Source organism: Muscardinus avellanarius, assembly GCF_963383645.1.
Source record: "Muscardinus avellanarius genome assembly, chromosome: 8".
Taxonomy (NCBI): Eukaryota; Metazoa; Chordata; class Mammalia; order Rodentia; family Gliridae; genus Muscardinus; species Muscardinus avellanarius.
In genome coordinates, this window is record NC_137794.1 from 112,862,883 (window position 1) to 112,934,971 (window position 72,089).

Genomic DNA, 72,089 nt, shown 5'->3' on the forward strand with positions numbered 1-72,089 from the left:
CAACTCAGCACCATCATTTATTTCTTGTCTCTGACTACTTTCCCATTACAGCAGCTGAGCTGGACAAATGTGGCAGCGAGCTTAGGCCAGCAGAGCTGAGAACACGTAGCGTGCTGCCCAGAGAGAAGTCCCCTGTCCTACATGAAGCCAAGAATAACAGATAAAATAGTCTGTTTGCTAAACGCTTAGAAAGACTAAAACAACTGAATGTTGAGATCACAAAAGAAAAAAGGCTTAAAAACTCCCCAAAGCTGCTTCCCATCTCTTCCCTTGACGCAAATGCACAAACTCATCAGCTGTGAGACAGCGGAGCGCGCTGGAAGCCCCCAGCAGGTGACGACATCAGCAGACAGGAGAGCTGTCACATTTCTGAAAGGGATCCTAGGCAGGCTGATTAACCTGTTAGCAAACCGTTTAAGGGAGATCCGATCCACCAGCTTCCACTGACAGTCTCAGATTTAAGAAGATAGAGATATCAGGGAAGTGCTTCCTGAGACATTTGAAAGCAGGCCAGACCCCTATGGCGGCAGCAGTGAGGTGGCTGTAAGAGCAGCTCACCACACTCCTCAGCACAGCCATTAAGGAGGTCCACGCCCTGCCACGCCTCCCGAGTGCACAGGGAGGGAAAGTGTGTCTGAAGGACCACAGTGTACAGCACCTGCTGGCCGCTCTGACCAGGGCAAGCTGTCCCCTTTTGAAAGCAAATCTCCAGTGTCACTCCTGGTACATGATCAGTACCAGGACTGCTTTAATAGACTGGGCCACAAAATCACAAATCTATCTTAATTTCCACCTAAAAAAAAAAAAAAAAAGACCCAGCAAGAGTTTACATGCGCTCAGCGCTGCACTGGTCCCTCGGGTATTCTCTGAGGCACTCGAGGTGATCCTTGTTTGTTTCACAACCCGTACAGAACAAAAACCATCCAAGTCAAGAGCCTGGCTTCCCCTGTCCTCCCCACTCTGCTTTCTTTCCAGGTTAAGCTAGCGTGAAGTACAGAATATTGATTGGCAAGCGCTGCAGACGCTGTAGAGCCAGGGCCTCAGACAGTGCGCTTTCTTAGTTTCCTATATATGATAATAAGCATGAGTTCGTTGTTAATCTCAGAAGATAGTTTTAGAAATTAACAAAATGTGACCTTTTCTGGGTCGGTTACATCCTGGAGCCTCATCCCCAAGAAAAGTCTCTGCACATCAGCTCATGGGTGACAGACAGTGGCCCTTTCTTCACAAGCCCTATTTCTTTATTTCTTTTCTCTCTCTCTCTCTCTCTCTCTCTCTCTCTCTCTCTCTCTCTCTCTCTCTCTCTCCCTCCCTCCCTCCCTCCCTCCCCCCTCTCTCTCTTTCTCTCTCATTTTTTACTTAGACTCTGCCATTCATTTTCGCCTCTGACAGTAAAAACCCCAGGACAAGATTGTCACAAAAAGGATTATCTTTCAGATCAATGGTGAAATTGATTCCAAACCCCACTATTTATCAGCCTGCAGCAAAAGTGCAACTGGTTAGAAAATACGTCTTCTCTTTCAAATGTTATGTTCGGTTTACCTAGGCAACGTTTCAGTTCCTTTCACATGAACAGAGTATCCTGTCTTTCACTCGCATTTAAGTTACTTACCATGTTGACTTCGACTCTTCTGAGACTAAATTTAAAATTAGGGTTTACTCAAAAATTTCTTAAATCTACTCTTACTCATAAAGTACATAGCATTCGCCAAAAGTGATCTTTTCAGTCTTTTATAAATGATATTGACCCTTTAACTTTCAGCTTAATATATGTATAATAGATAGGAAGAGATTGCTTTTTTCAGTTAAATTTTCTAAGTCCAAACTGAAGGCTAAAATGTGGACTAAATGGTAAATTCCAGTAGAAATAAAGACAAGGGGCTAATTGACTCTTATTTTACTTTCTGACATATTTTTAGTCTCTAACTCTTACATTTTTTACATCAAAACTTAAGGGGAACCAAGAGTAGTGGTACACACATGTAATCCCAGTACTTGGGAGGCTGATACAGGAGGATCACAGTTTCAAGGATAACCTCAGTAAGTAGTGAGACTCTCATCAACTTAGTGAGACCTTCCTTGTTTCAAAATAAAAATAAAAATAGGGCTGAGGGTGTAGCTCAGAGGTAGAATGCCCCTGGGTTTAATCCCCAGTAAAACACACACACACACACACACACACACACACAAACACACACACACACACACACACACATCTCTCAAGGAACTTTAATTATTGAAAAGTTTACTGACTTGTGGTATTTTAACCATGTAATGCTATAGCAAATAATTTTATCAATATCAGCTAGATATTGTAGGCCGAAGAAACCTTGAATATCAATTCCTTGGTATAATTTACTTAAGTTAATTTTAAACTATCATTATTCTTATCAGTAAGTAAAGAATATTCTATCTAAAATCTCAAAATACTAAAGTAAAAGTGTATAATTGATTTGTAATATGTTGTTGTGATTCATTAAAAAGTAAATTGCCATATGTGGAAGTTGCCTTAAAGAAATAGTGTGAGAAAAGAGTTCTTTAGAGCAATAAATTTGTACCTATGTACTTATCCACGCATATATGTAAAGTGGGAGAGCAATGATTTATTATACCCAAACAGCAAATAACCAGCTAGAAAGAAAACAAATGTCAGAATGATATATTCATATCACGTAGCCTTATACATTTTACAATGTCTAGTGTAGAATCTTGAGAAACCAGAAATAAAGTACAACAAAATGTGCCAATGGCTTATATTTTAAAGTCATGTTTAAACCAATGATTTAGACACTAATATGTATTTTCTCTAAACTATACCTATCTATATTTCCATATCGCTACTGAATTAAAAATGCACACATTCATAATGTGAATCTTAAAATATATGATTACCCAGAAAACCTCTTATCCAAGATCAAATTTGTATTTAGAAAGATCAATTTGCCTACAATGAACAGACGGTTTGGAGAAAACCAGAACTGAAAAAAAAAAAAAAAAGAAAAGAAAACCAGAATAGATGTGGACCAATTAGTTGTTCAGAAGATGAAATTAATAAGACATGGTAATATATTTGATACTGAACTAAGGAGAAGAGAAACTGCATAGCAGATCCAAAGTAAACTAGTTTAGTGACATATCTCCATTCATTACAACAGAAATGCTGAAAGAGAGTCCATACCAGAAGTGGGTGGGCAGGAGGGAAGGAGACTGAAGTTAGTTCCACACATGTGGGATTGGCTGCCTTCAAGATATTTTAGAAGAAAAATCAGGGGGGAAATAGACAAATGAGTCTCCAGGAGAGATTAATTTGTAATAGTTTTGGATACAGCTAGTTATGACACCATAGACACGAACAATATCACTGAGAGAGACCATTTAGTAATGTGCAAAGTCAGGAAAACAGTCAAGAAATTAAGAGCGCTTGAGTCCCAGAAGTCTAAGAATGCAGACAGTATTGTGTGTTGCTAAAATGCACGGTTAACTTAAGCGAGAACTACTACCATGGAGCGATAGGGTTAGAAAACCAAAGAACGCAGTGAACACAGGGAAGGGAAATCAAACCTGTAACAACTTACCCATTCTGGAAATTTGACTGTCAGGGTGAGGAGACAGCCAACGTGAAGACACCATCCATGAGGGAGAGAGAGGATAAATGAGGTTTCCTTTAGAGAGAAATTTGTTTCTAATTAAAAGTAAATATAACATATCTCATTGATAAGGAGAGGTCAAATATGAAAGAAAAGGCAAGGTCATCTACAGTTAGCTTTCTTAATAAACTGGAACCGATGGGATCCAAAGGACCAGTGGAGATCTACCTGGGAGGCCAGGCAGAGACGGCTTAGGAAAGAGGTTTCACATTAGGTTTTGACTTTCTATTGTAGAGGACCAGCTCATCTTCCAAGTCTGAGCAGGAATCTGGAAAAGGAGAATGGAATAAGTATGAAATAGTTGCTGAGATGACTGTAAGAACAAGTTGGTTAGAGAAACCTAGCAAAATACTGGACAGAAGTGTCCAGAGCCCATCTGAAGCTAGTGTTCAAACAGAGTAGAACCAGTTTTCCTCCCGTGTATCCTCAACATCTTGGATGCACAGGTGGAACCTCTGAAAACCAAGTAATTAGGTTTGTCCCGGGTGAGGGTTGTTATAGACTACGAGGCAGACTGAGGAGCAAAGGTAAAGGCTTACTCTAACAGGAAGCACAAAGAACGGTGTGATAGAACTTAGGGGCCATAGTCAAGCATGAGAAAAGAGAGGGGGGGAATAGAGGAGTCAATGGACCGAAGGCTTGATGCTGTTCCACAGCAGTCAGTCACAGGGATTGAAAGAGCAGGGATCTGGCCTGAGAGCAGAGCACTTTCGTTTTTAACTGAAGGTGGAAGCGATGAGGACGGTGCATGACGGCAGGCAGGATGCTACCGTAGGACTGTGTGCCTGAAGTAGAGTACAATGCTAAGAAGGTGAGAAAGGTCAAGGTGTTGGCTGGAAAAGTTTCCAGGACAAGGGTAGAGCTTGAGTATGAAGGAAGATTACAAACCAGGTGTCAAACTCTTCTATAAACAAGGAAACTATAGTAGATTATGGAGGACAACATGCAGCTGAATTACATAAGATCTGAAGGGTCTCCTTCATTTTAGCAAAAGGTTAGAGCCAGGTGTGGTGGTGCACACTTGTAATCCCAGTATTTGGGAGGCTCAGACCAGAGGATCGTGGTTCGCAGACAGCCTCAGCTACTTAGCGAGACCTTGTGCAACTTAGTGAGACCCTATTTCAAAATAAAGAATAAAAAACAAGGCAGGGTACAGAATGGGAAAGGATCTTTACCAACCACCATTCTGATAGGGGGCTAATATCCAGAATATACAAAGAGCTCAAAAGACTCTACACTAGCAAAACAAACAACCCAATCAAGAAATGGGCAAATGAATTAAATAGACACTTCATAAAAGAAGAGATACAAAGGGCCAATAGATACATGAAAAGATGTTCTTCATCACTGGCCATCAGGGAGATGCAAATCAAAACTACACTGAGATTCCATCTAACCCCACTCAGAGTGGCAAACATAAAGAAATCAAATAACAACAAGTGCTGGCGAGGATGTGGGGAAAGAGGAACTCTTTTACCTGTTGGTGGGAATGCAAACTAGTTCAACCACTATGGAGATCTGTGTGGAGATTCCTAAGAAAGGTGGGAATAGATCCACCATATGATCCAGCTATACCACTCCTGGGTATCTTTCCAAAGGGGTTGAATTCAGAGAAATACAGCAACATATGCATACCTATGTTCATAGCAGCACAATTTGTAATAGTCAAAATATGGAACCAACCCAGGTCTCCATCAACAGATGAATGGATAGCAAAACTCTGGGAAATACACACAATGGAACTCTATTCAGCCATAAAGAACAAAATTATATCATTTGCAAGAAGATGGAAAGCCCTGGAGAACATTTTGTTAAGTGAGATCAGCCAAGCACAGAAGGAGAAGGTACATATGTTTCCTCTAATATGCTCAAATTAGGGAACACAGAGGATACCAGTGGGACTCCAGATAATGGAGGTGAAATATCAGCAAAGCTTGAATGGAAAGATAGGAGAGGAGGAAGGCTGATCTTGATTAATGAGGGTCTACATCTGAACATGCGTAAAATTATGAACATGACATGGTTAACCTGTTCAACCATTGGTGGGAGGGGGGAAGGGAAAATATAGTTTAAATGTATACTATTTATGTTCAATAAAAAATTGTTAAATTAAAAAAAAAAAAACAAGGCAGGGGCTGTAGCTCGGAATTCAAATTCCCCTGGGTTTCATCCCCAGACCCGCAAAATAAATAAATAAATAAATAGACACAGAAGATGAAAGTAAAAACCCAACTCCTGGTCCTGCTGTTAGTTTGATGAGGAAGTAAATATTCATGACTTGAAAAGGTTTTCAGGGAACGAGGGATCTCAGTTGAACACCAGGATTCAGTTAAGAGTGGAAGGAGTTGAAATATGTAGGCAGTAGGCAAGATGTCTAATGTTAGTGTGTTACACGGTAGAAGCCTTAGTGGGGAAAATGGCTTAAAACATGAGTGGATGTTCAAGAGGAGGGACACAGCTTTCAGGACTGAACAGGAGACACAGGAGGGATCTCCCGGGATGTGGCCAGTTTTACAGTGGAAGTAATCAGAGGAGTCATCATAGCATAAGAAAAGACCAGGTCAGGAGCAAACCCTGGCTCTGCACCTCCATGTCAGCTTCTTTTCAGAGCCAAAGAATAGCTTCCAGACTTAAGAGAAAAAGGAGAAGATGTAAGGAAAGATAATGGTGATCTCATCATATTTATTTAATGTCCAGAAAACAGTGTAGAGGCCCAGAGCAGCACAGATCTCACACTTACGCATCTGGGAAAGGGCAGTATGGCTAACTTCAGCTCAAGTGTCTGGTTCCCAGATCACCAAGGTGTCTGATAGCCACTTCTTCCTGACCTTGCCTGAGACTGAGTCACTGAGGACTTGAAGCATTGTCCATGAAAAATGGGGATTACATGGTACACTGGTCTCAAAAATACTTTTATAAACCAGAAATTAAAGAATTTAATAACAATTTCATACAATTTATCAATAGAAGGAGAGCAGTTTGTGACATTAAAAGGTAAAAAAAGGTGACAGTTTACTTAAAATACTAAATGTACTTCCATACTTATGATTCTCCACTGTCGTGAAAGACAGATCTCACCAACACTAATGCCATAATGGCCATTCTTTGACCTGAAACTGCCTTTTTCTCTAATTTCTTACCACTATAAGAACAAAAGTAACATTTCAGTCAAATTTAATTTAAACTTTGTAAATAACTGAATTTCTTATTTTTTGTTATTTTACTTCTAAGTCAATTACCCTGAAATATTGGTTACACTTATTTAAAATATATGCATATACATTAACTGAAGTAGAAATAACACAATAATGACTTGACTTTCATAGAAATATTATTTATCTTTGTGTAATCTATCGCATGAGGTTATTACCAGTCATTTGGTAATATCCTAAAACAAAATAAATGGTAGACAGCCATAACATTTAAAAGCTAATAAGCAGCGTTAAATGGTTCACATAAACATTAAACAAAAACAAAATTGCACCTATTTATAGACAACTATGTAAATACTACTGAAAACAAAGTAATTAACATTATGTTTTCCATAGTGTAACTTTGGGAATTCTTATCATTTTTTCTTATTTCCTGAAACTATTTGAGATGGGTGAAACAGAAAAGGAAGAAAGGGAACTCTTCCAACAATGGCAACAACAACAAAGGTAATACTCATGTAGAACTTACTCAGTCAGGCACTGCTCAGAATGCACCATGAATAAGAACTCTTTCATTCTTCACAACATCCCTGTGTTCTAGACACCGCTGTCATTCCCATTTAGTGATGGCAAAACCAACACAAAGAGAGGTTATACTACTCAGCCAAGGCCACACAACTAGTCAGTGGCAGAGGTGGGATGGGCCCGGGTAGTCTGCCTCCAGAAACCAGGCTCTCACTCAGACACTACAGTTCTTGCCTATGCAGGGAATTCTTACTCACTAATAAGTTTAAAATAAGTGTGTTACTCTACCATTTGGGCAGCACTATTTCAAAGAGGGAAGCAACCTTTCCCTGCTAGATTCCTTACCAGGTCTACAGTTTGCAGATTAACAAGTTACATTAAGCTATAAAACAATTTATACAAAATGAAGATTTTTTGTGATGTACTAGTAACCATACCAACAAAGTAAGATGGGTTTACAAAGTGAAAAGTCTCCTAAGGTATTTCATGCCCTCACAAAAAGATTTCTCTCAAAATTTTAAGAAGAATATAATCAGTAGCAACAAAATAACAGTAAATTTTCAAAAAGGATTATACTATTATCTAGATTAGCAATATTTCATCTTAGCATTTTTATTTCCAAAAGAATAAGGGCTAGCTATATTCAATCTGTGCCATTTACATCTCTGTAGTAGGAATGCTTCATTCATTTGAGATTTTACACTAAATCTTAAATAGGTAACATTTGAAATAAATTGAGATATGTACATAGTTCAAAGAGAAAATATACAATTAGCTTAAATTTAACAGTGTTTTATATATCTACATAAGTACAATGTACAGATATGTATGCAGTACAGGTATTGTCATAATAATCTTTATATGTATTTTCCTAAGAAAGAAGTTTTTTACTATATCAAAATGCATTGTAAAGTATAGGCCTCATCAGAGAAATAATGTTATCAATCCTTTTTATAATATCTATCGGCAAAGAAACTATAAAATTGCTTAGTAAATAAATATTATTGGGTTTAGAGTTAAGCGTAGCAAGGATTCAAAATACAAATAACAACAAATGTGGTGAGGATGCGGAGAAGTGGGAACCCCAAAACACTGTTGGTGGGATTGCAAATTAGTGCAATCACTTTAGAAAACAGTATGAAGAATCCTCAGAAGAATGGGAACAAATCTACCATTTGATCCAGCAATACCACTTCTGGGTATCTACCCAAAATAAAGGAAACCAAACTACCAAACTAACGCATGTGTATCTATGTTCATAGCTGCACAACTCACCATAGCCAAACTATGGAACCAGCCAAGATGTCCATCAACAGATGAAAAGAATTACAAAACTGTGGGATATGTACACAATGGAATTTTACTCAGCCATAAAAAATACAATCGCATTATTTACTGGGAAATGGATGGATCTTGAGGACATTATGCTAAGTGAGGTTAGTCAGTCACAAAAAGTAAGGAATTGGATGTTCTCCCTAATATGTGAAATCTAGGGTGAAAGGGGTCATAGGAGGAACTCCAGGTGAAAAAGGAGATCCTATAGAGGAGCAAATAAGGCAACCTAACTGTGGGGATGGGAGGGGGAGGAAACTCTTTAAAGCTCATGATGTACTTATTCATATCGAAGTCAACCACTAAGCCAAGCATGGGCGGGAGGGATGGGGAGGGAGTGAGGTGGGGGCTGGCTGGGGGATGTGTGCATTTGTGTCTATGCAAGTTTTTTTTTACCCCATTATGATACATAAATACAATGCACTAATAAAAACATATAAAAATAAATAAATATTACTTAAATACCACCATTAGTGTATGAAGAATTAAGGAGGACATACTAAGCAAGGTATCTACTTTCTACTTCACTACAGGGTTTTATCTAGCCCTCTTCTCTTCAATACACATTAATGACATGGATAAACTGAAGTTACTTATTGGTTTTCATCTATTTGGAAGACACAATAAAATACAAAATTCAGATACTTCAGTACACCTTCCAATCTTATCAAGCTGAAGTTTGATAGAAATAATTATGCTTGAGTTTCAGAAAAAATACACTTTGGAAGTAGCAGAACTAAGGAGACATTGTATTAACTGACAAAGATCCTCACAGAAATCAACAGCATATAACCATCCAAAGAAATACTACCTTAGGTACGCAGTGACTGCACAGTGCTCAGAATAAATGGGCCAAGAGCCTGCCCAGTGTCACCACGTCACACCTCGAGCACTAGGGCATTTCAGGGACACAGGAACGCAGTGACATTTAGAGGAAACTAGTGGGTGGTGGCAGAGTGCCAAAATCATTCCATGTTGGGAGTACGTCAGGCTAAAGAAATACTAAAGTGACAAAGCCATCTTAAAATATCTAGAGAGAGCCGGGCGTGCTGACGCGTGCTTAGCATCCCAGTACTTGGAGGCGGAGACAGGAGGACTGTAGGTTCACGGCCGGCTTAAGCTACTAGGCCCTCCACAACTTAATGAGACGCTGTTTCAAAATAAATAAAAATAGGGCTAGGGAGACAGCTCAGAGGTAGAATGTCCCTGGGTTCCATCCCCAGACCCGAAAAAAAAAAAAAAAAACTAAAGATACTAAATAAATAAAAACACACAGCTATTATAGTCATTATCTGAGAAATACATAGAAATAATTATTTAGCATGTTTTATTCAAGAATCACAACCAAAAAGCTCAGGATCTTAAAAGAATACATAGTAATCATTGGGGAGGCTTTAAAAAAATACAGTATTGTGAAGAAATAGATATATCTTTTGGGATTTAAAGTTAGTTGAACTAATGAGAAAATACAAAAAAATTTAAAATGCATTGTGTATTCCGTACATTATGTTTTGCATTTCAGTGTGTGTGTGTGTGTGTGTGTGTGTGTGTGTGTGTGTGTGTGTGTTTTATTTGTGGATATCAAAACATTCTGACAATATTACTTTGTCTTTTCCTATCATGACATTTTAGTCATGAGTACTCCTTAAACATGTAGACTTCGTCTGAATTCTGCAGGATAATTAACTACATAACCTAAAAGTTTCAGCTGGGTGAGTTTCCTCAATGCCCTATACCTAAATTCAGACTAAGGAGATGGTGGCAGCCATGGCATAAATAAGAGACTCAATCACAGAAACACGCAAAAAAAAAAAAAAAAAAAAAAAAAAGAAGACTGGCCGGGACTGGTGTCTAACTGGTGCATGCATTAGTTCCCAGCGTGCTGAGGAGACTCAGCCCGTATGATGGTGATGAAGGCAATGAATGATAACTATGAAAGTGAGGAAGCTATCAGCCATTCACCTCTAATGCAAAGATCACTCTCTGCTTTCTAACCCATTTTACTGTCACTTTAAAATATGCCAATGGCCCTTGCAAAAGAGTTATATATGATATATGTTAATTTATATACTGCAAATCAATATATGTGTACATAGCATTTTAAATCTCTAGAACTGTGAATATATTTAAAGGGTGCATTTAAATTGGTATTAGGCATCAAATATATAAATGCCAAATATATACATAAATTTTGAAAATATAAAAATATATTATTAAGGTTGACCTCTGTTTTAACAGTAGGACAGTTTTGTCTAAATTTAAACAATGCTCATGAGCAGATGGTTAAGCACCAGCCTCTGTTAGGCCCAGACATGTCTTGGAATATCAAGTTTTTAATCTACAAAAACAGCATACGTATATTTCAGATTTGTGAACAGTGATTGATGAAACCTCAAAACTGTGTTCAAAAGAACTGAAAGACAACTAGTGTAAAAAGTGCTAAATAGAATTTTGAGATTTTTTTGCCATTTATTATATCAAAAGAAAATGACTAGCTGGGCGTGGTGGCACACACTTGTAATCTCAGTACTTGAGAAGCTGAGACGGGAGGATCTGGATTTGCAGCCAGCTTCAGCTACTTAGGCCCTCTGCAACATAGTGAGACCCTGTTTCAAAATAAAGAATTAAAAATAGGGCTGGGGGTGTAGCTAGGAGGTGGAATGCCCCAGGGTTCCATTCCTAGTACTACACACACACACACACACACACACATACACACACACACACACACACACACACACACAATGACTAAGCAGGTGTATGTGTGGTGTATGTATGTTAGTGTTATTGGGAACTGAACTCAGGAGAATTCTACCACTTGGCTACACTGTATTTCACTTTATGGTTTTCAGTCTTTCAATGCGTCTAATTTATAAATGAAGCATCATCATTGGTATGTATGTATAGGAAAAAAACATGGTTACATAGGATTTGGTACTAACCTTGGTTTCAGACACTTACTAGGGTCCTGAAATATATTCCCTGTGGATAAGGGGAGGAGTTGCTGTATTCAATAAAACTATTCTACTAACATTCTTTATCTTTGTGACAGGTTAACAATGTATTATGTTAATTAACTAATACTCATTATCTTTGTGAAACATTAACTATGTATTATGTTAACTATTTATGTTTGTATTCCCTAATGCCTTTCTCGGAGTCTGGCATACAGTAGGTACCCAATATATGTGTTTGACTGAAAAGAGAGAGAGAGAGAGAGAGAGAGAGAGAGAGAGAGAGAGAGAGAGACAGACAGACAGACAGACAGAGAAAGAGGCACAGAGCTCTGTAACAATAATAGGCAATGCTCCACAAATGTAATTAACAATACTCCAAGTCATTCGCAACGAGAACGTAGTCAAGATGTGTCCATGGTGGCTTTTTGCTTTATTCTCACCAATTAATAGACTATTGGATATGACAGTAATTACATACCTCAGATGGAAGAAGATCATTATGTCTTAATGAGATGATTTAAAACCAAAAAGTGCACTATTTGAAAAATATCAGCATATACTTCAAGTATCAATAATACTATTTACGTTGCCTCTAAGTTTATTAAGCTTTGTTAGAAAAACCTCTAAAACTGTGCCTTAGAAAATTTACACAACCTAAGTGCAAAATCGCAATTTTTAATGAATCAACTGTAAGCTTGGCTATATTTATTTGGAAAACATTTACAATTGCTTCTCTGACACGAGAAGTTGCAGGTGCGACATAATACTATAAATCTCAAAATTATACATTTCCTATTCACCAATAATTTCAGTGTCTTTATTGTTGTGCAGTTCAGGCCACCACTCCCCCCAAAAAACTAAACTTAGTCAATTTCCACTATAGGAATATTTTTAGGACTGAATGTAGATTTAATTATGAATACTCCCACAGTCACACAGCTCACAGTGACTGAAACAAGTACAGTATGTACCTGATGCAAAGCACACCCCATCCAAGCCAGGTCAAATGCTTCCCTGCAGCTATTTCTTGGGTCAGAGTTCTGCTACCCTTCAATGAACGCTTACTTCCATATGCAACCTGGAAAGGATATCAACTAACATCTTCCCTTATGCCATCGTGAATGAGTTATCAGATTAGCTGGCATACGGCTAGTTTGCAAGAACTGGAAAATTCAATAAAAATCCAGATAGGAAAGAAGAGAGATACAGACAAACAATGAACTATGAAGTCTTGCTATTCAATGGGCACCTGTGTGGAAAGTTTTGCTTATTCATTCATATACTCTTTTGCTCATTCATTTAATCAGAAGGCACGTATTGATCACCTATTATCCAATAAGTAGGCTATATAAATTCATCTTTAATCAAGGGATTTAATCATTATTCAGACATGAAACAAAGAAGCTGCTGTCTGACTTAAACGTCATTTTTATTGCTAGTACTGAAATAAAACATTACCCTCCCTCTGCAATTCTATATCTGTATATTCAAAACCAAGGGCATCTCCCTGGAATCACACCACTTATACTTTAAAACTTATAAGTATTGTTTCCTCCAAGAGGTGCTTTCTGCCTTCCTTTTCTGAAACAGACTTTTTTTCTTTTCTCGAAGGCCCATCTATCCACATACTCCAGAAGCCATCCCTGACCCAGAGCCTTTTGAAGACCTTATTTTGTATTATACCACAGTAGGCTGTGGCGAAAAGACTATTTGCTGGGCTGACAGTAAGCTCACTGATGACAAGAAAGCTTTCTGATTTTATTTGTATTTATATCTCCATGTTCTAACCTAGCTTGGTGCCATAACATTCAATCAATACTTACTGAATAAACACACTTAGCAATGTTTGCAACTTCTGCCCCATTCCTGTTGCTGCCCACTGCAATCACCTAATCACATAACGCATACATTCGTACAAGAAATAAAGCATTGCATTCCAGCAATAAGCACAGAACTGCCCATGGCATCCTATAGACGATGCTACCCTCCCCTAGCAATACACTCACCACATGGTTGTTAGGCTGTAACTCCACCCTTCCTATACTATCAAGGTGGAATTGTATGTATCCAAGCATACCTAAGCAATGGTATGCCTTTGCTTGCTATCTTCTCTCAATCAATTTATTTGTATAGAACAAAATTGCCATTCCTCTGAATTGAAGGAAGAGAAAGCCTTACAAAATACAATACTATTTTGATATACCTTGACACATACATTATGTAACAGCATTTTTCTTTTGCTAAACTTTGCAATATAATAGAGGAATGCTTTTGGAAAGTCAGCAACATCAGCAGGAAAAAGACTTCGATGAAACTCCCAGGAGGACAGAATTCTCACCTTAAACCAGGAGATTATTCCATAATAGTTACCAATTTCCTGAAATTATTGAGTTATATTAATCAGGAAACAATTACATTATTAGATAATTAAATAGTATATAGGAAGGACCTACCAAGAATATTCAGATAAATTTTCTAAATTTGTTTCAAAAGCATAGTGGCATATTAAGTTAGATTTTTGTTTTAAATTGACAAATAATTACATATAATTATGAGGTACAGTGTGATGCTTATATATATATATATATATATACACATATATACACATATATACATGTGCATATGTTAGATTAAACAAATCTAATTTACATAACTGTCACCTCATCTACTTATTATTTTATGATATAATATTTAAAACCTACTCTTTTCTCAGTTTTGAAATACATGTTATCACTACCCATGGTCTACATGCACTACAATAGATTTCTTAAGCCTTCCTCCATCTAACCAGAAATGTGCACCCTTTGACCCATACCTCCTCATTTCTCCCACTCTCCAGTCACAGATATCCACCATTCGTCTGATTCTATAAGTTTTCTTACACTCCACATCATGCTGTGTTTGTCTTTCTGTGTCTAGCTTATTTTGCTTAGCATGATTTCAAACTTAAAAATAATTTTTGCTGGGATGGGGATGTGCCTCAATGGTTCAGCAAATCCCATGTGGGATCCCCAGTATTGCAAAAAACAAAATATAAAAATAAAAATAAAACAACAATAATAGTGATAATAATTTTTCTTATAATTCTACAATTAAATATTAAAGCACAATAGCAAGTTTGTAGTAGTACTGCAAGATGTCATAATACTATGTAAAACTTATTATATTCAATATTGCCCCGAGTCGTCTATACTTGAGCACATTTAAACCTCAGACATAGGAAGTCATCCCCATATTTATTATGCACTAGGAATCTGAGACAAAGATAACTGAAAATATTTTACCAAGCTACCAACAAATAGTCGACCCAGGGTTTAAATCCATCTTGATGTTAATTATTCTTTTTTTATTATCTTCACATGTTCATGTGAATAAAAACAAAATGCTATCCTATGCCTCTGTGTTTGAACCTAAAATCATTTTTTCTCTAAACAGGAGCACATTTCAGAATAGGAATGATAGGAAATCACCATCCAGTCAAATTTCACTATCTTAAGAAATTTTATAAAATGTGTATTCAGTCTCACCAAAGCCTGAGTTATGGTGAGTTATCTGACAGTTGCCAAAAACCTACAACTGTATGACACGGTCAGAAACTAGCAAATGTTTTAAGCACTAATTAGCAATTATGCTATCATCTGGTCTTAAGTGCTATTCAGCAACTATGCTATCAACTGGTTTCTACATTGCTTTTATAGTCAATAATATACTTCAAAAATCAATGTGTCAGTTTATAATAATGGAATGATTTATATGCTTGTATAATTATATGAAAAGTCCAGGCACATTTCTCCTGTGGAGAAGCAAGCAGGAAAAAAATCTCTCTCCTGTGTTCAGGAAAGCAAAGGTTCTTCATGAGTAAGCTCTGAATCTAAATAAGCTTCAGTCCAGAGTTTTATTGCCGACTGATAATCCCCTAGGTTTATAATAAAAATGCTGACATAGCTTTAGCTATGGCATAACAAATGCAAGGCTATAATGTTTGCCTGTCAGAAATTCCTGTTTATTTCCAATGTCCTAACAGATGTGCTTTACTTCCTTTAAATTCCCCCCAAAAGTTAATTGCTTGTCTATCAAAAAGATAAACATCTTGTTTTAGGCTTTGGGGTATTACATGTGAAGAGAAAAACCAATACTCTCGCAATACATTGTGTCCAAAATTCATTTGAAGAAAGCCATACTCTCTCAAGGCAATGGAAAGCTATTAGAAAAAAAAAAAATCAGATCATTCCAAGGTCTTAAAAAGCATGAGATTCTCTGTATAGTGACAGCAGAATATATAATACATTTGGACTGCATGACACCAATAAAGCTTGATTTACTGCTATGTAAAGGCCTATAGCATTTTACAAAACAAACTCTAAAATGAAAGTGATATTTTTGGAATACTACTTCATGCAAAATGAGAATATTTATCTTATCTATTCTGCGATTTTCCAAATTATAAATCCCTACCAATTCAAGGGTTGCAGTCATTGCTTTTTTAAATAAAATATGGTAAAATGAAATAGAGCTGGGCCCATGCCTGTAATTACAGTACTTCCGAGGCTTAGGCAGAAGGATCTCAGTTTTAAGGCCAGCAACGCACAATATCTTACTGATACCTTCTTTCAAAATAAAAACAGGATAGAGCTGCTGGTGTAGCTAAGAGGTGGTATGTCCCAGGCTTCATCTCCCATACCACATATGAAATATAAAATATCAGATATATTAAATGTAGTAAGTATAATTTCATGAAACTTGTCTCTTAGGTACACACACCAATGTATTGAATTGTGATAAAAAATAAATTTCTTACTGTGAGAAACTGTTATAAAGGTTGAAAGCATTGATCCTAAACAACGTGTTCATTTTCCAGGTCAGAAGACACAGTGGATTTTTCCAGCATCAGAACTCATTCAGAGCAGAGCCTAATAGAGAACCTGTTTGTCTTCCCCTGCTTGTATTTGTATGTTATTATGATTTCATGTTCTCTAAACTCTTTTAAAATATATAAATTCCCTGAACCTTAATTCTGGGTCTTATTCCAATACTTCACCGCTACTATTTCCCTGGGGTCCACTGCTATATATTGTTACTATTAGGGACAAATTAAATATTTGTGATAAGGAAGAGAATGAGAATCAGCAGAGAAGTCATGAATGCACTTTTTTGTGGAGTTGTTTCTAAAGAGTCTGATGGCACATCATGAGCCGAGGGACAAGTTCTGTAAAAGTATTCTGGTTATCAACAGCTTGGGAGGAGCAGATAGTGCTTCAAAAAGAACACAGATAAAATAAACCTTGAAAAAATGCATATGCTACTTTTGGCCCTGCACAGCTTCTTGAAGATCTCATTCTCCAAAGAGCTGGTGTGCATGGAAAATGTGTAAATCGGGTCCGGAAAGTAAACTTTTAGAATTATTATTATTATTATTATTATTATTATTATTATTATTATTATTTGGTGGTACTGAGGTTCCTGGAAGCCCTTCTACCTCCGGGCTACACTCCCAGACCTATTTTTACATTTTTATTTGGAAACAGGGTCTCGTAAGCCAGCACGCGTGGCTGGCTTAGAACCTGCACGATCCTCCTATCTCTGCCTCCCAGGCGTGGGGATTACAAGCGTGCGCCACCTCGCCCGCCTTAGAATTATTTAATTAAAGTACTTAAGATATTTGGAACTTAATTCCTTAACTGTTAATATAAAATATTAAAATTATGACCCTAATACATGTATCTTGGTCCCACTATCAGACTGCGGATGGACAGATGATAAATCTGACCAAGTAATATGGTTCTTTTACTGACATATATATATATATATATATATATATATATATATATATATAAAATAGACTCGTGAGAAATAATTGGTATATATGGCTCTTTCACTTATTCTATGTGTATAAACACACTACAGAAAGGCAAGCAAACAAAATAAAATATTTAAATGGTACTTCAATCTCATTTTAAATGTATTTAAAATAAATGGTACTTCTGGAGCCGGCCCTCCTTCTCCCTTGAATATCTATTTCTTGCTATCTGAAAAATAAAATACATGACTAAAATAAAAGTAAATAAAATCATTGTCCTACCATTTCCATGTTCATAATGCCATATATTATGGACATCCTTCACATGGTCCTCACTCATCCTGATTGATGTATATTTTCCATTTGATACATATTGTACACTGTATATAATCACTATAATTAATGAAGGTTTATTTCAATTTTTCATACAGGCAATATTTATACATTCGTTAAAACAGATATCATTATAGCTTTATACACTATCTTCAATACATAAATTTCTTGATATATCTACCTTGCATAGTGCATTTTGCTTGTCTTCTATAAAAGACAAGAAATTGAGGGAACGGACAGCCATTTCTTATTTCTTTCTTACTCCATTCCTGGCATTTAATATTTGTGTTTAGCTCTCTGCTAGTTATCGTTTGTAACTCTAAGCAATAGACACCTAAACTCTTTTGCTCACTTATCAGCTCTAAGTCAACCTCCTCTTCACCAAGATGAGGAAGTGTCCTGCATCCAGCCTCCCACTTTCCCCATGTCCTACCATCTACTGTTACTGTTAATTATTCTATTTTTCCAGCATAATTACTTAGTCTCCAATACAAATGGACAAGTTGTATCTATTTCTTAAACTGAAACTTAAAGCCGGGCGTGGTGGCACACGCTTGTAATCCCTGTGCTTGGGAGGCAGAGTCAGGAGGGTTGCGCAGGTTCGAAGCCAGCCACGCGCGCTGGCTTAGGAGATCCTGTTTCCAAATAAAAATGTAAAAATAGGTCTGGGAGTGTAGCCCGGAGGTAGAAGGGCTTCCAGGAACCCCAGTACCACCAAAATAAAAATTGAAACTTAATGTAAGAAACATTTCTAGTATTATGACTACTGAATATCATTCAGTGCAGAATCACGTGGTGTAATTAGACCCTTAGGGAAGAAATTTTTCCAACACTATATTTTTGTTGCATAAAAAAGAATTCTCAGAGTTTCAAGCTTCGAATTATCTTCTCATTTCCTTTTGGTTTTCCAAATTTGCTTTAGGTTATAATCAGTCATAACTTTTCCTCCATTTTACATCATTCTTTTAGTCAAAAAGGTCTGGCTGGGCGCACACTTGTAATCTCCGCGCTTGGGAGGCAGAGACAGGAGGATCGCGCAGGTTCGAACCCAGTCTCTTTGGCTTAAGAGACCCTGTTTCCAAATTAAAATATAAAAATAGGTCTGGGAGTGTAGCCCGGAGGTAGAAGGGCTTCCAGAACCCCAGTACCACCAAAAAAAAAAAAAGTCTTTGATTATTCAAAAAAATTCCATACATTCTTTAACCATCTATTCATTGATTGTGGTTAAAATTGAATATATAATTCTATATTTAATTTGCTCTCAGGTCTTTGAAGATATTGCTTTGCTATCTTCTAGGATCCAGTGTTGTTACAAAAAACCTGTTACCCTATTTTCATTTCCTTTGCAAAAATATATTTTATTAATGTTGAAAAATTTTTATTTTCTATTTTATTATTTTTATTATTTTCCATTTTATTATTTTTTAGAATTATACAATTTCACCAAGATAGTGTATGTGTGTGTGTGCATGTGTGCGTGTGTTTGTGTGTATCACTCTTAGTCATTCTGCTTGCCAGACGTTTTAATCTGACAGATGAAGTATGTGGTGGAGTGAGGGCAATAACGGGCCAGTTTGTGTACATCTTTGGTAAACTCCTTCAAATGTTCTTTGGTTTTGGCCAGGTAATATGCTTTGGCCTGTGGGACAGTAACACAGAAGAGTTCTCAGAGACTTAAAAGGATGCATTTATCAGACATTTCACTCTCACTCCTCTTTGGGATTTGCTGCCAAGGAAACAATCCCAAGATAGCAGAATGATGAGCAATGCACGGCTCAGTTACTCCTGCGGCCCCAGCAACCAGTCTCAAACATGGTCCTATGAGGGGCTCACCTTCTATCAGCTGATCCCCAGGCCATCTTCCACTGACCAGAGTCATAGGAGTTAGTTTGGTGAAAATGGCCAGAAAAACCCACCAGCTTACTACAGAGAAGATAAAGAAATGCTTGCTGTGAGCACCAACTTTTGTAGTCATGTATTACATACAAAGGTTGATTGGGGGAAAAAGTACCCTTTAGCTTAAAATCATTCTGTCATTAAATTACATTTTCTGCCTTTTTCTGTACTCTTTTGTGTTAACAAGATGATGCATCCTCTAGCTCCATTCACCATTGCCCCTAACTATTTTGTTTTGCATTTTCTTGTCTTTCTGTTTGAAGTGTTGGGAGTTAATCTTCAATTTAACTTGCAGATAAAACCCAGCTTAGGCTTCAACATACCCCCTTTGTCTATGAGCTGAGTTAGTAAGTTTTTACTTTAGTAATCATACTTTTAACTTCCTGGAAATTTCTTGTTCTGATTGCTCCTTTTCATGATAGCCTTTTATAGCTATTCTATCCTTTCAAAATCTGCTAAGGGTACCAATTAGACATCTTTAAAATTCTCTAGTGTTCCTTATGTTACACTTAAATTTTCTAGTGTCCATTACCTGCTTTGAGCATCTAAGTATGATTTTTCTTTAAATATCTGACATTTCTTGGATCTCATAATCTTAGTTACCCTTCTAAATGAAAAATGATATCAATTCACAATGGTAGTTAATATTGTTTCATCTATACTTTGTAATACATTATCCCAAAAGGCTTCTTCCTGGAATGAAAGAGCTGTCAATAGTGATAAATTTGTATGGGTTTCTCAGTAGAAAGGCACAGTAGGTAGGCGAGCTGATGTCCCTCCCCTTGAATGAAAAATAAGAAATGTTAATTATTTAATGTGTGATATGTTTTATGAATTTCACTCGTGAATACCTTTTTCACTTTTCTTTAAAAGTTCAATATAAGATTTCACCGTGGGGAAAAAAATCCCCTCCATTATTTTAATATCATCATCTGAAAAAAGAGAATTAAAATTAAGGCTAGTGTGTTTAGTCAGCTGATTTAAACTGGAAGTACAGCAATTAGTTTCACACTTGACCACTTTTTCAGGTCTTGTTTGTAAGCTTCTTCAGGTCACAAATGCCTGACATAGAGAACAGAATCAATGAATTTTATTTTTGAGAGAATATATGGTAAAAACAACTTGAGTATCCTGTACTTTTAAATAATAAAGTTTAATACAAAAATTTTATAATAAAAACTTTGCTTTTCTCTTAATTTCAAAAGAATGTGTTTTAGTGACCCATTTCAAAGGATTTCTAAAGTTAGCAATCGTACAGATGAAGGTTATTATCTGCAAACATTGCTACACGAACCACTCTAGAATTTAAAGTTAATTTAAGCTTCCTGACACTAATAATATTTCTTTTTTATATTTTAAACTTATAAAAGCATCACAAGCTCTAAATAAAAGCAGTATATTAAGATAAAATAAAGTTCTTTCACAATGGCAACAGAGATAAATCATTTCCCAAGGAGAGTTCATTCATCAGGGCTAGGGAATGGCAGAACAGTAGCCCTTGCTCAATGATCAAACTAATCCTAAAACATATCCTTTCTCTCACTTAGCTCAGATGTATTAACATGCTTATTTGTCTTAAATCTCAAAACTGGTGTCCAACAAGTTATTGCCATCAAAAGAACTATCTCATATAAAATATACTCCAGCAATGATCTCCTTATTTTTATTTATTTATTCTGTTTTTATTTTTAGTTATTTATTGCCAGTGATCTAAAAATGATTAGTAGAAGAACCCAATTTTCAAGCAATAACTAATAGGACCTGGAAAAACACATAGATATAGCAATGAAATAAAGTGTAAAGTTTTCTCTCAGGAGATGGGAGGGATGATAGAAACACTTTGACTTGGCTCCATGGTCTCAGAAAAAACATCCTTTTCCTCAAAAGACACTGAAATCCACTCTTCTATTGGATAAAGGGGGGGGGGATCTCATATTCTTAAATTGTTGTCATAGACATGACCTTCATAAATATGAATTGAAAAAATAAAATATTCCTTTAACCCATTTGTTAAAAATGTCTATGCAACTTAAGCAATACAAGGCACTGTGACTGCGGCACTGAAGTAGGAAGCGGAGTTCCTAATCTCCAAGAGTTCATATGTAAATCACCTATGGATCTGCGTCCATACTGCGTGGAACTTACTTCCATAGTAGACTAATAGGTTGGAAGGAGTTTTTCAAGCGGATTAACTGTTAAGGACAAAGGGAAATGTTCCTTAGCTATATCTTAAGAGATTACTGGGATTCAAACAACCCAGTGAAGGAAAACAGCCAACACACAAGTGGTGGGAACGAGGCAGATTTTAGAGACAAAGATATATCGTGGGTATGGTAACAGTAGGACATCTGTGTAACTGAATTAAAAATGGTATATATTTGAGTTTGAAAGGAAATAAAACTAAATAGCTAAGTGTGGAAAATATAATTAGCACTTCAACCGTTGGTTGCTTTTTCCTGCCTCCCTCTGGCACGATTACATTTCCTTCTTCAGTTAGGTGAGGCTTATACTATAAAATGGCTTGATTTGTCAGTGAAATGCCAGTAGAAGATATCACTAGGACCTTTCTTCCCTATGCCTAAATTAGACATGATCCAGAAAGCAATGTCTCAACCAGCCTGTGTCCTGGAGTGAAGGCCACAGCAGCCATTCCACGCCCAGCCTGGCAGGAACATGGATGGAGTGAGGCGGGGTGGGTACCACAGAAGCCACTGCATCCACTTTGATGCCGCTGGGAATATCATGACACAGCCAGACTCAGGAAGACAGATGTTCAAGTGAAGACCTAATGCTAGGCAGAATGTGCATCACATGCAGTCTAGAACCAGTCTTCATCTCCAAACATGCCTTTGCATCCAGTGCGTTTAACCCAGGGACGGGTGATGCTGAACTTGAATTTGGCTTGCCTTAATTTGGCAGGGCAGCATGGCAGCCTGTATTCCTGTCTATCTCTTCAGAAATCTAAGATGAAAAGTATCCTCTTTCAGTCTTACACTTCTTCAGTAAGACTTGATCATCTCAGTTAAACCTATGAACTGGCTTCTTCTTTTGTACTGCTTCTCTTTCCCTTTTTGCCTTTTCTCTATAGTTCTTCACCACCATCTGTGTGTGTGTGTGTGTGTGTGTGTGTGTGTGTGTGTGTGTGTGTGTGGTACCTGTTTGCAAAAACTTTATTGAACATCACATTGCAAATATTTGAAAATTTCTATACATCTCATTATACCTTCCAGGAAATTTCTAATTTCTGCATCACCATGAAGACGGTAGAAAACAACTCCTACTTTCAAAAATGAAATAGCAAGGAAGGACAAAAAACTAGAAAATTTACTCCAATTCTTTCATTAGTGTAAACTTTCCAAAAAAAAAAAAAAAAAGACTTCAGCCTGTTTTCTGCAAAAAAATACAGTCCCTCAGTTCAGGTGGAACTTAAGCTATGCTTGCTTGACATATCTTGACTAATGATGACTTAGTTATGACTAGCTAGACGCCAGGGAAATCCCCACTCGAGCTGCCCACCAAAGTTGGAATTCAGAGCCTTTAGTCACCCCAAAGCATGGCTTAGAGTGATTTTTACAGACGGAAGAGAAAATTAAACATTTTTCATCTTTTAGTGTCAAAAAAGATATATTTTAAACAAAATAATTTTAACTTACTTCTTACCATTTGAAAGAGGAAGATCAACTATTCTATACTTGCCAAATGCAAGATCTCTTAGAGATAGTGTGGTATTTTTGCTTTTAAAAAGCTTTTCTTTTAAAAGAAGACATTACACCCTTGAGAATAATTTCAAATTAATCATAGAAAATAACTTTTATTTATAAATTACTATTATTTCACATATGAGAGAAATAAAACACTTTATAGATATTTCAAATAATTAACTGAGCATAGTATGATTAAAATATAGTTCCTCCAAATGTCTTTAAGTACATTATATTTTATATTGATTTTATAATGAAAAATAGAAAGGAATTGATAAATTTTGAACAAGTTGAGAAATCTTCAAACATTTTATAATTACTAAAGTTTTGAATGTTCAGTGTCCTAGGGGGAATAAACCTGGGGGTAAACAAGGTGAAGTATCTGCTCTATGGAGTCCACATGCAGCTGAGGAGACTGAGATGCAAACACATATTTACATAATCTCAGGCTGAACTTCAAAGCAGGAGCAACAAATTATGTCCTAAAGATGGTGGAAGGTTTCTAGGCAGGGTGAATATTGGAAAAGATGCAGAGATGGTTATCAGGTGAAGAAAGACCTTCCTTATGGAGAGTTAGTAATCTACAATAGCATGGAGGTACAAACAAGAGCTTATTTAGAAAATTATAATAGAGTCTCAGTAATTGTAATAAAATTTAAAAGATCATTTATTTACTATCACCTAAATGTTAGGGAAGATAATTTTGGATAGAAATTATGTCTTCAGATTGTGAGAAGCTTCATTTTACCTCTTAAGTATTTTGGAATATATTTTATATGTACTAAAGATTCAGTGCCTCTCAAACAGGAGATGATGGATCAATTTTTCTTGTATTTCAGTTATGAAACTAGATTTGGAAGTGCAGGAAACTGGCTAATTAAACCAAGAGATTAGTTAACTAGCAATACCAATGGATGGGTGATAAATAATGAAAGGGAAAAGTCAGGGCAGTTACACTGAGTACATGGGAAATGAATAGATAGATGAGAATTATCTCTGGCCAAAAGAGCATAATATAGTAAGTAGCAAAAGAGAAAGGATTCTTCAACAACTCCAAAAATTTTCAAATTTTGTAACTGCTGTCAGAAGCATGTCGACTAGATAACCTATTTAGAACATAAATAAAATATTCAGAGTATATAGCAACTATTTCTTAGAAATAAAAAGCTAAGCTGGAAGGATCAAATTTTGTAAGCATTAACTCAATATTTTTAAGTATTAGCTCAACTAACTTAGAGAGAAGTTCCAGTAGATGCTTCTATAAATAGTGGCTTTTAATTTTTCAAAAGAGACAAGAATATAGTTCAAATTGCAATTACCTACATGAAAATTTTCTTTTCTCTTTGATCACTGACACTTTCAACAGTCCTTTCTTTAATACATGCTTAAAGCAACCAATTACATACACTAGATTCAATATTTATGTATACACAAAGAATTTTGTAAACTTTAATGCAGAAGAGGCAGTGTACAGGAAGGCAGAGAGAACACAGATTAATTTTTTCAAATACATCAAAATTTTCTAATGTTTAATTTTAATCCAATAAAGGCTTTCATAAAAGAAACCTCTACTAAAGTAGTATCTCATATTATCTTACAAGTATTTTACTATGTAAAAATTTCACACTGGGCATCACTATACAATAACTAAAACGAATTGTTCTGGCATAATCTGGATGATCTCCCATAAGGAATGGAAAGAGAATTATCCGACATTTCAGGGGTTTCCTACTGTCCCGATTTAGATTCAAAAAACTCTTTTGCTTTGTCTTTCATTTACAGATTAAAAATAACCTCAAAGTATTGATATACTCAAAAATTATGTTTTCTTTAAGCATATAATACACTGAAAAATTAAAGTTTTAATAATAAGTTAATTAAGGAAAGTCCAATTTCATAACGTGTGTGTGTGAGAATAACTATTACATAATACTTGACCATATGGTCTGTCAGCCCTTTTGCTAATTACCTACAAATCACTACACAGGTTTTACAGCTGCTGCTTATGATGAACTGTGGCATGCTTGTCCTAAAGTCGTTTTCCTATTTTTATATATCCTTATTTTAACTATTAAAAATTCATAGTTTTAATAGAACTGTTATAGAAGCTTGAATATACAACACGTATTGTTAAAGGCATGATGCTTCACACTTAACGTTAATTACTTGATAAAAGTTCCAGCAGACCGAAATATTGCAGTAGTTTTATTTTAGTCAACATTGCAAAATTCTTCACTAAAGTCTGGCAGTTAGAAGCATGGAATGCAGTAGGCAGGCTTTAAAATGGTGGAATAAGTTTCTGGTATAGAAAGCAATTAACTAAAAACGATCTATTTCATATAAGCCATATCTAATTTAGGACATGCACTTTAAATAATGTTCAAGTTAAATTTACATTTTTGTCACATAAGAAATTTAGAATAATTATTAAAGTACACACAGTTGGGTAGCATGTCAAGGAAAACTATGTAGAATTAAAATTAAAGTATATAAATCATGATAAAACACTTGCTTCTATCTTCCGCAGGAAATTTTTGTTACACTCAGCCTTTATCCAAATGGATCAATTCCCTGGATCCAGTGTAAATTCCTGTGGGTCCAGGACCCCGCTGATGAATCCCACATATTAGCCACACACAATGTTCGGCATAAGCAGGTGCTTAACGTATGTGGTGACATAAAAGATCTATACATTTTAAGTAAAGTGTCTCGTAGTGCACACATGGGCGTATCACTGTATTCACATAGTGCTAGTGTTTAAAAAGCCAAAGAATGTGCTGACTATATAAAATAATTAGTTGGTATGGAACAACCCTTTTAATTACTTACTATATATCCCTCCCTCAGCTTTATACTGTCTTATCAGGTTTTCTTCCTATTAATACTGCACAGATCTTTTGAAAAGCTAATATCAAGTATTTTGATTTCCCAGGCTGCCCAAACTGCTAATGGAACTCAGTAACTAAAGGCCTTTTAAAGCAATTCCAAATCTCAGCAGTTCCTCTTTCAGCCGGATTATGAACAGTCATCAACATTAACCTCAATCGCTTACAACGTAATACACATTGGATGTGGGAGAGGTTATCATTATCTAAAATCTTGCTTCTAAAAACATGACTTTTACCTAGGGGAGAACATATTTCTAAGTTAGTAGCTAATTCTACTGTGACTCTTGTATACAGTATTCACATTCAGAGGCAAAGATCTCCACTTATAATATTATTGTATCTTTCATATTAAACGGTCTTATATTAATTTATTATTATTATGATCATCATCAGTGGTATTGGTAATTGGACCAGGAGGCATACTGCCTCTGAACTATACTCCCAGTTTTTTTTTTTATTTTTATTTTTATTTTTATTTACTTTGTGTGGGGTGGGGGGCTGGGGATGAAACCCAACGGGCATTTGACCTCTGAGCTACACCCCCTGGCCTATTTTTTTTTTATTCTTTATTTTGAAACCAGGTCTCACTGAGTTGCAGAGGTCCACACTAAGTAGCTGAGGCTGTCAGCGAACCGCAATCCTCTGGTCTCAGAGGATTACAAGCGTGCGCCACCACGCTGGGCTTCTATTATTTTTTCAAACAGGGTCTCAGTATGTGGCTGGAGGTCTTGCTAAATTGCTGACACTGGCCTTGCATCCCCCAATCTCAGCCTCTCAAGTACTGGAATTATAGACATGTGCCATCACACATGGCTGCCAGCATTTTAAAAAGCTACTCTATTCAACTACTCCCTTTCACCAAAATGTAATAATGTATCAATGCATTGTCCTTAAGATATATTGTATACTTGTATTTGAAAGCATGTCCCCATAGTATCCAGAATAATAAACTTTTCAACTAGAGTTGCTAAATTGTAAAGCAAAAAATGAATAGGAATTAAAATGAACTTGGAAAAGTGTTTTATAGAACAACTTAGAGGAACCTAATCAAGGTGTTTGTATAAGTTAGGGAACTCTAGCTATTAGTCTTTAAGCCCTTCTGTTAGGGTCCCAACTTTTTAAAGCTTCACTCAAATACCAAAAGTCTTGCAATGCTAATAAACCTGGTATGATACTGAATGGCATAGTAATCTGCTGTATACAAGGTTTCTAGAAAAAAAATAATAAAACCTTTAAGGCACAGTGAATTGTGTTAGGACTCAGATGGTAGGACACCTGAAAAATGAGTGTTTCATTACAGTCCATGTAAAACTGCAAGTCGGTTATATTAAGTAGTCCATAAAATTCATGCCAAAGTTGATCTGCACAAAATTCCTAAACTCATCCTTATATTGGACATTTGTATCCCCTTTTCCTTAGTAACTCTCTATCATAGATGAATTAAAGAATGGAATAAAATAAAAATTTTAGCAAATCCTTCTAAATTGAGGTTATTTAATGATGAACTTATTCTTCACCATTTAATTTCAGAATTTTTAAAGGCCATAAATTTATATCACTTGTTCTTTTTTATTATTTCTTTTTCTTTTTGAGGGGCATGGGGACTGAGGTCTCATATAAGCTAGAAAAGCACTCTATTACTGAGCTACACCCTGAGCCCAAATCACTTATTCTTAAATATACTACATACATTCATTCCAATTAAGTCTGAATGAATTAATAAAAACAATTTTTTTTTCTGCACAAAACTATGGGGCTGAAGGCTGAAGTTTAAAGAAAGCATCTCACCAGCCCCCAACTGAGTCTTCAATATAGTGGAGAGAGGTGATATTCCTATATCAGTTTATATCATGGTTCCTTTCTTAAAACAAACAAACAAAAAAGAAATGCTAAACCTTAAATCCCATCTGCACTTGTAATCTGTCCTAAGTGACACTGGGTCCCCCTGTGAGGAGTCTCATGTCACGCTCGTCCTCTCTACCTCCATAGGAGAGGAGGATGTTATCCCAAAATGTCTGCTCCAACTCGCTGAGGCACAAAATTCCCCCTTTTCTATTTTCTTAATGTAAAGAATTCTGCTTCAGTGAGCCTCGGAGAATCTCTTTCTCCTGAGTCTGTACGTGCCTGCTCCGTAATCAACTCGTCATAAGAGAACTGGCTTGAAGCTCATCACTATTCATTCTATGACTTTCTGACTTTATCTCCCTGGTGACCTAAACCTACAATTATGAGACAAGAACACAATGGATTTGCTAAACTATCTAAATTCTAATATGCTGACATTTTATGCCCATCCATCCTGTTATTTTTTCCCAGATCTGGAGCAATGGCCTCAATTTTAGTTTTTTGATTTTTTTTTCCTTTAGTTTCCTTCCTACCAAGTCTCTTATATACTAATGTCAACTGAATTTTTTGGAAACTTTGGCCTGTCATCCAATTAAAATCTCACTGTACCAAAACATCTACAGGACAAATGCTTCATTTATTTTCATAGTATTCCAGTATCTTCTGCAACTGCCGCAATCCCATCCCTCACATGTAATTCTCTATGCCGCTGATTCTGGCCGCTATATAGCCAGTCTTGAGTTTATCTTTCAGCTTCACGCTGCTCTAAGCCTTCTCTTTTTTTTCAATTTTGTACAAGAGATTTATAAAATCAAATCTCAACAGAGCTGACCTGGCTTCTCTTTGAGCCTTCCAGGTCATCATACACCTATTCTCACTCCAGCCAGTCCTGACTCTCAACCTTCATAAGGAAACAAAGTTCTGTTTTGAATGAATATTCCCAAACAAATATTTTAGTCTCTTTCTTCATCCATGCTCAGCCCCAAGAAAGACATTTATTCCTTGGGGGTTTTCACCTCAGTAGATAGCACCATTCTTTCCCCTACTACTCAGGCCTGTACAATTTTCAAAAGGTAAAAACCTTACATATAAAATGAACATATACCAAAATTTCATATATAAGCAGTTATTGAGAGAATTAGAGGAATGTAAAAAATAGTTGAAATTAGAAATTCAAGAGGTAGGTGTTTAAAAGCAATTTTAGGACAAGATTGCTGTATTAGATATAAAGTGGCTTACTGTCTTACAGAGGCCATACTTTTTAAATCATCTCTTCTTGTCAGGCAGAAATTGTGTAATTGTGTGTATCTCTACTAGCCAAAAATATATATGCCAACATCTTCCCAACAAAGTTAAATAGTTGAACAGTAAATACCCTTCCAACCTAAAAACACTGAATTGAGGACCACTCAGTACTTTCTGCCCATTTTTTTTTGGGGGGGGAGTATTGGGAGTGGAAACCCAGGGGCATTCTACCTCTGAGCTACACCAGTCCTATTTTTTATTCTTTATTTTGAAACAGGGCCTTACTGAGTGGCAAAGGGTCTCACTAAGTAGCTGAGGCTGTCCAAGAACCGTGGTCCTCCTGTCTCAGCCTCCCAAGTGCTGGGATTACAAGCATGCACCACCATGCCTGGCTCTTTCTGCCCATTTCTATGCTTCATAAATTTCTTGATGTTCCTGTCCCTTTAAATTATGAATACTTGCAAAGATTATACTTTAAACAAAAAGGCTACCTTCATTGATTTTGCTAATTACCAAACAGGTTCAGTGTTACAATAGTCCTAATCCAAGAGCTAGGTCTTGAAATTCTGCAAATCTAGTCTTAATACCATTGAGCAGCTAAAGTCTGACTTCTATATAAATCTTTCACCCGATTTAAAAAAAAAATCCTCAATAAAGACTAAGCCCAAGACTTTCTCCAGCATATTACATCTTCAGGGCCTAAAATTTTAAGTGAATGCCTCTCTTCTTACCCCCCAAATGTTTTAATGGTTTCTAAGCTGGTAGGAAACCATACCATCTGAGGCAAGCACTCTGTAAACAAAGAACAAGCCAGGTCACATACACCCATTATGGTTCGATGTTACGTTTTATGTTTATGTTTATGTCTTGGTACCAGGGGAATGGACCAAGGCCCTGTGCATGCTAGATGAGCACTATGCAACTGAGCTACATCTTCAGTCCTCTTTTTATACATTCTTAAAGTAGCAGAACAAACAAACGAAAATAAACTTTATTTATGTAGTTCATTAAAATTATATCTGAAAATATAGAAATGTTAAGTTTTAACATCCTATCTTTAAAAATAAAAGAAAGTTTGTTTGCTTGCCTGATTGCTTGCTTGCTTTTTCCAGTGCTGGGGCTGAACCCAGGTTCCCATTGCTAAACAGCTCTCACCCACTGAGCTACAGCCCCAGTTCTTCATATCCTATCTCACTTTGAAATTTTTCTGGTATGTAAAACTTTATTTATTAACTCAATTTAATATTATTCTAAATTCTGAAGTTACTTCAGACTTTGAAAACATGTTTAAATTGTCATCCTATCAAATATAATTCCTGTTAAAATTATTAGTCTAAATTATTATTTGATATATTTAATCTCAAATATTCCATAATCTCAAACATTACATAGGAGTAATTTTATTTCATTAGTAACAAATGTTAGTAGTTTAGAAAATTATGTATAGCAAAATCATGAAATTAAAACTTTTTAATGTATTTCTGAATATAAATCATTTTGAAAACTTTGGATGAAAGATTTGCCTTGAAAATACTCGAGTGAAAATCCACTATATTCCAAGACTAAAATAAACATAAAATGAACACTATTTTTATAAACTCTCACAATGTCAGTTTATAATTTAAAGCTAATCTTATAAATGCTGGACAGAACTCTCTAAGAACACCTTAATCTTTTCCACAAGAAATGTTCATTAATAAAAAGTTTGTAAGTTTTCTGTTTTGCTTTCCTGCTAAAATGTGTTTGCAAGTAGCCTAAATTCTAGTAAATTTCAAATCTGACAGTTCGTTTTAAATAAATTGGGCCTTAGAAAATAAAATAGTGAGGAAACAGAATATTTTTAGACCATATTCTTAATTATTATAATCTACCACATCTTTATATTTTTCAATCACTGAACAACTTGCAGTCAATTTAACAATTACCTATACTTATATAATTTTCAATATTAGAAGTTTTGAAAAAACATTAACTACTAATACTGTGCTAGACTAAAAATATTCTTCTTTTATAAACTTAGTACTAAAATAAAACTTTTTTTTTTCCTTTGGTGGTACTGGGGTTCCTGGAAACCCTTCTACCTCAGGGCTACACTCCCAGACCTATTTTTTTTCCCAGACCTATTTTATATTTTTATTTGGAAACAGGGTGTCTTAGGCCAGCGCGGCTGGCTTCGAACCTGAGCGATCCTCCTGTCTCCACCTCCCAAACGCGGGGATTACAAGTGTGCCCCACCACGCCTGGCGGTATTAAATTTTTAAGGGAAAGAAAGTGGCATATTGCACCCTGTAATTAGGCAAAACACACTGGAAATAATGAAATTATAGCAATGACTTTGACTCTAACGCTGCCTTTTATGACCGTCAATAGTCCTAGAAGTCTCTCTGGATTCCCCTTCAACATTTTTATATTCAGTATACTGAATTCTACATCAATATGTAATGATGTGGAAGCTGCCTAAAAAGCAATCCAATGGTCTCCAGCCCAAGTGGACAGTGCAGGAGAAAGAAGGAGGCCTTTCTCCTGGCAGGGCCATGGCGCTGTGCCAGCAGCCCACTGGCACAGTGCCATGAAGCTGGACTGGTGGCTCCCCACCATGCTCCACCTTGGGAGAAATGGGAGGCCTTCCCCACTAGCAGTCTGTACAAAGTTTACACAGGCAAGAGCCCAGGTTGAAGGAAACCCTTCTTTGTCCCTCGATTTCTTTTTCTACGGCTTAAGATACAGCCCAATAATTTCTCCATTCCTTAGAGGCCTCCACTAATGGTACCAAATCAAGGGGATATATGAAAAAATGATATAGCAAGTCTGTGGGAGGAAGGATGAGGCAGCTGGCACATAAGGACAGCACCGTGTAGCAGCTATTCCAGAATCAAAGCCCTAATCGATCCCACCGACTAGCTTATTCTGTAGGGAGTGTGGGTGAGTGGAGGGTGGACGAGAACAAAGGACAGGTGAGTAGGAAGCACAGGGCCTTCTCTAGATAGAGCAAGACAGCACAGGATGCCACACTCAAGTCCACACATGAGGGGCCCTCAGAGAAAATTACTTCATCCAAACTAAGAACTTAAAGATCCATCACGTTCTCCTCTTACAAGGGTCAGTCTTTACTGAGTAACAACTAGTTTTTTTTTTTCTCTAAATTGAAAAGAGATAAATCATTTTTTCTTATTATAAATGAAAAACCTCATTACAAACCTATACTGTTCTGGTAAATGTTTCTGAAAACTGAGAAAGTGAAAAATCTTTCAAGCAATATTACCACCAATGGCATTTTGATGTGCATTTCTGTACACACACTAACATACTTAAGGGGAACTGTATACATCTGAAAATAAAGCAAGTTTCCTCAACACCAAAAATAACTTTTCTTTCAGAAAAGAACGCTCTTCTTGTCTTCATTTTATCATATTACCAGATGCTCTCTCAATTATCACATTTTAAACAAGGAAGTACAGCTTGAGAAAGACCCATTAACCTAAAACAACTTCAATACAGAATTGGTAATTACTCCTAGCAGTTATGTCTTCATAATCACATTAACTCTTATAAACATGCTTTTTAAGGATTTCTTTTTTAAAATTTTTATTGGTGCATTGTAGTCATATATCTTAATAGGATAAAAGATGGTGGAGACGTACATCCACACATAACCCAATTATCCCTTACCCAATCCCCGCCCCATTCCCTCCCTGTCCCTCCTTCAAATTCTTGGCTTAGTGAGTGACTTTGATATGTTTGTTTAAGTACATTAATTTGATATGTTTGTTCAAGATATGTTTGCTTTAGAGAGTTTCCCTCTTCCCCCCTTCCATCCCCTCATTTAGGTCGCCTTAATTTGCTCCTCTATAGAATCTCTTTCTTCATCTAGAGTTCCTCCTGTTACCCATTTCTCCCTAGCTTTCACATATTAGGGAAAGTGTCAGCACTAAGAAAACAAACAACCCAATCAAAAAATGGGCAAGTGAACTAAATAGACACTTCACAGAGGAAGAAATTCAGATGGCCAATAAATGCATGAAAAAATGTTCAACATCATTAGCAATCAGAGAGATGCAAATCAAAACTACCCTGAGATTCCACCTAACTCCAACTAGAATGGCAATCATTCAAAACACAAGCAACAACAAATGCTAGTGAAGATGTGGAGAAGTGGGAACTCTAAGACACTGTTCGTGGGATTGCAAATTAGTGCAACCACTTTGGAAAACAGTATGGAGAATCCTCAGAAGAATGGGAACAAACTTACCATTCAAACCAGCAATACCACTTCTGGGTACCTACCCAAAAGAAAGGGAACCAAACTACCAAACTAATGCATGTGTATCTATGTTCATAGCTGCACAATTCACCATAGCCAAACTATGGAACCAGCCAAGATGTCCATCAACAGATGAATGGATTACAAAACTGTGGGATATGTACACAGTGGAATTTTACTCAGCCATAAAGAAAAACACAATTACATCATTTACAGGGAAATGGATGGAACTGGAGGACATTATGCCAAGTGAGATTAGTCAGTCACCAAAAATAAGAAATAGGATTTCTTTTTTACTTCTGTAATTCGTGTATTATAGTCTCACATCACAGTGCAGTTCACAGTGACAGTGACATACATGCACACAGCATATTTCCATTGACAAAATCATGAACATATACCTATGGGAAGAATGAAAAGGAAAACCAAGTATCTCAGCGTTATGTAAATGGGCTTAATGAGTTTCCTAACTCAAGCAACTTAAGACAGTGACTATGTTGACATATTTAAAGAATATGAATAAAACTCTTTCATAGTAAAATAAATATAATATTTCTAAATTAGCATTTCATATAATTATGATTTGACTAATTATAAGCAAATATTTGACTCCATCTTTATGTATAAATTCAGATACTTCAGAGCTATTTTATGTTGGGATTTCTGCACCTTGACACTATGAAGATTTGGGCTGAACTGTTCTTTGTTGTGGGGCTCTGTGCACAGTAGTAGGCTTAGGGGCCTTCTCACTTCTGCCCACCAATAGCAACTCCTCAGTGTGACACTCAAAAATGTTTCCAGACACACTCAATGTCCTTCAGTGACAAAACTGCCCTTGGCCAAATCAACTTCCTTATACTTAGGTCACCTCATATTTGGGCAGATATGGTATATATTTCGTTTTTACAAGACTGGATCAAAGGACATAATTTTTGTTTGTTTGTTTTTGTTTTTCGTATTTTTTTGTTTTTAATTTTTATTTATTTTCTTTTTTTAACATTTTTTATTGAACATAGTGTACGTTTATGTATATATTTAGTATACATTTGGTGCTCTCCCTCCCCCCTGCCCCCGTTTTCCCTTCCCCCTCCCACCAATGGTTGAAAGGACATAATTGTTGACGTGAGTTTTCAATTGATCCCTATGTGTGTGCATTTCTCAGGTCAACGTGTACCAATTGTTACCTGCTGAAGTGGTCTGCTATTGAACACCTGCTTTCAACTCAGTATTAAACTGAGTCCTCCATGATTTGGACACAGATGCCTTTGAATCTGTCCAATTAGCTCTTTGTGATTTAAGTATAAGAGCGAACTCAGAATTCATTTTAAATTTTAATAATAGCTTAAATATAGCTAAAGTCGACAGAGAAAACAAAAGAAATAAGATACAATAGGTAAAAAATAGGTGTATTTTAGACCATCACTGCTGGCTTCTACCTTTACCACAATTCCATTTCTATTAGAATAACTGAGAAGTAACCTGCTTATAAGTGTTATTAATAATAATTTCTGAATGACTTTCAAAGCTCTGCTTTCTCATCACTGTTCCGAGCATCTTTCTCAAATACACAAAACAGTAAAACAGATGCTCCAGAGACCCATGAGCATCAGAGGGTAAAGCTTCTAGCATCTTTTCTTTTAGAATCCATATGTACTGATTCAAAAACGAAAACAAAAAGTACTTGTCAGTCAGTGATTCAAGGATATATTATGATTACCTGTTATAATATTTCAAGAGAAGACTTTGGGATTCTTGCTTTATAGAATCACACCTAAAATGTTTAAGAGATTTTAAAATTTCACCTAATATGTTTAAAATATTCTTTCTTGTGTGTCTGAAATATTTTTAAAATTCAATTATTGAATTCATATGTTGATTTTGGATCCTGGAAGGATGCACAAATATTTCACAACAAAGGAACTGGAGATAGGTCCAAACCAGCTTTGATTATAACTGCATAGTTTTTTTTCCCTTAAAGAATATTCTAAAGAAAATATGTAAAAACATTATTTTAAATTACTTATACATGTTTAATTCAGAACACTTGAATACATGGAAGTTTGTATGTATGTATATATATATATATATATATATATATATGTATGTATATGTATATATACATATACTTTTTGAAATATTTTACAAATTTTTTATATTTTAAATTTTCAATTCATGCCAGGCATTGCGCATGCTTGTAATCCCAGCATTCGGGAGGCAAAGACTGGAGGATCAAGGTTCACAGACAGCCTCAGCTACTTAGTGAGGCCCTTCTGTGAGACCGTGTTTCAAAAAATATTTTTAAGAAGGCTTAAAAATAGGACTAGAAGTGTAGCTTGGAGCCCTGAGTTCCATCTCCAATATTGCAAGAAGAAAAAAACCAAAAATTAAAAATTAAAAAATGTCAATACATGGTTTATTAGGAGGTTGATAAATCTAGTCATAAGATATCTTACATACTTTCTCTGGAATCAGTTTTGCCTCTTTGATAAGTGAATAGTAAATAAACATTATTTTGGTAAAACTTACAGTTTTGAAATCCTAGGTGGTGACGAATTAGAGAAGACCTGGGCTTTAGCCTCAATTTCTTTCATTCATTTTATATTATTATATAATTACTTAACTTTTATGTGCCTGAGTTCCCATTCAAAAAAGGAAGTCATGACATGTACCTCACAGTGCTACTTAGAAAATAAAAGAGAAAATATTCATGAAAGTATATTCTAAGGTATTGCTATAGTATGTTAACTAGTTGTGCAGTAGTATTTATTCTTCCTTGGGATTTCAAATACTAAGAATTTCAGTCTATTATTCTTCAATATCGAGCAGGGCCCTATTTTTCATAATGTACATAAAACGATCTTAAGGAATAAGCATTTGAATACATACAGAAAGAAACGTAGACCATTTTCTCTCCTTGTTCTATAAGCTTGCCCTAGGATTTCTTATCATTTAATCCTAACAAAACCCCCATGATCCATGAAAGAAGCATCTTATTAAACCCATCTTAGAGACAAGAAAACAGAAGTACAGAAAGTAAGTGGCTTGCTTGAAGCGCGGTGAGATGCTGCCCCAGCGCTTCCTCCACCTTCAGAGCGAGTGTCCTGATGGCCCTCGCTCCTGTTCTGGCCAACTGTGGAAAACCACACTGGTGGCTCTCACATCATCTGCTGAGATATGTGTTACTGGTATGCCAATTCAATATAAAAAAGTATGGGATAGAGATTAATGTGTGTAAAAATCATACATCCAGCAAGAAACAGCATCAGGATTTGAACTCAAATCAGCCTGCATGGAGAGGCCAAGACAAAGCCTTCCTATGACCTGTAGCACATATTTAACTCGTACTGGATAACAAGTATATTTTACTGTATAAGAACAGGATGAAGTTACTTTCTTCATAAAGACAAAATATTATTCAGAAGCATCTTCTAATTTGATGTGTATCCTTCAAAACTTCTTTTCAATCTTGTGGATCATTCAAGAAAAGAAACACTAACATTTAATATGTAGTAAACACACATGTACAATCTTTCCATAGAAAAAATAGTATTTCAGTGTTTCAAATTTAACCTTAATATGATTTTTAATAAATTATTTATGTATGGTCATACTAATGTGAATTTAAATAATCATAAAATGCTTCTGATTTCTTAGTGTAGTAAGTTTGAAAATAGTTCTTTAATAGCATGGAAAATATTCCACAAATAATAAAGGAGAATTTATTACTATAATAATGATTTGCATTCTTATCTACAACATAGTTGTTAAGACTTAGGTATTATGATTTTATTGAATAAAACTCTGGGTGCTCTCTACCATGATTCTGTAAAACAGAACATTCACAGTTGGGTTAATCATGAGTTCTCGAGAATCTCCTAAAATCTGTTGTTTAACGGTTGCATTTGGTTAACATTTTCAAAGGTATACAACAGTAGTTTTAGCCTCCAGAAATTTTACCTCACAGCCTAATGTAACTGGGTGTTTTTTTATGGATTTAGCCATATCTCTTTTATTTTTTAAAAGTTCTTATTGAGTAAGTAAATACAAATTAATACTACTTAGAAGAGAAATAAAACATTTCTTCTCCTTGGCTCTTATAACTTCATATGTAATTTATTCCTAAAGAAATTTTAGTGAATTGCAGCACTGTGAGAATTATTTTAATTTTATGGTTATAATAGCAAAAAAAAAGAAATTACAGAAAAAAGGCCCTTTGGAATCCAATCATAGAAAGGAAATATTCAATTACTTGGAAGGTCTTTGGTTCTGTGAGATAGATATACAGAAAATGAGAGGCCGACTTGGGTCATCATTAACTGTAATCCCATATGGCATTTCCTCCTCTAAGCCTCTGCTACAATCCATTTACACAGAATATGAGCTGCAAACCAATAATTACAAACGCACACACACCCACAAATGAGAGATAACTATGCTGAGTGAAATGTAAACTGGCATTTAATTATTCATTAATAGTAATTTAGAATATTACTGCAATGATACAATGTTCTCCTTGGGGTACTTTCCACCAAGAATTTACCTTACAGATGAAAATCCCTCTATAAAAGGCCTCTTAGACCCACATTATATAAAGTGTCCTTGCACAGCATAGGTTCCAATACCAGCCTATACAATTCTAATCCACACTGCAGGATGAATACCATAGAGCAGACTGTACTAGGAGAGCACCCAGCACACAGCTGCGTTCAGTACCCACCGCTGTTACACACTCACTCTGTGGCAACTCTTCATCTGCAGACGTGGGTGTTTAAGAAAAGGAACTATAGGTCATACCGAAACCCTGGAGCACTTGGTATGCTTAGCTTAGACAGGTGGTCATGAAAGAGTCTTCGGTGAATGTCAAAAGGCTCCCCACCCTACAGCTCTAGGCAGCCACTACAACGGAATGGCCGGCAAGCAAGATGGAATCCACCTGCCATTTGATGATCTGTAACTTTCTCTTCCCACAGAGCTCTTGATTCCAGGAAGCAGTTTCATCACTTGTGCATTATGAAAGCTAAAAGCTGGATGTTGCTGGGCAGGCTCAGTACACACACCTGCGGTCCCAGCAATGTGGGAGGCTGAGGCAGGAGAAGCACAAGATCAAGGCCAGACTGGGTAACTGAGTAAGACCCTATCTGAAAATAAAACTCAAACAGGACTGGAGATGTAGCTCAGTGGTAGAGTCCTCACCCTGGTTTAATCCTAATACCATAAAAAATAAATGAGTGCTACCCTTGGACCACACTTTCATGCACACACATTTCACTGGATGTCTGAACTGCCCTCCTAAACATTAGGTCCTTCCTCATCGCCAGAAAATGAGTTCACATCTGCACAGCCTTCTGTCATCCTTTCCTGCCCCCTCTCAACCTTGCTCCTCACTGAAATGAGAATACTAGTTTTGAAGAGCACGTCTGATCTAAAGGCTACCATTCCAACCCAACCCTATAAAACAAACCCTTAACATCCCTTTTCATCTCAAAGATGGGCCCTTACCCTTAACCCAACCTACCAGTACCACATTCCAGCCTCAGGCATGCCCTCTCGCTCCCCCACTGGCACTCCAGCCCACTCATCTACAAGCACCTCCCAGCACCAAGCCTTAGGCAGGCCCTTCTCTCTGTTTCATAAAGCACTCACCTTCTGAGCACAGCTACACTGCCCCTGCCTCAAGACTCTTCCTCACCGCCCTCCGTCACGTATTCTTATGCAGCACAGACACATGCTATGGTTGAACTACTGCTTCTCAAGAATGGTGATGTCTGTGATGCACTTGTTTGTAAGAGAGCCACAGCTGCCTCAGAAGGGTGGATGCTCAATAAATAGGAAGCTAGAATAAATGAATGGCTAAAAAATGAACAAATTCATGTAATCATTGATAGTAAACTATCATATTTTTGACAGAATGAGTTTTATAGAAGGTTTAGTTCCTAATTTAACAGGGGTGTTTGATGAACATATTATTCTGGTCACTTGATACTATGTTTTTTCTGTGTTGTAAATAAATCATAAATTTAGTTGTAGATACAGTAATGTATGGGTATGCTCGAAATCCCTAAATCCATATTAACAAAATTCCTTAAAGTTATGTGTTTTTTTTTACCAATTTCAAATCCTTAAGTGTTTTATTAGATTCATTTATCAATTTCAACAATTATTAAAATTTTTTAAAAAATGCAAAAAGCTAAGTAACATAAAAGTTCTCTTAAAAGCTTTCAGGTGGTGGTACACACCTGTAATCTCCTTTAGGAGGTGAGACGGTATTGCAGTGTCAAAACCAGCCTCAGCAATTTAGCAAGACCTGTTTCAAAATGAAAAATGAAAAAGGGCTGAGGATATAGCTCAGAGGTGGATTGACACTGGGTTCAGTCCCCATACTAACGCCTCCTATTCAAAGAAAATGTTTTCAAGGTGAAAAATACATAATGTTTTATCTACTGAAGTAATACTATAACATCCAAAAGTTTTAGAATTATGTATATCAAATTTCATATAATACAAGTTTCTTCTGCAAGGAAATTTTGTCTATCCTCCCATTTAGGATAATTGAGAATTAGCATCGACAATTGTATGTTATAATCTCAGAAATCACTAGTTTTACATGAGCAAAAGTATGGTTATGTCTTTTAGACAGATGTAAAATTAAAAAGACAATGGAAGAAGCCAATCCATTGTTTGGTTGCTGTGATTACTATTCCATTTGAACTAATCTTTCAGACTTGCTTTGGGTTCACAACTTTGTGTCACTGAATTTCAATTTTATGTTTTTCTTCTGAGATATTTTCCCCATAAGTATTTTCATACGTTCACCCCTACCAACAAGGCATAGAGCCTTTTGCAAATTAAAAAAATGCGTACATTGCAAAAGGCACTATGATTAATCAATTTGGAAATTGTTTCTTCCTGGCCCATTCCAAGAACTATCACCCCTTTGCTGGATCTATACACACATGATGACTTCAATGTCTGCTCTACATACATTTCACATATCAAAACATGATTTGAGGAAAAGTTATGAGACTATCAAGTTCAAATCCACTACTTTACATGCCAAGTAAAGCACTGTCGTTATTAGTAACCTCGTAGATTCTTTGCTTTGGTTTCCTGGTTATTTATTCTCACACATTTCTTACAACATATTCTACTGAAATAATACTTAGTGGGAAAAGATTTTATCTTCCTTTCTAGCTCATTATAAAGACATACTGACAAAACGCTTATGAAAAACTAAATGACAATAAGAATATTTACTCAAAATAAGAAAAATTATACACAGCACTCATAGCCATGGCAACCTATAACCTTTACTGTGAACATAAATATTAATATTTGAACTTGAATCATCTCATTCTCAGTCACAGCATCATATAAACAACAATATCATATAAGTCACCTGGATTTCAAGAATAACTCAACACAAACTAAGCATCTTTAAGAAGGATTTTAAATGGGAACATGCATTTTAAAATTTTATGACATTTAAAACAAACCCATGTTTTGCCACTTCTCTGGTAATAGAAGAAACAATTTTCTATGAACACAAACATAGACACAGAAAGAATTAAGCTGTAAGATCTTGAAAACTCCTTAGTTTTCCTAGTTTAAATGTCATGATATCTACCTCGGTTGTGTGAATTCCAAGACATGCTATGCTATCTTTGCAAATACTCTTTCTTTCTGGATATCCTTAATAATTGTACACTCTATGCCTTTCTTTTTGGACTTGAATATATTCTTCAGTAAACTTCTAGCATTCTCTTTTTAAAGTTTCTATTTGAAGGAATTTCATTCTAGTTTGATTTGTGACATAGATAACAGTGCAAGCTGCTTTTCTGCATTGCTTCTTAAAAGCCATTTTCATTCCTACACAGTATACAGATTAAGAAAGTTACACATAATAAGTAATGTGCCACTATAATTTGAAAATATTCATCTTGTTCACGTTCTGTAGTTTCTAGTAGAAGATTTATAATACCACTGAAACAAGAATTGATGAATTCATCACTGTCTTGGGCATTTTGATTATAATCAATAATATAATTTTACTATTAAATAGGATTTCAATTAAAGGATTTTTTCAAAGTAATCTTACTTTAACATAAAATGGGCTTTTGTGCCATGAATCATTAACCCATTGAGTTCCAAAACTAACAAATTATTCTACCTCTAAAGTTCTACATCAGGAAGTAAGAAATGAGACCAAACTTTCTGTTATATTACATATTTCTGAGAAGTACATTTCATAAAACATTACATTATTATACTTTCATCATAGAAAATGAAAAGTAACATATTTTCATAAAATAGTAAAACCATAAAAGGTTTATCAGATAAGGTATAAACATTTAAATACATTGTCTCTGCTTAGACAATGTATTATTTTATCTGCAGATAAAAATTTTGTCTATACAAATTAATTTTTCATATAATTATGAAACATCAAAAACAGTATTATAAGGACTGTGAATTTTATTCATAGCACACAAAACACATTGAATTTTCTGATAATCCTCCAAACCTCATCATTCAGTTTTTCTGCTCTTATGAAGATACACAAATTTCTCCCATAATATAATACAAAATCACTTCCTTCAAAAGTAAAATTCAAAATTTTTAAATGTACAGTTTAAAAATTCATTATAAAGAAGTCACCATCATTTGTGTGTGTGTGGGTCTGGGGATTGAACCTAGGGGCATTTGAACTCCAAGCTACATCCCCTGCCCTGTTTTGTATTCATTTTGAAACAGGGTCTCACTAAGTTCCAGAGGGCCTCACTAAGTAGCTGAGGCTGTCGACCCTCCAGTCTCAACCTCCCAAATGTTGGGATTACAAACATGCGCCACCACGCCAGGAAAGAAGTCACGTCAATTTTAACTTTAAGCATATAGTCCATTCTCTGTCTTATTTATTAGAAATTATTCTTATAAATAAATTTCAGTATTTCGCACCTTGCTTAAACCACAATTCTCTGGTTCTTTCAAATACTCAGTCAGGCTCCTTGCTAAGGCATGCAATTGTTCATCTCTCCTTCTGAACTGCTGCCCACTAAAGGTCCCTGGATTTCATTAATAGACTAAAAACAGTTTCTTCTACATGTCCTCTCCTTTTTAGCTAGAAAGCATGAACTGATCATTCAAAATCGAATGCACACACCATTTTCATATGTCATCTTTCATGGCTCCCCTGGATAACGGTTCCCTTCACTACGACTTCACGGCAGTCTATATAAACCTCTGAGACAGTGCTGGTGGTGTGCTCTATCTACTGGGCTACCCTTCCCATGACTGCGGGAAGCTCCTGGAGGTAAGGCCCTCTCATTCATCCTCGTGTCACTAGTTCCTCTTTAGATTCAGGAGTAAGGTGTGTTTAGTAGATGGATGGGACCAGCCATTCCAACCCACATGCTCTGCTCATTGGTCTTCAAATAGGTCCCCAAACTATGAACTTGACAACAAATTATATATGTCCATTTAATCATTTCACTGTATTCGGTTTGTGTGTGAATGTTACAGGACTGAGTTCAAGGGTTTTGATTTTATGACTGAAGAAGAGATGAAATTTATATCTAAGAATTCAGGATGCTGAGCAATGACATTCAAATATGAAACAACGGGGATTAGGAAACATTTGCCATCCCCCATTTCAGTTTCTCAACTTGAGTTAGAAAATCAAAGAGGCCATTTCTTTTTTCTTCCTTCCTTCTTTTCTTCCTTCCTTCTGGCATTCTACTTTTGAGCTACACCTCCATCCCTATTTTATTTTATGTTTTGAAACAAGGTCTTCCTAGGTTATCTAAATCTTGCTACACCGCTGAGGCTATTTCAAACATATGATTCTCCTATCTCAGCCTTCCAAATACTAGGATTGCAGGAATGCCCCACTATGCTCAGCTCAAAGAGTCAGTTTCTAATGTCACTTATGTAAATTTTCCAATGACTAAACACAGTAAGAATCTGAAGAGAATAAAGTCAGGTTGAGGTGGAACAGTAAAGGCAAGTAATAATGAAAAATTAAACAGGTATAGAAACATAGAGTTTTTACAGACTTAAGGTTAGTTTGGGTTGGTTTGGGAGACACGGTAGTAGATGTGTGATTATGTTGACCTACTTGCAAATGTTAAGCCAACCTTGCATCCCTGGAATGAAACCCTTCTGATCATGCTGCACTATCTATTTGATGTTGCATTGAATGCAAATTGCTAGAATTGCATTAAGAACTGTTGCATCTATGTTCAGGAAGGATACAAGTCTGCAATTTTCTTTCCTTGAGGGGTCTTTATTTACTTTTGGTATCAAGGTGATGCTGGTTTTGTAGAATGAGATTGGAAGTATCCTTTCCCTTTCTTTTTAAAGGAATAATTTGAGGAGAATTAGGCTTAGTTCTTCCTTTTACCTCTTCTAGAATTCAGCTGGAAACATATTGTGTTCTGGTATTTTCTTTGTTGGAAGGGTTTTATTGGTCTATTTATGTTTTCTATATCCTATTGGTTCTGTTTAGGTAGGTTGTATGTGTCAAGAAATTTTTCAATTTATTCTAGATTTTCCAATTTGTTTAAATATAAGTTTTCAAACATTGGTGCACCTACCTACATACAGCAAATACTTTTGACATTAATACTCAGGTAGACCCCTGGACAATAATACTATTGTCCATTATCAACTTTAAACAGATCAACCAGATAGAAGACCAGAAAAGTCTCTTTAGAATTAAATAATGTTATTAACCAAATGGACCTAACAGACATTTAAAGAATATTTCACCCAACAACAGCTGAATTTATATTCTTCTTAGCTGTCCATGGAACTTTCTCCAAAACAGAACACATTTGGGACCACAAAGTGAGCATAGTAAATTCAAAGAAATGGATATAATACCTTGCAAGCTCTGAGATCATAAGGGGTTTAAATTAAAGTTAGTAGTAAGAATATACAGAGCAACTGTGTAAATTCATGCAGATTGGCATATATACTTCTGAATGAGAATTGGACCACAAGGAAAGATTTAAAAGTTTCTAGAATCAAATGAAACTCGGCACACAACTTATCAAAACCTCTGGGATACCATAAGAGCAATTTCAAGAGAGAAACATGTATGGCACGGGGCACCCACATAAACACATTCCCCAAACAAGCAGCCCTAGGAAAACAAGAACAAACTAAACTAAAGCCAATAGAAGGCAAGGAATAATTAAAACTAGAGTAAAAAGTAATGAAATAGAGAATAAAAACATAAAAGATAATTTAAAATGTTGATTTTTTTAGCAGATAAACAAGACTGACAAACCCTTAGCCAATATAACCAAAAGATAGAAATGACCCAAGTTAATATAATAAGAGGCAAGAAAGATGTGGGTACGCAGTAGCAGAGATTTTCTGTTCAAAAGGCTAGGTGGGGAAAAGGTAGGTATAGGGGAGCCTAAGAAGGAGGGAATAGAGGTATAGGGGCCTTAGAATAAGAGAGAGGAGAAGCACCTGGCATTTGAAGGACCAGGGCCAGACTAGAACCCGGCAACTAAGTATTCCAAAAACTGCCTCTAACACACAACTCAGTCTTGAACAACCTGTCAGCCAGGAACTTACATTCCTATTTGTTAATAAAAGCCTTTTAAGTAAGGATAACTTCTCAAAACATGTCACGTAGAATTTTTTCAGTGCTCACAATAATCTGTGCAATGGGCACTGCCATTATCCCATTTCACAGAAGATAAAAGCATGGCAGGAAAAAGTTAACTCCAAGGGCACAGGTCTTAGATTCCTCTCTAAACAAGGAGGTAGGAACCTGACCCCTTGTCTTAAGATGAGTATCTCCAGGACAGGTTTTACTCAACCCAGGAAGGAATCCAACAACAAAAATCTGCCGGGCATGGTGGTGCACGCTTGTAATCCCTGTGCTTGGGAGACGGAGACAGGAGGATCACGCAGGTTTGAAGCCAGCTGTGCTGGCTTAAGAGACCCTGTTTCCAAATAAAAATATAAAATAGGTCTGGGAGTATAACCCGGAGGTAGATGGGTTTCCAGGAACCTCAGTACCACCAAAAAAATAAAATAAAATAAAACAAAACCTGGGAATTTCTTTGAATTTCCAGCACATTATCACTGTTTCCGTGTTCAGTCAATGGCATCTTTAAACCATTGCATGTTCCCAGGAAATAAAAGCAAAAATAAGACTACCTTAATATGGCGTTAAAACATACTTTCACATACTTGGTTTTTTAAAGTGCTGTGATCCAGTCAAGCCTCCACTCGCTCCTGATAGACAGAAATGTGTACACCAAGAAAAAAGAAGATACAGGAAGTAAAAAAGCAAGTAAGACTGGGATTAAGTGGACTTCAGCTTCCTCACTTATAGAGTACATAGACTTAAAACAAAATCAAAACACAACCTCTACCTAAATCTGTACCCAGCCAGCTCCAAAGTTACGTGGGTCTAAGTAGAAAAGCTCAAACCTTGGATAGAGAGGATATAGTTGAACCGAGTTACTTGCTGTAAGGGGCAAGCCCCACAGGACGTGGTCATCTCCAGTGTTTCCAGCTCTATGGAGAAGAGGGCAGGCAGTGCTTACTTGCATCATGACGAAATGCATGTGTGCTGTTGTTGTGTTTGTACGTGATTAGAACAAGATGAGTTCTGAAAGTCTAAGAATCATTACAGTAGCATATATAGAGTAACACTTGTGAATAAATAACGGGTTTTCTACTGAAATGGAAAAATAATTAAGTCTACAAAGGAGCTAAAACAGATGTGAACTATATTATCATTTTTTTAAAAAAATGACACTGGTGTATACACAAATACTCTTGCCATCACTCCTAAGAAACAACAAGTCATAGCACACAATTTCTCATTTCTGTACAGCATTTAAGAGTGAAATGTTCCAGAAGCTGATGAAAGCACAGGAAATAAGAACATAAATTCAGTAAGTGAATTACAGTTACTCATATGGAGTGGTATTCTATAACATCTATGCCAAAAACAAATTTTGGGTCAATTATCTTCCCAAGAATACTTTGTACAAATATCAATTTAAAAATCAGGTCAGGGTTTAAAAATAGAAAGCTCATCTTTAGAATAAGTTGGTAATTATGTTTGAGCACCATAGCACATCAGAAAGTAATATGATGAGCTTTCCTTATCCCCTGAGCTACCGAGTAGCTGTAACGTGTACATTAAGATGTATGCACACACAAAGCACAGCAGAGTTCCAGGACAACCAATTCACTGAATCTTATTTCCACTGTAAACAAACACTGGATTAAAAAGTGGAATGCAGATGAGTTCACAAAGTACTTAGGATTATGAATTTAAAGCTGTATTAATAAGAGGAGCGAACACATCAGGTTACTGCTAAACTCCATCTAATTACTTACAAATTAGTCAAAGACAATAAGGGAAATTATCTTCCAAAGACACTCTTGATAATACCACTAAGAACTGTCAAGCCTCAATTATCCATGCCAATTCAGAGCGCCGTTAAACCTCAACAATGGATAATTTCACATTCTCGCTATGGCTCAAACTCTCTTTCTGTACATTACAGAGTTACCTGAACATTTTGTTTTTTTTCACAGTTCACTATTTCAAATTAAGTTTTTCTTGCTAGATCAAATGCAAAGCCAGTCAGAATTTTTTTTAAATTTTAAAATGGGTAAATTACAGACAACATAATTCACTTCTAGAATGTGCAAGATCTGACTGATATTAAAAATGTCTTAGTTAAGCTTTCAAAATATATTTAATAAGTGTGTGTTAAGGTAAGTGAATTATGATAAGAATGGTAAGAAGATTACTGACAAGATCACTCTGAAAGTCCTCAAATTTTAAGTCATATAAAATGCCTTCTAAATTATTTCATTTTACAGATTAAAAGGAAAAAGATTCTCCAATTGCCTGTGCCTAAATTCCTTCCCCTTTATGATGAGGATAATATTAGCATGTGCCGTTTAGGACTACTGCGAAGGTTATATAATCTACATAAAATATTTGGAACAGAGACTGGCACCTAGTAAATTTTCAACAAATTTTAGCTCTTATTAATGAAAATATATTTGTTTTTACAAATGGATACACCCTCAGCAAGAAACAAACAAGACTACATTATTCTCCATTAAGAGAGAGATACAGCAGGGTGTGCCGTTGCACACCTGTAAGACCAATGCTTGGTGGGGGGCTGACACAGGAAGAGCGGAGGTATAAGGCCAGTCTTGGCAACTTAGGGAGACCCTGTTCCAAAATGTGTAGCTTGGAAGTAGAACATGCCCTGGTTCATCCGCAGTGCCAAATGGGACAAAACAGAAATTCAAATTTAACTCTCTATTATTACACAAGTTTCTTTATTATTTAAAAAGCGCACTTCGTAATTCAGGAAAATTGCCCTCATCTACAACCTCTTTGTCAGTCTATGTCATGACAAGCTGTATACTGAGTTTCCACTTTTACATACACCAGTTTTACATTTTACATATACCAGTTTTACATTGAGTTCCCACTTTTACATACACATTTCTAGATGCCAATAATTTTCACTTTCCAAAACAAGAAACTTGAAAACATGAGTCGTCATAGACTAGTAAATTAGGAATGTATTATTGATTTAAGAAAAATAACTACCAGGGCACAGCATGAGTTAAATTGTAACCATTCCTTTGATACTGCCCCCCAGGTGGCACACAAGCTGGAATCTACTATACTCCAGGGAGCAATATTTATGGGCATAGGGAGGATAGGTATTGGGCATGGATACAGTTAGAGTGTCTCTAATATTTTCCCAAATTTAAATACATACGTATTCATATGTATCAACTGAACAACAAATTCAGGAATCATGAAGAAGAGCAAAAATACCATTTTAGAAACACACCTGCAAGTTAAAAAGAAAACACAGATTCCCTTACTCTGTGTTGCCAAACAACTAGAAAACTAAGCATCCTTGATAAAGCAGTTAATATACTAACAAAATTAAATATTACTCTGAAGTCCAGGCGACGGCATGTATGCAAGTGCGCACACATACAACTCTATTTATCCACTTCAGACTTCTGTGAAAGGTGCTGAATTCCATTCTTTCAGGGGAACAGAAAACATTTATAATAGCAAGAGCCCCACAGTCACATCTTCTTGTAACTGGCTCTAAGAATAAAAAAAAATCTTTATGACAATAACAAGAAGATGAATTCTCATTTTCAAAAGCAGGCTCTGCAGCATCAGAGGCTGTCCTGCCACCCATCTCTTCTGAAGGCATTCAGACCCTTCACGGGGATGTCTCAGAAATCAATAGCAATTTATTCTCTCTTTGGACCCCAAGCAACAGAAGTAAATAATACTGTCACCTCCAGTCTGCCTACAGAACATGGTCACAAAACAGCCTTGCCACTAAAATACAACCTTATGCAGCTCTTCATCTCTAGTGGTGCTGCTGATTGTATTGGCTTTCATAGGGGACAAGCACTTCAGCAAAGCCACACAAAAAGGTCAAGTTCTTGTGCCTTGGAAGACAGAACGCCGAGGCCTGAATTAGAAAGAAGTCTTGATGTCCACTCCAGCTTTCTGCCTCAACAATATGGGTTTTATGGGGGAAATGAGACTATATTCCAAGACTACTAAAATTAAGTGGGAATATAAGATATCAAATATACCATTGATACCATTTTTCCTCTAGAATTTCAGAAAATGACCAGATTTTTGTAGCAAATAACTGAACCATAATAGCATGCAGCTACAATCTCTCTGTAGGCAATTTTGTACTATCAAATGATACAAATAGTTATCCATAAGAAAAATAAAACTTAAAAATTAAAGCTCTATGTTCATTAGCTCAACATAGTAAATTATATCAATACTTAGTTGTTATAAGACATTACACACACCTTAGCATTCATATATAATGGCATTTTGGAGCACCAGAAGGTATCTTAAGAATAATTTAGTAGAGTACTATATATTTGCACATAAAAGAATTCAGCTGCATATCTAACTCCAGAATACTAGTTAACAGAAGAAGCAAGGCTAAAATCTAATTGTGACATTCCTTTTGTTATACTGCTTAGTGAAGAAAAACTATACGAGTACTAAAGAAGAGTCAAAGTTATTTTGATTAGAATTTATAGTAAACTATTATTCCTCGGGGCTATCAGTTTTTTTTTGGTTTTTTTTTTTTGGTTTTTTTTTTTTTTTTTTTTTTGGTGGTACTGGGGTTCCTGGAAGCCCTTCTACCTCCAGGCTACACTCCCAGACCTATTTTTTACATTTTTATTTGGAAACAGGGTCTCCTAAGCCAGCACGCACGGCTGGCTTCGAACCTGCGCGATACTCCTGTCTCTGCCTCCCAAACGTGGGGATTACAAGCGTGTGCGCCACCAAGCCCAGCTAGTTATTTCTTAAGAGAAAAATCAAGCACAGTGAATCCTTTCAGCAGTAATTAAAATTCTTAAATCATAGAACTTAAGCTAATCATACTAGGGGTATTTAATAAATATCTGTTGTGTACTTATGACCGGTGGGGAAGAGTGTGTGTGTGTGCGTGTGTGTGTGTGTGTGTGTGCGTGCGTGCGTGCGTGTGTGTGTGTGATTTAAGGAACTTTTTAAAAACTTAAAATAATCAAAGGTCAAATTGTATGATTGTGAAATAAATAAACATTGGTCAGATAACAAAGGAGGGACATTGTCCAGAAGGCAGGCAAGGTACACAGATGAGGGGAGGCAGCAAGTTAGTCCATCAAAGCAGACACGGGGCCACACCATTGGTGTTGGGAGGTGCCCTGTGGGTAGGAGGGCCGAGTAGGACTGGGTGCCTACAAGTAAAATGCAGGAGTAGAGTGGGGCCTGATGCTGGAAGTTCCAGAAAATCAGTCAGAAGAATTTGAACGAGATATGATGGAATTAATTCAAATGAGGTGGAATTAAGTACTTTATCTTGGAAATATCAATGTGATTTGGCTCTCTCCTAGCTTGAAAAATGACTTGAAAAGTATTATCATACTGCTCAAAAATATGACTTAAACAATGTCTTATTTTTATACCAAAATGCTATTTCTTTGAAATTTCATTTAAATAGCCAAAATTATAACTCATGAAGAAATTAATTCAAAATGCAATGACGTGCTTCCCTTGTAAAAATAAATATTACAAACCTAAGGGGAAAATTTATCTCAATCCCTCACTTTTGTTTGTTGTCATTAATCACATTGATAAAGAAAAAGAAAACTGGGAATGAGAATTTGTAAAAATCAGGTTTAAATTTTGAATTTTAAAGAAGATACATCAAATTGGTATATTCTGTAATATATATATATATATATATATATATATATATATATATATATATAATATATTCATGTACATATCATATCTCTGGTTCCTTCCTCCAAGTTGTGGCCATGAGGTAATTTGGGCCACGGCAGGGGAATGCTGACTTGGCCTGTGAATGCGGGTGAGCATGAAGTGCCAGGGGGCAGGACCACATGTGCCTGCTGGACTGTGGTCTCCGCTGCCCAGATCAGCACTTGGTGCAGGTGAGGCAGTCAAGAAGTGAAGAAGTGTTTCATGGGGCCAGGCCCAGTGGCGCATGCACGCCTATAATCCCAGTACTTGGGCAGCTGAAACAGGAGGACCACAGGTTCCAAGCCAGCATGTGGTAACTTAAGAAGACCTTGCTTCAAAATAAAAAGATAAAATAGGGCTGGGTGTAGCCCAGTGGTAGACTGTCCCTGGGCTTGACTCCAGTACCACGCGCACACCAAAAAGTGCTTATTGGCGTGAAAACAAAGAGTTAACTAAGCATTTCTAACTCATACTCAGTTTAAGAAAATATTAACAGAACTATATACGCTCATAGTACAGCACGATAAGATGTGTATTAAAACAAATGAAGTAAAACGACGGGGAGAAATCGTCACCTAATTTATACAGACAAAGGAGAGAAAAAACAAAACGGGAACGTTAAGCGCATTCTAAGTCTCAGTTATGTGCTTGAGCCTCCTGTCAGGCAAGGCCATGGCAGAACTGCAAGGAAACACAGGCAGTGGATAGAAACGACTCTTCAGCTCGTGCCAGCCGGCCGGGTGCAGAGCCTGACCCACTAGCTGATGACCCGTGGGACCTGGGGAAACCAGAGACTTACTCCAGACCTCACTCTCACCTGTGGAACGAGACCCACAGGAGTATTTACCACGGGGTCCTCATTTAAACCAGCTAGTCCATGCACGAGGAAAACTGCCTGGTCTCAGAACACATTACGAACTCCGTGGCCCTGGGCATGCACTTACATAAGATACTCATCTGTGAATATCACTGGGTTTGTAATCTTATATAACATATAACAGGGTGTGTAAGCTGTACATACCGGGGTAGATCATTACCTGCCCCCTATACATAGGAACATGCTGCGTAACTGCGCATAACTTCCATCTCCTTTACTGGCTTGTAGGCAGAAAAAGCCGTAGTTGCTACTGCCTCGCAACTTTCTCAGACACCAAAATAAAAATTTCAGGAATCTCAAGTAAAATAAGCAATTTCCTGTTCTCATTCCCTTTCCTACAGCAATATATTTTAGAAGCATACACAAAATCCACATTGTCTGTTTAGAAGTGGACTTTAATTTTTTAATTTTTTTTTTTGTATGATGCACTGAGATGTGTACTTTCTATTGGGGTTGGTACCTAAAAAATGTGCTAGCATCATTCACATGTGTTACAATTGTAATTTGTATTATGAAGGATGTAATGGTTTGTCAGCTGTCACTCGTTTTCTTGTAACATGATATGAAATAAAGTATAGCAGACCTCAAAAAAAAAACTCCATGGATGGAAATACTATTATAATGTCTATCATTATAATTTTGACTACCTGTAAAAGATACCCATGAACTCTTCCAGATTATATTTATTTCACAGATTCAAACTTTAGTAATTGAAGCCTCAATAATGTTTTTAAAAGCCACCCATGAAAATGAAGAAAAATAAAAAGCAACATTTAACAGTGGCTCAAATGATATATACCATAAGAGAGGTGTGCTAGTGTCCCTTGAAGAGCAGGAAACGGTGAATTACTTACTAAGGGATATGAGTGCAGGTCAATAATAATCACAATGTAGGTGATACAGAAACAGGGATGCCAAGACATCAGAATTTTAAATACGAGAATTATCATAGAAGACAGATTAGGTTTAGAGAATAAGAAGTGAAACAAAAGGCCAAAACACCAATATCAAATAATACAGACTGGAAACCAGAGGAGACAAGGAGGACATGAGGAAGGAAACAGATACAATAAACACGTGGAAGCCCAGCCAGAAGACAGACAGTCAAGGTGATGCTGTGGGCTTTGACCTCGTGGCTAGGACAGTGATAAAGGGCAGAGGGAAGGCAATTTGGAGTGTCCGGAGAAGAGCTTATTTAAGTACACTAAATTTGAAGCAACTCTGGAACACAAGGGGGTGATGACGCTCAACAGAAAGATGGAGGTAACACATGATGCCTTAGCAAGTAGATTAGGAAGAATCTGTACCTAGCTGAAAGCTGAGGTCATAGGGCTAGGTGAACTCATAAGCAGAGAGCTCTTAAAATCAGAAAAAAACAAAAGTAATGCCACTTATACAATCAATAAAAAGTATAATATGTCTAAAATGATCGCCAAGCTGGGCCTATCTGAAGAGAACTACATGCTGAGAGAGAGACAGAAGCGAAGCCCATAATAAATTGAGAGAGAGAGACTGTGTGTCTGGAGGGGAAGAAGAACTTGTTCAAAGTCATCAATTCCCTAATCTGCAGATCCAATGCAATTCTGATAAAAAGCCACATTATAATTTGGGGAAGCTTAATGAAATTATTTTAAAGTCATCTGAAATAAGATCTGAGAATAACTATTTTTAAAAGAGTAATAATGAAGGGAGACCCTGACATAGCTGATGTTAAAATACTTTTAAAAGCACAATAATGTAGTACTGACTCATAGACATAAAAATTACTGGATTAGAAAGTCCAGAAACAGACACAAGTATATGTAATTATGTCAAATATAAAACCCTGCAATTTTAGATCAATGAGGAAAGAGTCAACTTGAGGAAGGTATTTCTTCAGAGTTGGGTTGGGGATGGTAGAGGATGTCTGAGCTTTTCATACATACATAGGAAGACTTTACTGACAGAAATACAAAGGAGGGTACTTGATTATAATAAAACTATGGAAATAAGGGAGCCGATGATTATGGAGAATTTTAAGTGCTAGAGAGATCAAAGATGAAACCACTGACCATAATGGAACTATGTTTTTAGAAGGAATGTGTCAGGAAGGACTATTTAACTCTAATGAAGACAGAGGTGGCTCTTTAGAAGAGGTCTCGATGAGTTTGGATATCTGACTTCCTGGAAATGAATAAGTAGCAGAGGTTAAAAATAAAACTTTATTGTCAGAGATTGAGCTTGCCAAGTTTAAGATTTCTGAGTTGTCAGTGCAGGGAAATAACATCATAAATCAAACTGCAGCAGTACAAATGCCTGGCCAGGATTTTGGCAGGTCAATAATGTAGGCCCTGAAATTCTCCAAAAAAGGGCTTTAGAATCAAGGCAAAGAGAATTTGGGAAGATGAGTGATAAATTTCTCATTACTTAAAGGAGTGGTCTTGTGGTTAAAAGAGGAAGAGAAAGGAAAGAGAGTGACTTGGCTCAATATTTTGAGCTTCAACTAAGGCAAGATACTGACAACCAGATTGTGAGGCACAGATGTGTTATTTATCTCTCAACAGCACTTAATACATAGCATACACATTATAAAAGACTAGCTATTAATCAGTGGATGTTGTAAAAAAAAATGCTAAAAAAATACGAGAATGACTTTACCAGTTGATAGCACTATAGGACCCTGGGACATCAGGGACTCACTCCGGGCCTCACCACAGGGTTCTAGGATTAACACCTGGCCAATCCATGCTAATTCATGGTGGTAAAAACATTAAGACCCAGCTATAACACTCCTGGGTATCAACCCTGAAGAACTGAAAGCACACTACCATAGAAATGTATGCATATCTATCTATATAGCTGCAGAATTCATAACTACCAAACTATGGAACCAACTGAGATGTGCATCAACAGATGAATGGGTTACAAAAGTATGGTGTATATACACAATGAAATTCTACTCAGACGTAAATAAAAGAAAATTATGTAATTTTCAGGGAAAAGGAAGAAAATGTAGAATATTATGCAAAGTGAGATTAATCAGTCACAAAAAATGAAGGGTCGGATGTTCTCCCTCATATGCAGAAACTAGAGAGATACTGGGAAACAGGAGGGACTCCAGACAGAGGAAGAGGACACTTGCTGGGATGAAGGAAGGACTGACCTAACTGAGGAATGAGAATGGGAAGGGAGACCGAAGAGGGAAACATTCACAGGTCATGATGCACACGCACAAACATATCAAAGCTCACGCACTAAACATGAGAAGGTGGGGAGGGAGAGAGCGTGAGGTGAGAACTGGGGCTCAAAAAGTACTGTGTGCGAAGCCCGGCGTGGCGGCGCACGCTTGTAATCCCCGCGCTTGGGAGGCGGAGACAGCAGGTAGAAGGGATTCCAGGAACCCCAGTACCACAAAAAAAGAAAAAAGAAAAAGAAAGAATTCAATGTATAGCAAATACTAAGACTCTAGCTATCATTAGAGTTCTGACTACATGCAAAAGAGAACAGCCATTTCTTCTGGGCTATACTTATTTCATCTAACCAATATTTTTTGAGACTGATGTTAAAAGCTTGGTTAGCTGAAACCCTATGGCCATCTTCAAAGCCTCACAACCCCACAGTCTGATCACAGGCCTTTCAGATCAAGCAGAATGAAAAGTGACCACAGGAAGAGACATCAAGGTAAGCAGTCTCACCAAGAACAGCCACTTGTCCCCAAAGATGAGATGCAGGAAGACTGAAAGGGCGGGCCTGGGCAGAGGGCAGTTCAAGGACAGTAGCAGCACAGCAGGGTTGGAGGTTGCTCCTCGTACCCTTGGGATCAAGTGATGCTACTGTCTACAAACACCCCTTCCGCGTACTGTTTACAGTAGCCTCCTTGCAGCCTCTGTGTCCACAGGTCCTCATTCTGTGAAAAGTGCTATGAAGAATAAAAACAAGCAAAGCAAAGAAAAACACATTTGCAAAGGGAGCTTTCATCAAAGTCAACATCTTTGAAATGGTGGAGTTGGTAGACTCTTGAGACCTTTGTGTAATAGAGAAAATACTTGCCATTCACTATGTATTTCTGGATTTCAGATTTTGTTTTCTCAATCACACTGTTCTGGAATTCCATCAGAGATGAATATACTTATATTCATGTGACTGCTTCATCTGGGAGAGCCAGTCTGTCAGCTGTGCCAATCAGAGTGGCAAAGAAATCAAACAACAACAAATGCTGGCGAGGATGTGGTAAAAAACAAACTATCTTACCCTATTGGTGGGAGGGCAAACTAGTTTAGCCACTATGGAGATCAGTGTGGAGATTCCTTAGAAAACTAGGAATGGATTGACCATATTATCTGGCCATACCACTACTGAGTATCTTTCAAAAGGGGTTGAAATTCAGAGAACTACAGTAACATATGCATACCTATGTTCATAGCAGCACAATTCATAATAGCCAAAATATGGAACCAACTAGGTCTCCATCAACAGATGAATGGATTGCAAAAGTATGGGAAATACACACAGTGGAATTCTACTCAGCTATAAAGAAGAACAAAACCATGTCATTCGCAAGAAGATGGAAAGACCTGGAGAACATTATGTTAAGTGAGATCAGCCAAGCAAGGAAAGAGAAGGGACATATGTTTTCTCTAATATGCCCAAACTAGGGAGTATTAGGAAAACTAAATCTCTGATTGAAAACAACATTAAAGATATATCTTGCCTGACAGAGGTAAATAGCAATATCTATTAATGAAGTTTACTTGTAAACATCAATGTCTCAACATTTTGAGAAACAGCTAGGAGAAATGTCCCACATTTATTTGATTTTATTACCTTTTTCAAAACAGCGAATCCTTTGCTCCTATGTCAACATGAAGCAAGTAAAAACTATAGTGTGAGAATTATGCTCCCTGACTATACTCCCTATTATGCCTCTAATAAATAAAGCTTCACAAATAACGTTTCTAGACAGAGGTCGCAGAGCATACTTGCAATCCCAATCCTTGGGAGGTTGAGACAAGAGGATCATAGGTTTGAAGTTGGCTTTGACAACTTAGTGAGGCTTCTGGCAACTGAGTAAGACCCTGTTTCCAAAATATGGCATGGGGTGTAACTCCAAGGTAGAATGCCCATGGGTTCAATCCCTAGCACAAAAAAAGAAGAGTGAAGTTTTTGAAAAAGAACATGCCATAAAGTCACAAGGATGGGTTAAACATATAAGCTCTGAGAATGCATGCTTGAAATTCTCCTTTACTATAATGTCCATGTCCACTGCTATTGCTTGAGTGTATTTCTTTTCCAATGTTAGCATTAAAATATCACTGCCATCTAGTTTTTTTCTTTTTTGTTACTGATCCAATTTCCTTCCACTTAAAATGTTTGCCTTTGCAAAATTATTAAATACATTTAACTAGCGTTATATTTTCTTCTTCAAATAATATTAAATATACACACAGAAATGTACTATGTTGTATTATCAAAAATTACTAACATATGAATCCAAGATAGCAAGTGCAAAATGTAATTCCTACTGCAATTTTAACTCCAAAGAGCAAGTAACCTTGATTAAGTGATGACAGAGCATTGAGTAGCTGATCATTTACAGGAAACAGATTTATTTCCAGTCCTAAGGCATTCCAATAAATGCATATTTCAATAAACCCCCTTAATGCAAAAGACAAGATCATAAAGGCTTGTAAATCAATTTTAAGAAAACTACAACACAAATTCACCAGTTAAACTCACTGTTAAGGTAATAACTCTACTATAAACTCTTTTACAGAGTAATAATCATCCTTAATTGTCATAAATTCAGGTATATATCCATAGGCTTTGTTTATTTACAGCAGTCTTTTGTTTATTTACAGCACATAATTTTCTAGCCACTGTGTCCAACATAATTTTTTTTAACAGTGCACAGCAATAGATGTTTATTGTAAGCTTCTTCCTGAATTAGCTTTATTATTGTTTTCACAGCAGCCACAAGGTGATAAATAATGAAAAAGTCACTTTTAGAGTTAAGCTGCACTTTCAGATAGATAATATTAAAAAAAAATAAGAGACAAAGACAAATAGAACAAAAAGGCATTGCAAAAAGTAGGCAAAACACAGGGAATCTCTCATTGGGCCTCCCAACTTAACATGTGTTTTTGAACAACTCAAAATAGCCAGGAACATTTCTATTTGCACAAAATAAAGCCTGGACATTTTTCCTGTTCTCCTATGAAAAAATAAGAATATGGGAGAAAAGGTGATATATGAATTATAATAAAACAAAACCCAAAACAAAATACTAAAAATTTTCAAGGACAAATTCTCTTGTAAAGCTTCTAACTCTTTAAATTAAAATTTTTTATCATAAATGAACTGACATGACAGAAATTACAGAAAACTTAAGGGTGTACTGGATGCCCAATGTTGGTGTTGGGTATAATAAAAATGAATTTTTTTTGTAGGATATAGAATTTTATTTTATTTTTATTTTTTTCTGGTTATATATCTTTTTTATTGAACATAAATGGTATACATTTAAACTATACTTGGTGCCCTCCCCCCCGCCCCTGTTTTCCCTTCCCCCCCTCTCACCAATGATTGTCCAGGGTAACCATGTCATATTCATAATTTTACACATTTTCGATGTAGACCCTCATTAATGAAGTTCAGTCTTCCTCCTCCCCTATCTTTCCATTCAAGCTTTGCTGGTATTTCCCTCCATTACCTGGAGTACCACTGGTATCCTCTACATTCCCTAGTTTGGGCATATTAGAGGAAACATAGGTACCTTCTCCTTCTGTGCTTGGCTGATCTCACTTAACATAATGCTCTCCAGGACTTTCCATCTTCATGCAAATGATATTCTTTTGTTCTTCTTTATGGCTGAGTAGAATTCCATTGTGTGTATTTCCCAGAGTTTTGCAATCCATTCATCTGTTGATGGGGACCTGGGTTGGTTCCATATTTTGGCTATTACGAATTGTGCTGCCATGAACATAGGTATGCATACGTTGCTGTAGTATTTGGAAAGATACCCAGGAGTGGTAGAGCTGGATCCTATGGTGGATCTATTCTTAGGAATCTCCACACAGATCTCCATAGTGGCTGAACTACTTTGCACTCCCACCAACAGTGTAAAAAAGTTCCTCTTTCCCCACATCCTATGTTCATTAAGGATATTGGTCTGTAGTTTTCCTTTCTTGAAGTATCTTTATTTGGTTTGGGGATTATGTGATTAATGTGATAATGAATATTTTTGTATGTAACAAATTTTTGTATGTAACAATTTTTTCAAAAAATGATGTGGTCATATATTCATTAGCTTTAAAATGCTAGTATTCTTTTACCCAGTAAATTCAATTTCTATTAATCTACTAGAAACATTAAAAAAGTCCTAAATTTGAAGAATTTTCAGTCACAGGCTGCACCATGGCAGTACTGTGCAGAACAGCAATGATGACAGCACCCCATCTGCGCAATGACAGCGAACTGGACAGCCAATGGCAGAGCAACTCGGGCGTCCGAGGAGGGCGGACAGCAAGCCTGAGGCCAGCCTGGACAACGTAGAGAGAACCTGCCCTGAAATAAAAATGAAAACACTGGAGGATACAGTTCAGTGAGTGGTGAAGCACTATAGAAGCAAGCACTAGGCACGGTTCAATCCTCATTACTGAGAGATAAAACCATGATGGGTTGCCGGGCGTGGTGGCGCACGCTTGTAATCCCGCACTTGGGAGGCGGAGACAGGAGGATCGCGCAGGTTCAAAGCCAGCCTCAGCTACTGAGTGAGGCTCTCGGCAGCTTAGTGAGACCCTGTTTCCAAATAAAATATAAAATAGGTCTGGGAGTGTAGCCCAGAGGCAGAAAGCCCCTGGGTTCCATCCCCAGTACCACACACACACACACACACACACACACACACAAACTATGATGGGTTATGTGGACCATTATGCAGGTATGAAATTATACTTTGCAAACCAAATGTAATAACTTCATATTATTAAGTAAATTTTCCTATATAAAAATGCACAGAGGCAATTATATATTAAAATGATTCCTAGAAAATCCAATAACATCAAAAATTTAAATTGTAGTTTTACTGGAGCATTGAGAACACAAGAATTGTTTAAATATTCTCTTTTCTTGTATTTTAAGCAACTTTAATGAGCACCCATTGTTGTAAAATGCAAAGCACTTTACAGTTTACTCTTTGTTCATGTTTCCTCAGTAGTAAAGAGAAAGAGCCTATCTTATTCTAAAACTGTGTTGTCCAGTGCAATAGCAACTTGTCACATATGGCTATTTAAATTAAAAGAGTTAAAATTAAATTTTAAAAAATTAGTTCTCAGTCCCACTCAATAAAGCTTAAGTGTTGAGTAGTCATTGATTATTAGTATTACAGAGGAAAATAGAAAAATTATTTTGGAAAGAGCTTCTCTAGATAATTGATGCCAGTTCTGAATCTACAGAGAGAATAATAAAGGCCAAGGAACAAGACTCTCTGCTTAGGCTACACTCAACCGGCAACCTCAGTCCACGGAAGAAGCCTGTGCTCAGGATGGAGCATGTTGTAGGAATGATGGCCCGTGGCATCAGAAAATTATCTCTAACGCACTAGGTACTTTGGCTAGTTTCCTGAGGATGGCATTTCTAGTATCAAGTAAGTTTGTACAAAAATTGTGTCTCTTGAAGGTTATGAACTTGAAAAAAATAAAATTCACCTTAAAAGGAAACAATTTAACCATCACGCAGCCATCCCAGAAAGTAACAAGTTCATCTTTGTCTTGTCTTGGGAGGCAGAAACAGAGAAAACAAAAATGAGACGTTTAGATTTTTAAAACTTTTTCCAAAAAAGAGAACAAAGAAAGAAATTTACTTGAAAAACTAGCACCTCAAGTAGCATCAAAATCTCTTAAGTGGATAAATATTTAAGAACAAAGAAAGTACATTTTTCATTTGAAAAACTGCAGTTGTATAAAGCAGTAAGAATACAATTCACCAAGTCATCATTAATGGAAGTTTTATCTATAACAATATTGTGCAGCTGGTATTTCATTACTTATTACACATTTCCCATTAGAATGTTTATTTAATTTTCTTGATTTACCCTCGTTGTTGTATGAAGATGTTCCAATCAACTTTAAATTAATAGGCTGTCTTCATTTCAAATGTGTAGGCTGGGTTTTACATACTGTGAACACTATAAGGCTATTATCTTTGTTGAAGCATGTTAAAAGATCCTCTTATTTTCTTCAGTGTTTCCCACCCCTGAGATTTAAAACAGAACTCTTCCCCCAAGAAAATGAGGCAACATAAATTATGGCTATTAAGACTTAAGTTTACTTAAAAATAGTTTAATTCTCTATAGTTTTCTATACAATTAAAAAATTATGTCTACCTTCAAGATTAATAAGTGTCCCTTAGAGGTGAAGATTTTATCTCCAGAGCAATTATGCCAATGGATAACCTCATAAAGCAAAGCCGAATGATACCATTTCAAATGTGTTTATTTCTAGAGGCAGGATAGTCAGAAACAAGCTTAGTACTGGGGGTTGAAGTAGCAGATTTGATTATCAGTTCTGTTTATTTTCTAAATCTCATCTTCCCTAGCTATAAAATGGAGCATAAGAAGAATGCGCAACTCAGAGGGCGACTGGCAGAGTGTTCAGGTTAGGATATCAGGGGCAGGTTATTTATTTTAAACTCTGATCAATGTTAACAAAGAAAAATTTTTGAAACGAAACCAGAAAAAATGCTTATGAATAAAAAGAAAAACAAATTAAAGCAGGATATCCTCCTTTCAAATAGATCTATGAACAAACAGATCTGAGAAGATTAAGTAAGGTAGTATTCATTATATCAAAAGATGTTGTTAAGTAGAACTTCTTATGACTTTAAAAGCGCAACTTAAAATGTAATTTTAGACACATTTTTATAAACATGGTTGTGATATTAAATAAGACTTGTAATTTATACTAAATTGCCTAAATTGCATCTAACATATATGCTGATAATAGTTCCAGACATCTGCCTGCCCATGTTCAAATCAGCCCACCACTGACCAGCACAGACCTTAGACAAACTGCTTTTCTCCTCTAAGTATCGATGCTCTCATGTCTAGGATGTGAATTATGAGGCATACTTCATAGTGCCACTGTGATGACTAAATCAGACTGCCACAAAGCTCGTGGCACAGATGTGTGCTCTAAACGTCACTGTATATTTGCCACCATCTTTGCAGCACAGTTGATCACAAAGACATTGTGAGTGTGTGTGTGTGTATGTGTATATATATATATATATATATATATATATATATTTTAATTTTTTTGGTAGTACTGGGGTTCCTGGAAACCCTTCTACCTCTACCAGACCTAATATATATATATATATATATATATATATATATATATATATATTTTTTTTTTTTTTTTTTTTTTTTTTTTTTAAACAGCCTCTCCTAAGCCAGCAAGGCTGGCTTCCAACCTGCGAGTCCTCCTGTCTCTGCTTCCCAAGCGTGGGGATTACAAGCATGAGCCAGCACGCCTGCTGTGAGTATATTTTGACTAGAGATATATACCGTGTTTTAAATTTTTGTCTTAATAAATGTAACCATTGAGGATTGTTTGAAATTATATGAATATTTCTCTTATATAAAACAAATATGTATTTTTATTAATTTTACATTTAAAATATAAAATGCATGCCAATTCATGGACAATACAGTAGCAGAAGAAGAATTTAAGATGAAAGCTAGAAGTACTCCTCTACACTTTCACCACTTTCAGTAAAGAAGAGAATGAACTGTAAGTGGTTTAGCCAGAAAGAAAACCATGAGAAGTCTGGTTGACTAAAAGATGAGTAAATAGCACCTATGCTCACCACTACCAATTATCTGTATGTCTAGATATCTGAGATAATAATTATGAACAATCCCCAGAAACCAAACTTAATATTTCCCAAATAGGCTGAGTAATGTTGTCAATAGATGCTCCCTGCTATGACTTGTTTCCTCTGCCTTCTTCCAGTTAGTGACTCTCCCTCTCCTCTTCTCTTTTCTCTTTCTCTCTCTCTCTCTCTCTCTCTCTCTCTCTCTCTCTCTCTCCCCTCCCCTCCCCTGTGTATTTAATGCACACATGTGCACTAAATATCATAAACACAGGCACTCCTCATGGTGTGCAACATGGTCTTTTGTGGATAATGCCCATTCGACATGACAGTGTGAAAATTATTGATAGGTCGGCCACCTCGCAGAGTTTCAGCACAGTCTGGGTTAGGGATATTGTAACTATAGCAACAGAAATGAAAGATTATTGGAAAAATACTGAACCGAGTACAAAAGAGTGAGAGAGTTTTTCTCAAAAATAGAGGACGTGATCAATAAAGAGCAGTTTGGTTCTTACCGCTACTTCACCACGAGCATCATCATGACTTAGCCAGCAGTGAAAAGTGAATTTCACTTTCAAAAGTGAAATTTGAAAAATAAAAGTAAATAGTAAATGTAAAGTAAATTCTTTCAGAAAAACTATACCCCGATCCAATGTATTCAAAGCATCCATACTTTAAAAAAAGAATACAGTTCCTGAGAAGGAACAAAGAACTGAAACTGAATATACAGTTGCGTGGCATAATGGCTGACTTTAGAGAGTCTTACTCAGTGGTTCTGCTTTGGTCGTATCTGGTGGGGATGTTGGGACAAGGCAGGAATGGCCTTAGGGGAAGTGGAGAAGTTGGCCTTTGGGTCTAGAAAATAAATTCCTTGGGACACCAAAAAGGAAACCATGAGTAATCAGAAAAGCCAACACTGGAATGATATATATTAAAACTATAGATTAAACTATATCATTCTGAATTTGAATGATAATTGTATTCGTTATCTCTGGTTCCTATAACAAAATACAGGTTGAGCAATCTTAATTTGAACTTTTGAAACCCCAAATGCTCTGAAATTTTAAGATTTAAAGAAGTCGTGTCAGCATGGTGGCACATGCTTGTAATCCTAGCTCTTGGGAGACTGAGACAGAAGGATTGCACAGGTTCAAAGCCAGCCTCAGCTACTTAGTGAGGCTCTCAGCAACTTAGTGAGACCCTGTTTCAAAATAAAGTAAAAAATAGGTCTGGGAGTATAGCCCAGAGGTAGAAAGCCCCTGGGTTCCACCCCCAGTACCACAAAAAAAATAAAAAATAAAAAATAAGGTCTATAGAAGTCAAAAGTTTGTATTTTAGAACATTTTTTATTTTGGAAATTTAGGCATGCTTAATCAGTAAAGTCTATGGAAATATTTCAAAGTCAAAAAAAGTCTAAAATCTGAAATATTTATGCTCTCAAGCATTTTAGACATAAGGTAATCAGCCTATACCATAGATTATATGGCCTGAACATCAGAAATATATTTTCTCACAGTTCTTAAGTCTGGGAGTCTAAAATCAGGATCCCATAATGGTTTGGTATTAGTGAAGGTTCTCTTCTGCCTTATAAATGGCCATATTCTCTCTGTATCTCAAATAGTGAAGAGAAATAGAGAGAGAGAATGTGTGTTATGTGTGTATGTGTGTATGAGCGCACACACCCATGCAGGCTTCCTGATATATTTTCCTCTAAAAGTCCCTCATACCATCACCAGAGCCCCACTTTCATAACCTTATATTACCCTACATATCTCCCCAAAATCCCATCTAAATATCCTTACATGGGGGGTAGTCCTTAACATAGATTGTGGAGTTTGGGAGAATAAAAGCACAATTCAGCCACTAGAAGTATTTTTCAGTATTGAAAAAGGACTCTAAGGGTCAAAGGAAAAATAAAGGATTCTGAACATTTGACAGCACTCAAACATTGTTTTATGAACCTCAGTAACCAAGTTAATTTATGCTCATAAAATAAGATACAATGAAAGGAGGACTATGTGGAGAGGGATTTCAGCTATATTCTTGAGACTATCTCAGAAAGAATAGATGGCAAACAGAACAGCATCTTCTCTGGGAAATACTCTCCTTTTTCTGGTTAATTTAATGTTCATAAATTGTCATGCCTCTTCTTGACATGATCAGCTTAATACAGAGTTTATATAAATGTACATATCTAAAAATGATAAAAAGTAATCACATTGTTGATTATGAGCAATCTACATGAAATACGAAAATTAACCTACTGAGAAACTATAACAATTTGTTATGAACGACATGTATGCAAATTTGCCCACCTGTGCTACATTTTTTATACAGGCCAGACCGCAGGAATCTCTAATTATCATACCAGTGGGATGGCATAACAAGGGTGTTGCTGGTCCACAAATGCAATCTGATTCTCAGCATGACTGCAAAAATGGCAATTTACGACCTCCAACAAGAAACTATGACTATTAAAATTTTGTTAATTTACACAATGGAGAGCTCATTGCTCTTAGATTAGTCAGAACAACAGACAAAGAATATTTTGAAGATCTTATGCTAACAGCATACTTATTGGTGCTGGGTTTGGAGTACAAAAATTATAGTAGTGATTCTAACATTGTTGTTCCCCTTATACATACCTGTGTATCAAGTATCTATATAAGTACTCTCCTCACACTAAAAACATAGTTAAGTATCCTGAATTACAAGTCAAGCTATGAAGTAAATGTCTATGTTAGCCTTGGTAGATTAGCTAGATGGGAAGAAAGCTCCTAATCACGAGTTGACCCAGAGGTACAAGTCTCCTTCCACATTCCACAAAGAGGCCCCGCATTCTTGACGGTAGATTCATGTTCCAAGGTCCAACATGCACTCACAAGCTTCTCTGAAGGTCAGTTAACTATTACATGATCTTCTGTTGGTGGCACTAGACCAGAAAGGGGAAAATGTTCCAGGTACCTAGGAGCATGCCCTCAAGTTTAACACAGAACCAGTGTATGATTTCCTCCAAATGGGCAAAAACACTAAGCCAGAAGAGGCATGACTACCTGCCACTCCAAAGCTCCCTACTACTAACAGGCCCTGTTTCAGATTCTAACATTGAAAAAACTTGATCAGTTCAGTGCATCTATCTATCTATCTCTCTCTCTCTCTCTCTCTCTCTCTCTCTCTCTCTCTCACACACACACACACACACACACACACACACACACACCACTTTGCTTTATCTTACCGTCTCTTCATTTGTAATAAACGTGCCTTAAACACTTTCTCTGCCTCACTATAAAATTCCGTGTCTGTACCTGGGCAACTGCTTGAATCTTAGGCAGCTGCACCCACAAACTCATGATCACAACCTCTACTGTGGACTATCCACCTTCAGCAACAATTACAAGTGGCACTACCTTATATATGGATAAACCCCAGAGACATAATACTGAATGAGAAGAAAACAGACACAAAATAAAATATAATGCATGACTCCCTCTATATGAGATAAAAAACAGGCAAAATTAACAAATCAAGAACACAAAAAATGAATCTACAGTGATAGATGTCAGAAGCTGGTGGCTTTTGGTGAGGGTACAAGTTCAGCATCTCAGGCAGAAATCTGAAACTTTCTGAGTGCTAGCCCAAAGCTTTGAACTGGGAGCATTTGGGGACATCAGACCTTTCAACTTCAAGTCAGAAAGTCTAGGCAAATACTCCAAAACCTGAAAAGCCCCCAAATCTAAAATTTTTGTCATCACAAGAATTTCAGATAAGGACTATTCATTCTGCATTGGTTGCACTGAGGGAGCTTTCATGATTTAGGAAAATTACATATCTCGATGTGGATGGAGAGAGCGTGAGTATATACATATGGAAAAACTGTGAGCTCCACATATAAGACTTGTACATTCATTATCTCTATGATGTACCTCAATAAAAATGAAAAACTGGCCCATGGTATTAAGCTATCTAATAAAAATGAATAATAGATCAATAGTACTAGGTAACTATTACTAATATCTAATATTACTAATAGCTAATATGCAATTGCCTTTATCTTTCCTAAAACAAAATTTTCAATGGTAACTGCACTTTGGTAAGTATCAAGAGTGTACACACTTAGAAGGTTTTAAAACCCATCTCCTTGTGTAGCACAGCATTACATATTTTACATTTCAATGTGGCTACAACTCCTAATCCTCCTGTCAAGATTCAGACATAAGCCAGGCTATTGATGAAACAATTGCTACTCTGTAAAGAGTTTTATTTGCTCTCTCTGCCTATCAGCTTAATACATAGGAGGATATATACTTGAAAAGGATCAAGTTCTATAAACAAGACTGAATGATTATGGAGTAGGCACCTTTATAATTGTGTTTTTACTTTTTTTTTCCAGTTGTTTTTCAAGGAGTACTGCGGAAATTGAACCATAAAGCTTAGCTTGACAGAAAGGCATTAGCCTACCCCACTAAACCACCAAGATAGGAGAGACGGTTATTTATGAAGAAACACTGCTCCCTATTATCCTTTTGAGATTCTACAAAAGGGCTAAATATTGATGCATGTCCAGGTCTCCTTTCCCCCACTGCTTGTATTAACAAGCAAGAGTATGTTTCAGATACTCCTAATTTGTCAAGATCAGGTGAACAGAACTGTCGTACAGAGCACACTGCTCTCATTCCTACAAGGGCTCTGCAACCCTGCAGGTTATTAATAATTCATAGGTCTTTCTTAGTTCACAACAGGGGCATTACTCAGAGGGCATCATTCTTATTGAGAGAAGTTAACTGTGATGGGCAGATAAACAATACTCAAGTCAAGCAAGAAGAAGCCTCCCATGAATTTGTAGACATTTAAGGCCTCTTAACAATCTCCAACTGCTAACACCATACAAAGGGATTCAGCATTCTTCAGCTATGCTTATATTGCCTATTTGGCCAAATCCAAACATTTTTAGAATGATTTCAGTTGCGCTATCACAAACACTTTTTTAAAAAAAATTTTAAAATCATTTCACGCTGTTACATGTTGAAGTATCCAGAGTTGTTGGGTATAATTATGATCACTGATTGTTGAATTAGTCGCTCTCTGATGAGAATATGATGTCTTCCTCTGGGTTACAGCATTATGTGTCTTTATGTGTCTCCAAGAGGAATACCATTTTTTATGTTCCTCCTTAACAGATGTGGAGGCACCTCCCCAAGTGAGATTTAGGCCAAATATTCCAAGATTTTTATCCTAAATAACTAGACCATGGGCTCAGAACCCTCTTGGAAATCAGGCAAGAGTTTAATATAGTGGGTAATCGCAAACCCTATAGGCTGCGATCATAGGCCTTATTTAAAGGAATTTTGAAAACAAGGCAAAACAAAACGAATAATCAATAGGCCAAACACGCTTAAGTTTGGTGGCCAATTCCAGATTCGTGATTTAAGTAAGAAGCCTTAATTTTAAGCACATGAGGACTCAGAGTATATTTCTTCTTCTAAATGGAAGATATTCAGGCTGGTTAAACCAGAGCATTTTTCTTGATTATATATTTGAAGAAATATATTTTTTTTCTTTTGTGGTACTGGATATTGAACTGAGAGGCTAATTATACCTCCACACTATACACCCATATCAATTTTATTTCTTATTTAGAAACAGGGTCTCACTAGGTTACTGAGAGCACCACTAAACTGCTAAGGCTGTCCTTGAACCTGTGATCCTCTAAGAGTCTCAGCCTTCCAAGTACTGAGATTACAAACATGTGCCACCACACCCATCTAAAGAAAAGTTTGTATCCCACTATGATGTATGACTACAGTGCACCAATAAAAAATTTTTTAAAAAATAAAGAAATATACTTAATAGTATTTAAAATACAGTCCAATCTAAATTAAATTTCAAGCAGAGTTTGAACTTTCTGGATATCAATAAAAAGTAACTTTAATCTAGCTACAAATAATAACACATAAAACCTACTTATAGTACTACATGCCAGGCACCATTCTAAGCACTATTATGTATTAACACACTTAAGGCTCACACCAACTCAATGAAGTAGATGCCATTCTTAACTCCCTTCCACAGATGGGAAACCAAGATGGCACAGAATGGCTAAGCAATTTGTCCACAGACACACAGCCTGAATAATGAAGCTACTGCTCAAACCTAAGCAGTCTGTCTGCAGATCCTCGCTGTCCTGTTTGATGCTCACTGTCTCTGAGAGCACTATTGGTCTGTGCCACATGAATGTGTCACTGAGGAAAAGTAGCAGCTCTCAGTCATTAGCAACATTACAGGCAGTATTTAAGAGGATGCCTTACATTTATCCTGAACAACAACAACAAACAAAACCACCAGCCAAATCACTGCATAAATTATAGACCCTACCTCAGCTACTGAGGTAGGTACTGAGCAGAAGAGTCTCAAACACTAACAAAGAAAACACGTGGATACAAACAAGAAACATGGAAAGTTCCTGATAATCACAGGAAACAGATATCCCTTGGGTGATGAAGAGTTAACAGGTCAAAGCGAGAAGAGGTGTGTCTGTAACACGCTGTTTCCATCCTTTACTTGAAATGGACATCTCCAGAGTCTCTGATTAGCTTAAGATTCTAACTCTGTCAAAGCAGACACTCAACTTTATTTCACCTCTTCCTAATGGGATGCCTGAGGCAAAGTAAGTGGAGAAGAGCTGAGGACGTGACACAGTGAGAGAGTGCTTACTTAGAATGCAGAAGGTCCTCCTAGAACTGCAAAATTAAAAAAGAGTGGAATTAAAGATCATTGAAACTCCATGAGTTCTTCTTTACTGCTAACATTCAAATTTTAAATGCTCTTGGTTCTATGGTTACAGGAAATAAATGTTCCCATACCTCTCCCCTGGCACTGAATATTATGTCTTCATCTTGTAGTTAAAAGCTTTGGCCATGAGGGGCATTAAGTCCTAAAATATGGTAAATTTCAGTAGGAATATCATAATCATTTATTTTATTCCTAATGAGCTCTTTCAAAATAAACTAAACTTTATCAGAATGAAAATGAATATGGTTTTATTTTCTGTGTGTGATATGCATCTGATTATGCAAACGAAATAAAAAGCTCCTTTCAACAAATACCCTTACTGTACCTAAATATATTTAAAATGTAAAGCTAATATACTACAATTAAATAATTATAAAAGTATTTTTCTTAATTTACACACACGTAAAATACAAAATTTTATCCTCAAATACTTAATTTTTAGTGAATAAAAAATGGCACTATCTCATAATAGAGATAGCTATATATCACACCACCTAATAGATTAATGCCAGAAAAATATCAACTTTTTGCATAATTTCTAGAGCACATTCCAAAGAAATGAAAGTTGGCTTCAGGATTTCAAAATGATAACACTGTGATCAAGTGCATCTGTCATTCTCTGTCCCACCCATCACCTCGCCGGTGTCCCAAGATGAAGATTCTATAGCTCAAGAAGTTTGGAAAACACGTGAAGAATCAAGACGCGCAGCCAGAGGAGTTTGGGTAGTACTGAAAGAATCAAGATGAGCTTTTTTTTCAGCTGGGTGTGGTGGTGCACGCTTGTAATCCCCGTGCTTGGGAGGCAGACAGGAGAATCGCGCAGGTTCACAGCCAGCCGCGCTGGCATAAGAGACTCTGTTTCCAAATAAAAATATAAAAATAGGAAGTAGAAGAGCTTCTAAGAACCCCAGTACCACCACCAATAATGATAATTAATAATAATAATAATAATAATAATAATAATAATAATAGTTTACTTTGTTAACCCAATACTTCTCAAGCTCAGATGACCCTATAACATTTTATCAGACTATTACCAGTTTTGAAAATTAGTGTTGCATGGGACACAATTGATAAATTATATTTCCTTTTTCTTGTTAAGGAAATATTTATATATGCATTGTTCTCATTCAATTTTCATGCTTTCTAAGCACATATTTTAAAAAGATGTTCTATCAAATAACCAATAAGAAATAAATTCAATCCAAATCACTGTAGCCAACATCACTGATAAGAAATGGAATGGAGGTTAACCCTAGCTCACTGAATCAGTGACAGCAGTCCTGGGTATCCTGACAGGGAAAAGAAAGATACTTATGTATTTAATTACTTATTTATTCATTTACTTATTTGTCTGTTTATTGTGGTACTAGGGATTGAACCCAGCTACCTCCAAGCTACACTCCAAGACCTTTTTATATTTTGTTTTGAAATGAAGTCTCACTAGGTTGTTGAGTCTTGCTAGGTTACTGAGATTACCCTCAATCATGCAATCCTTGTGTTTCAGCCTCCCAACTACTGGTATGACAGTTGTGCACCACCACACTCGGCTAAGACAAATCTTTAATGTAAATATTTTGTACCATCCCAATTTTACTACTGCTAAGGCTTCCCTTTCCTAGGCCCTTAATTAAGTAGGTAGTGACATTTTCATAAAACATGTCTATATGCACACATTAAAAATCACCATTGCCTTGTTTTGAAGACACTCAACCAGAGAGTTGAACTGAGATATCATTCCCCTGTGTATTGTTATTTGTGTAGTAAGGGTTAGTTTTATGCATTCGAACCATACACATTCTAAAGAAAAGACTGGCTCTTGACGGACTCTTATGAAATAATCTCTATCTTGGAATGCCCTGCCCAGTGAGACTGACTCTCTTTATATAACTAGAACCATGGGCCACATGAGTTTATGTGACAGTGTATTATATGGCAAACACAGGATTTTGTTCATCTAAGGCTTCAGGTAATACTGTATCAGTTTGACCTCTGAATGGGATTGGACACTAAATAACTAAATTTATCCTCACACGCTGCCTAGGAGACCAACACCAAGGATATCCCTGAGGCAGTGACACCAAAACTCAGTGAGCCTCCCTGGTTGACAAAACTCCATATGTTGAGCCACAAGTAAATATGGGAGAATGAAGTACAAAGCCATGAAAACTCACTTCTGGTCTCTCCTGACTACTCCATAGTTCTTTTACCTTGGCTGATTTTAATGTTTCATTTTGCTACAATAACCCATTATTTTGAGTATAAGAGATTTTATTTCTGTAATTTTAGCAAATCATGGAGCCTGAGAATGGTTTTGGAGACCCCAGTGGAGTCCAGACCGTCTTGTCCCACAGATATCCAGCCTCCAGTCAGCCTGAGGATTTGGCTCCTTGGTTATAATTACTTCTTTTCAGACACACGGTACCCACTGAGCCCCTTAGATATCAGTAGAAATAAGCACACAAGAATAAGCAGAAAGAATTTGCATCAGAATATAAATATCCAACTTTGGAAGTTAAACTAAGTATAGAAGCAACTAAAATGAATGAGACTAACCAAGTGCAAAGTCTATCATTTCAGGCTGCTGATGATGGTATTCTCCAGGTGACAGTGAAGTGCCTCGCAACTTCACCCCTATAGGAATCATGTGCCCACAATGCCCTTCCTGGT